At 42.3% G+C, this 72,089-nt stretch overlaps 1 long non-coding RNA gene across 1 annotated transcript; it reads right to left on the bottom strand.

Annotated features, from left to right (window-relative positions):
* Positions 1-42,313: 42,313 nt before the first annotated feature.
* On the bottom strand, positions 42,314-65,275 carry LOC144825160 (uncharacterized). The gene is made up of 4 exons (XR_013609305.1): positions 65,221-65,275; positions 59,837-59,927; positions 57,085-57,183; positions 42,314-42,664 (listed from the first exon to the last, which is right to left on the bottom strand). It is a non-coding gene; the product is annotated as an uncharacterized LOC144825160 (long non-coding RNA).
* Positions 65,276-72,089: the final 6,814 nt, after the last annotated feature.

The raw sequence follows: 72,089 nt of genomic DNA, 5'->3' as shown, positions 1-72,089 counted from the left end.
CGCCAGGAACCGGCAAACAAGCCTCTCACCGCCCGCAGCCGGGAACCACAAACGCCCGACTTCCGCTTCCAAATCCAGGAAGTCAGGCAAGGGCCGGAAGGAAGCGCCCCAGAAACCACGGAGCCGCCGCACCTCCCGGAGCCACACACGAGAATGGCCGCGTCTCGCACAGCCCGGCAGCACAGAGACGCGGCCCGACACTGCCTCCATGCCTCCAGAGCCTCACCCCGCCGGAACAGACCTCGACTCCAACGAGCAGGGACAGAGGCGGCAGACAGCATCACGGGAGACTCCCCAAGCCCGGCAGGAGGAGTCAGCCCGGAAGATCCAGCACCCACCAGAGGCCAAGCCACAGGTGAGACTCCAGGAGCCCACCGGCTCCTGGACCTAAAAACAGAAAAATGTCGTCAGACAGAAAAAAGAACAGGAGGCATGCTGGGTACTGTACCCTTATGTACTCCCTATAGGGAGAGGGAGGGGCGTACCAGCATTCCTTCTTTCTTTTTTCTGTCGTGAGATGGACATATCTCACTTGTTATTAATGAAGGGGACGAGGACAGGAGGGACCTGGGGGTAATAATAACCTTTCAATCGCAGAAGTGATATTTCCTGAAGGGGTTCCAGGTGTCAGTGACTGGGGCCATTGCCTACTCATTAGTAGTTCATATACAAAAGGACGGTGCACCAGAGAAGAATATCCAAGAGATCCAATACGTATTAAACAATTCCTTTATTCGGTTCCAATTAAAACAAACTCCTCAGCCAACGCGCTTCGTTCACAAGGAACTTCGTCAGGGCTATTTTGTAAAGGGAATTCACAGGACCTGTATCCGTTAATAAAATCTGATTGGAAGTAAATGAAAAACCACTTCACAATAGGCCAATAAGTTGAATGGCCAATAGGCCAATAAGTTGAATGGCCAATGTCTAAAATATGTATGGGCAGTACTCTGAATATCGGGCCAACAACAATTAAGGATCCCGCCGTATGATAACTTTGGGAGAGGTTCAAGTCGCAGTCGCCAGTTCGTATCGCTGGTAGTGTAGTAAGTCGAAAGGTAGTGACTACCTTTCGACTTACTACACTCGACTGGCCCGATATTCAGAGTACTGCCCATACATATTTTAGACATTGGCCATTCAACTTATTGGCCTATTGGCCATTCAACTTATTGGGCTATTGTGAAGCGGTTTTTCATTTACTTCCAATCAGATTTTATTAACGGATACAGGTCCAGTGAATTCCCTTTACAAAAGAGCCCTGACGAAGTTCTTGTGAATGAAACACGTTGGCTGAGGAGTGTGTTTTAATTTGACCCGAATAAAGGAATTGTTTAATATGTATTGGATTTCTTGGATATTCTTCTCTGGTGCACCGTCCTTTGGTATATGAACTTTCGGATCTGCGTTGCAGGAGAGTGTTGGTGCGGCACACTCTGGATGTATTGTGCACAGGACATGAACACTAATACCATACTTTGAAAAGTACTTGTGCATTACCTTGGTCAGCCGTTCTTGTTCCTTCGTGATTGATACCTACTCATTAGTAGGCCTGGACGATATTTGTGTTATGCTGGCATAGTTTGAGTAATATCAGGTTTTCTTCATAATGCTTGTTCTGTGAAATACCCCACAATATGCAATTATGCCACTTTGCATAAACACGTTCCATTTGAGGTACAAGTTTACCGCAAATGTGCAATTCATGGAAAACAATTATCATGAATGCACAGGAACAACAGAACGTGACCAGCTGTTGTTTGCGGTGCTTTCGTTTTTATTGCCCATCTTTGCATCAAAAATAGACTCGAGGGCGCCTTTCATGGAGAAAAACTGTGCAAAATGACAGATTTGCATTTCACACAATCATGTTTAATTTTGCTGACATTTTGCATAAACTATGCAAAAGTAAATGATGTGAATTTTGGACACCTCCACAGGAGTTTGGACATTTTTACTCACAATCATTTCAAAAGTTACATGGAAAAACTTACCAGGCTCTATTACTTTTGGCACAATTTGTTCTGCATATGTCCTGTTGGAAAAGGTAATAAAACACACTTCTGCACAAGATACACTTCACAAAATATCGCCAATGTTCTTCTCCTATAAAATTGTGTGTAAAAAATGCTTGCGGTGAAGTAATTTCCCATCTATTTTCGGCATAGCAGTGTCATCAAATATGGAAATAGTGTGATTACACTTAGCAGGTTGTGTGGGAAGTTCTTGATTTGTGCTGCCCTTAGATGTGCATGCTCGCGCGACCAGCTCTTGAATCCCTGACTCTCATTTTAAGTCTGGCGTTTGATTTTACTAAAATGAAATGTACAATGTAGAATATTAGTCAGCCCTCGTCACCCATTGGTCTTTCATTGGGACTTTCACATTTTCATTCCACCCACTATTCCATGGGATAATGAATTGCAAATCTTCAGACATTGGTGAAGAGTTTCGTGAATCATGACATTCTGGGGTATATTATCAAGGGGGTTTATCTCCGCTTTTTTGGCTTTAAAAGCCAAGAAAGCGGAGATAAAATTATCTCCCTATTACCAAGCTGTCGCTAACACCAGTTAGTGACAGCTAATAGGAGATAGCGACCATCTTGGGCCCCGCTTTGCATGTCAGTGATATTTATCACTAATGACATGCAAAGTGGGCGTGCCAAGATGTTAGCGACTGGAAACAGTCGCTAACATCGCTATCTCCTATTACCAACTTTTGGAGATATTCGCGCTAAGCGCGAATATCTCCAAAAGCTAACACCTGCCCTGAGCAGTTCTTCACCATGTTATCCAATGGGAGGTGGATAACATGGCTAAGAGCATTTGCTCGATAATGCATGAATATCGCTGACTTTTCAGCGATATTCATGCATTGCGGCCGTTTTTTATCGCATTTGCGATAAACCTTGCTAATAGCAAGGTTTATCTGCGATAAAAATCGCCGATGTGCGGCGATAATTTTTGTCTCTAAACAAGTTAGAGACAAAAATTATCGCTAGTTGTTGGTAATATGCCCCTCTGCTCTTTCACCCCACGAATGCCGACACACAAAGGGGCATATTACCAACAACTAGCGATAATTTTTGTCTCTAACTTGTTTAGAGACAAAAATTATCGCCGCACATCAGCGATTTTTATCGCAGATAAACCTTGCTATTAGCAAGATTTATCGCAAATGCGATAAAAAACGGCCGCAATGCATGAATATCGCTGAAAAGTCAGCGATATTCATGCATTATTGAGCAAATGCTCTTAGCCATGTTATCCACCTCCCATTGGATAACATGGTGAAGAACTGCTCAGGGCAGGTGTTAGCTTTTGGAGATATTCGCGCTTAGCGCGAATATCTCCAAAAGTTGGTAATAGGAGATAGCGATGTTAGCGACTGTTTCCAGTCGCTAACATCTTGGCACGCCCACTTTGCATGTCATTAGTGATAAATATCACTGACATGCAAAGCGGGGCCCAAGATGGTCGCTATCTCCTATTAGCTGTCACTAACTGGTGTTAGCGACAGCTTGGTAATAGGGAGATAATTTTATCTCCGCTTTCTTGGCTTTTAAAGCCAAAAAAGCGGAGATAACCCCCCTTGATAATATGCCCCAAAGTACTTTCATTGAATGCCGGAGACTGTTATGGAAAAACATTTTCTTTTTAACTTTTAGCATATATATATAATTTATTTTTGTATTCTGCATTGATGAGGTCCTTCAGCTTCCCCAACAATAATGTGCATTAACCATGACACAAAAAAACAAGCATTGACAAAGCCAAAAGGATAGCGGCCAATGCCAGGCCTATTGGCTTTTCTGATGTTTGTTATGTTTTCTGGTTACTTTTCCGCTTATTCTCCAGTTTGTTCCGTCCTATTCTATTTTTTTCTGTTTTTTTCCTCCACGTTATGTTTTTGTGTATCATTTTTTTTTAACAACCGAGATAATTGTAGCACCAACAAGGAAGTATGAGTAGAGTCTATTTTATTATTGTGTTGTTTTACAATTTACTTCGAGTGGAAAGCCAGGGAAGACCTTACGCTGCTCCAGGAAGACACGTACAAGCAAGGAAGCCATCATCCCGCGAAAGCCAGATCTCCCCCAGTTCTTAGCTGTGAAGGTGCGAAAAGGTGCTGGTAAGTCAAGTTTCATGATACATTGCTTTTGTATTGCACACTTCTGCCATCGGTATGGCCTGGTGACTCTAGAGCTGTGGGGTCTCTGGCAGGGTGCACTTGGAAAGGAGAGCCTGAGATGATCGTGATAAATGAATTTAAATGCAACATTTTAGCATGTGAAAAAAGGAGTGAGGCAAAAGGTAAAAGTTAGTTGTTATTTAAATCCTCCGGGTTCAAGGTTGCTGCAGAAAAGTCAAAACCCATTTGTGAGGCAGTGTAAGGAATGAAGAAAATATGAGTGATCACTACCACAATCACAAATGTCATATTTTGACCGAGTTATAATTACAGTTGGTAAGCCGATGATTGCTATCGAAAACTACATACTGTACTTTTCAGAGGCATTGCAATGTATTGTTGCCTGTGACATCAGCTGGGTGTGTCAGGCAGCTCTACTGTAAAGGAAAAGGCATGCACGGTCCTTTTCCTTGAATAAAAAAAGAAACAGAATAGGGGTGACTTGTCTTGTGCTGTTTATGAGGTAAAAGGTCATTTAAAGGAAAAATGCAACAGAGTCAGCAATGACTTCCTGTCAATGCGGGGCATGTTGTACCAAGGGATGAGAAGTACTGACGTAAGGAGTCCCAGGATGCAATGCACACATGGAAGTGGTAGTTGAGTGGATAGCTGAAGCAGCAGTGTTTACAGAGTATAGATTGCCACAGTGTTTTGTATAACTCATTCATAGTGCCGATATCAGCAACCCCCGCTTAGCAATAATAGTTGCCCTGCACAAAATAAACAGTCCACACAAGTTTTGTTGGGAAAACAGTTTGCTGCATGTTTATTACATACAGGGAGTATGCCAACTTGGTGGGTTAACTCAAGGTCCATCCAAGGACAGGCAGCAGTGACTAACCCAAGCTTCCCTGCCCGCCTGATGAGACAAACTGCACTGTGGGCAACCCAGTCGGTGGTAGCATTTATGTGGGGGCTATCCCCCATACATACCATGCACCCCAAGTCCATCACTTTTACTCACACCTTTTAAGGGGTGGAGCGTATCCAGGCAAGCCTGGTTGCTCAGACTTACAACCGCCTGAAGGACTAGCGGGTCGCTGTCGTTTTCAACCAGGGTCCTGCCGTAAATACTCCAGGGATTTTGGCATAATGCACCTGTGGTATTTTCAAATAAAAGATGAATCTTTGATGAGTTCTTCATGTAAGTTTATTCAGTACAAAGGATCCCATCCAACAGCAATCAGGAGGCAATTGCAACAGAGCAGCATCCATCAAAACATCATGACCTCATCACACTCTAATTCCATGAAAGCATGGAACCAAGGTACACTTACAATTCTACCAGTACAGGATATCACAGCACCCCTACTGTGCTCCTAAAAGGGTACCCCTTGTACCAATCAGCCTCTGGATCACCCTGTAACTCCGCCTGCAACACAAATGTATACGTTAATACATTCAATTCATTATCCAGCCCTACCACAGTGTAAGCGTCTCCATTAGGAGGAGGAAGAGGGTGGCCAGTGTGTGGGGGCAGGTATAAGTACCTGGCCCCAGCCCAATGCGCACCGCAAATTACACCACAGAGGTGCTGGACGTAGGAGGGACTTCCAGACTAGTGGGGGCCCTGTAACAGCGCGCGTGGACGTGCGTTATGTGGCACTAAGGGGACCGCTCTCTTACAGGGACCAATGTGTGCCTGCGGGCAGCCACATAGTGCCAATATCAGCAACCCCCCACTTAGCAATAATAGTCACGCTGCACAAAATAAACATTCCACACAAGTTTTGTTGGGAAAACAGTTTGCTGCACGTTTATTAAATACAAGGAGTATGCCAACTTGGTGGATTAATTTACCGGCGATCCAAGAACAGGCAACGGTGACTAACCCAAGCTGCCATGCCTGCCTAATGAGCCAAACTGCATTGTGGCCAACAGCATACCCAGGCTAGCCCCCGGTTGCTCATGCTTACAACTGCCCATAGGACTAGCCGGGCACCATTAATTTCAACCAGGGTCCTGCCGTAAAGACTCCTGAGATTTTGGCATGATGCACCCCTATTGTGCTCCTGAAAGGGTAACCCTCAGACCAATCAGCCTCCGGATCGCTCTGTAACTCCTCCAAAGCCCTGGATGTGGCCTCCGTCATATCCAGGGCCCCCCACCATGGCAGGCTCTATTACCTCCTGCAAGATGCGATTACCAGTCCTTCTAGTTGGGCAATTACCATCTACCTCTGCAGGTGTCCCCCTTCCCTCTCAGGGGAACCTTGTGGTGTATGCACTTAAGAGACCATGACTTATTTACCCAGCCCTTCTTAATTTATTTGATTCTGAATTAGAGTTGAACCAAGCCCTCCTGCTTGGTGGGCTTGTGCTTGGCTTATTTACCCCTGATGTAGGCAAGTTTGATGGTCTCCACTTGACTTGAGAACTACTGTTCTCTGTCTTAACCACAGCTTTTTTTACCCAACCATAGGAGTGTTTGATGGCCTTCCCGGAGTTGGGAAAAACTGTACCCTACTTTAACCATAATTCAGGGTAAAATCCCTAAGATGCCCTCTCTGCCAACAAGAGGCTTCTTGTGAGGTGTTGCTGTGTAGTGCCTTTACCCATCACTGTCTAGTACCTGATTTTACGATACGTTAGAAAACATATCGGAGTTTGCTTCCCAGGCCAACTGTGTATTTGATAACAAGTTATTGTTTGAGGCCAACACCATACCCTTCTCTCTACCAGCTGGTCTCCTCCTGTATGGGAGTACCGTGCCGGCAAGAATTCCTACTCAAACGGGAATGCAAAACTACTGCCCTTCGTAACCATGGTTATGTCTGATTTAATCCATAGTGCACCGTGACTAAGCCTTTGTTTACCCCCCTTACATGGGTATTCCCGAAGAGGGGCTCAACTGACAACTTTGTGCCGCACCAGCAAGTGAGAAATGTACCTGCTCATTCTAACTTTCAATGTACGCTGTGTTCTGTATTGGGCAATATTTGTGCTACGAATCCCTCTTTCTCCACCATATTGGAGTCACAGCACACACTTTTTTGGAATGACAACCTTGTGCAACCCACCTATTTAAAACCCACTCTGTTTGCGGGTTCCTGGCCTGTACCCTTCTGCCAGAGTATGGGCAAATATATGCCTATAGCATTGCGCCTGCACCCCCATGTTCTGCTTCATTTCATGACCATATTGCATGCCAGCCCCTCACCGTCTGACTTTGGTATTTAGTTGCAGTGTCTCCATGCTGATGTCCCCAACCTAGTGCAAGTCATCCACTTCCCAACTTCCGCTAATGTGTACCAGGGAGCAGACAAGTGGGTGGGAACAGGAGAAGAACAATATGTACTGATACCTGCCCTTTCTTGAATCATGGGAATGCCAAATATTCTTAATACAATGAAGCCTTTTTGTGCTCTTACCCATTGTATCCCCAACTTTAGGAACCGCAGCACACTTGTTGGATGACAACTTCCACAGCACGCCTAGCTGCCATCGCTAAAGGGCGGGTGATTTTTAGCTTAACTGAAGCAACCTGTAACATGCCCTCATTTATAGGGTGCACCTACTCTAATGAATTGACCAGACCTTGCACATCCAGTTTTATAAACTATGGCAAACACGTTAATGGTGTCAAATCTGGATTCAGTGAGTGTTTGTCCATTATGCATCTGCCAGTGAGTACCTTGATCTGTTTTGGCTGTATTAATTGTTGCTTGTGTCACACTTCAGGGTATAGAACAGTGCTAAGTCTCTTGCTTTCTTCACTGCTGAGAGCTTGGTACATTCACAAGTATTTCTTAAATGTTCTGTTTCTGACTGCAGAATGTAATGAGTATGCAAGCACCCACCGAGCCCTGGCCTTGTCTTCGCCCTCTGTGAGGTGATCCAGACTGCTATGCCAAGTGTCAATGGGACCTTGGCAATCATGTGTCCCCCTCCATCCTGCAATTCACCCGCTGTGATAACTAATATGCTCCCTATCCATGGTACTTTATAGTAAATCAAGATGGCAACAGCAGGACCTTTACTGGGCTGTAATCCAGGAATTGGACCTAGAACAAACGTTTTTCACCAAAATTATTTGCCCTCTACCAGACTCAAAGGACTGCCTATTTACTGGTTTTGCCACCTAGTAACCTTCTGGTTGGTGATACGGAATCTTCTACCAGCATAAGCTGACAGTCTTGCATTGCCATTGCCATCACACCACCTGTGCCCCTTGTAATCCCCCTCCATCCTCCTGTGCAGTAGTCATATGGCTAAAAGCCAGGGGGACCTTGGAATGCTCTCTAATCCTCATTTCCTCTGCAGTAATGGCAGGCACCACTCGACATTTCATACACAGGGGCTTCCGTTAGGAAGAATGTGAAATTGTCCTGCGACAGTGGTCACCCCAGGCTATTATACTTGTCTGTCTGTCCTCACCAAGCTACTGGCCTGCCCAGCTTCTGGTGCTTATACTTGAGTAGTTTCGCAAACTTGCATATCTGTATACTACAGTCTGTCCATTAAGTTCCTAAAGGACTTTTCCATGTGCAGTTGAATCCTGTGTTGTTCAACTGACCATCCTCAAATGCAGTTTAAATGTAAACCATATGAGTGGTGCGAGGATATTATGTCGGAATCTCGCAGTTGCAGTTTCATGTTCTGATGCAGTCCCCTTTTATGTGGCTCCTACTGGAAGCCATCTCCCTAATGTGCGTGGCCTAGGTACATAGCTCAGCTTTTTGATGCCCTTACCTGTGGCTCATGTCAGACTAGCCCCAGCTTGGCATGCTGCTGCTGGCAGAGTCTTGCTGCTAAGGGTGGAAGAAGCATGTCAAACCATCAATGCTCCTTTTGATATAAAATGTATGTACCTGCCCTGCCAAAATGATCCCCCAAGACTGTTAGTTGTTGATACCTGTCCCCACTGTTATACATGACTGCACACCTTCTGGTGGAATGACCTCCAGTAATGGATGCCCCTGTACCCTGCTTGACTAACTTGTGTTATCCTAGTCAATTGTCTGAATTTTTACATGTACCTTCGATTGACAAAAGGTCACCCTGAAATGAATGTGGTCGGGACATCCACTGTATAAACTCTCTTGTATTTGAATGTTGAGCTATAATGATCTTCATCTATCGTAACATCCCCTGGGGTTCCTTGCTTGATTCCCTCTGATAGAGGCCGGTGATGCCCCATGAGGGGTTTACTGACCACTTTGAGGTAACGACGAATGCCTTTTTAATATCCTCGTAATAAAATTGGGGTAAATTTAATACCAGTGCTAGGGACAGACTGGTGGGGCGCTGTGGATCCACTGACAACTAATCTGCCCTTGCTCCGTCTGGATTTCCTAAGCACCAGTTTCACACACCTCATCCTACCCCCTTGGATTCACAGAATTGACACACCCTGATAGGTTCAGCTCCACTTTTACTATCAACTCTGCAGTCCTCACGCCTGTATGAGAAAAGGAGTTATTGAATTCAGCGCTCTACCCTATCACTCCCCTATGATGTTGCTTGTAATTAAATAAATGTCTGAAACTGGTCCTTCCACATAACCTGGTCACAATCCTAACCTAAACTGTGACCAAGATACAGCCCTTCGTGCTGGGCCCACCTGGCCACAGCAAAGGTGCTCTGTATACTTTAAAAAACAAGTCAGACCCGCTGTTTTATTAACGATGTTGCCCTACGATGTTACCCTAGGAGAGCGGAACCTCAAATGTGCAGGCTTGTAGCAAACATCCAGCAAGGCATTCCAACAAACTGCCCATCTCCAGCACCAGAGCATCACACAGCCACTCCTTGGCTTGAATACTAAACCAGGTTAAGCTTATGTGTGGCATCGAAAGACCCATCTCTCAGCACATGCCTGCAATAAATTCAACTGCATCACCCTAGTTAGTTAGCCCAAGCACAGAGTAGCATGCAAAGCTAAGCCCTCAAAAAAAATCACCTGCCCCTGCAAGTAGACCAAGCATCCCTCGCTCCCTAAGCCATCCAAACCGTCAATGATGCACATCGGCTGTTAGGCAACTCGCCCCACCCAGCTTAGGCAAGCTGGCCATGACCCAGTTTCAAGTCAAAGAATATTAGTCAAGGGAATGTCAGAAGTAGGCCAATCATCCCTTCTGACTGAAACAAAGTATTGATTAAAACAAGTATGTTCATCTATTGTACATGCTGTCCCCATTTTACTGGCACAAGGTGGACCTTAAGGAGTAATTATCCTGCACCATTATCAAATGTGCCGTCTGCATGCTTCAAAGTACTTAGTAAAGCCAACCGATGTCCTACTGATTCTGGCCCGAACTGCGAGGCTCTCGGCATTGGATTAAAACTTTTGAGCTGACATCTTTGCTTGGCATAGCGTGCTTCATAGTTCTGCCTCTTCTGTCATTGTATCCATCTATTTAATCAACCTGTCACATTGCACCTATTACCAGCCAGGACTATTAACTTATCAATGGTTAATAGTTGCATAAGGTAAATAAGCAACAACTACGGCTTCCTTGCAGAATATTGAAAATGCGTCAGTTCTGAAATGATGAGACTGTGCAAGATCAATAATGAGTTTCTTAAAAGTTACAAAACGACATCTTTCTCGAAGTGTTACATGAATATGGCAACCTATCAGAGTACCATGAAACACAACTAAGAAAATGAGTCCCCAACCCAGAAAAGTAACAGTCAATGGCCATGAAAACAGGTAAAACATTGCTAGAGCAACTCAACAGCCTCAAGTAAAATAATTCAGGCAGCTTTCAGCTCATAAACCCAGGCAGCTATTAGCTAATAAACCTGTGCAACCCCAGATCGAATTATTTGGCAAACCAACTCCCAAGAAACTGTGGCAAATATTAGCCAGTAGCCCCAGGCTAATAGCTGTCAAGAAACTCGGGCAAAGAAATGGGAGCACATACCAGCAAAGAAACTGGACCCGACCACAGATAAGAAACGGCCAAGAAACACCGACAACATCCAGAAAATTACCCAGGAGAAACTTCGGCAGAAAACCTGCCAAAAAACGATAATCCCCAAGTACAGCAACCCAAACATACACCAGTGAAGCAAAAAAAAAACCAGGCGAATCTGGTAAAGATGAAAGAACGTGCAAACTCCGGCCTGAAACCTGGCTATAATACTAATTAAAACAGCAACATTAAAATAGGCAAAACAAGAGGACTGCGGAAAACAGTGCCACAACTAAGAGCCATGTTATGTTTAGAGCCCTCTGAGGGGTGTTGTGCCCTTCCTGCATGCTTAGGAATCAACAACATTACTAGGGGGAAACAGAGAAGTAAGAATTCCCTGGGGTCAGGGCCGGACTGGCTACCGGGCAGTTGTGTGTGCTGCCGTGCTGGGGGCTAGTTTCGGACCTGCGTGTGCAAAGCGAAAATTGTTTTGCTTTTTTTATTTCAAATCGCACGCAGGTCCCCATCAACGAAATAAGCCCCCACCATAGAGAAATTAGCCCCTAGCTGGGCAGCACACACAACTGCCCAGTAGCCAGTCCGGCCCTGCCTGGGGTGCCCCACCTTTACCCCCAGAGATGCATGAGTGATAGAGGGGTGGGGGCAGGGAAACAACAACCATTTGATGCACCAGGTGGGATGCGCATTCCAGTCACAGCGGGCATGCACAAGTCATCCAAGGGAGAGACTGGCTCCACACATCCATGACAAACCATGCACCATCACACCCATCGAATGCACACATGCCACCTGCTCCACACAGACCCCAGAGTCAAGGTGTGGGCATACCTTGTGCTCCTGTAGGGGCAGCAGGACTAGCTGACGCAGTGTCCCACCAGTAATCGGTGTGAGAGACACTCTCTGGGTGGGGGTCTCTGGCAGCACTCTCCCCTCTGCAATCATTTGTCATCACTACTCATGTTCTTGTGTTATCAGTGCTGCGGGCACAGGCGGCACTCGTCTGCTGCGCTCTCCTCTCCAAGGGATACTCTAGAGTAGCAGAGTGTGAAGCCAGGCCCCGCCCACCCGTGCCAGCCAAGCCCAACCTCCTCATGCCAACTGGCTAGCCCCCTCCCAGGTGCGACCATGCACAGGGAGCACACTGAGGAGAGAGGAAACCAGGGCTGAATCACAGGGGAAGGGAGGACACCATGCAGCTTGCCTGCAAGACAGAGAGAAGGAAGGGGGTAGGAAGATTGTAGTAACCACACAGATAGTGGTTGATGAATAAAGTAAATGTATTCAAGACTACAATCTTCATAAGTGTACAGCGACCTCTAGCTTCTTCAACTGACTGCCTTTCACAGAACTACTCAGTGATACCATTCTATTACATCACTGAGCTCTACAATAGAAGAATGGAAACTCTACACATCTCCCCCTTACAAGGAATTTCAACACAAAATTGATAAACTATACATACGAAAGGTAATAATAAAAAAGGAAAAAGTTAACATATAACTAAGATAAATATCATCAAGCAATGGAAATAAAGGAAATCCACATATTATCATCAACAATAATAAAAGAATCATTCAGTTGAATTAGGAACATTAGTTTTGCACAGGCTACCCATGCTCCACTCTTTTCCATCATCAGGAATAACCACTGAGTTTGTTACCTTTACTACTCTTTGTGGTTTAGAAAATTTGCTCTCTCCCTTTTTCACAAATCCCATTTTCCTAGTGACCACCCAATCACCATAAACAATTATAACATCCTTCACCTCTTTTCTTCTGTCATAATGATCTTCATTTCGTTCTTGAGACTCTTTAACTCTTGCTGCAATTCATTCCCGGTCCACCCAAACTTGGTCTTTCTTTTGCAACCACACAGGAGACTCTTTGGTTGCCGGTTCTCTCCCCTTCAAAGCTACAAAAGGTGACACACCCATAACAGAGCCCACATCGTCTTAACTAATTCCTCCTTCCTTCTTTATCCATCAGCCAAAGACAATTGGATGTTGTCCATATCGATGCGATTAACCCTCCCAACCATTCCATTAGCCTCTGGTCTAAATAGTGCCACTCTCTCATGCTTAATACCTAATCCTGTAAGGAACTTTGTCATGATAGTTGAAACTAGCCGAACTCCATTGTCTGTAACTAAACTCTTAGGTATTCCTTCTTCCAAAATACATTTCTCAAGAACTCAAGCACATCCTCAGATGTAATATGTTCCACAGACTTACCTACAAACCATTTACTGTGGTAGTCTACTAAAACAATCCGAAAATCCATTCCTTACACCTACTCTATCAATTGGAGCCAAAACATCCATCGCCAACTTCTCCCAAGGTCGATTGGGAACCCACACACACCCCAGCAGAGGTTGATGGATCACTCTACTCTTGTCACTGTTACTACATGCTTGACAATCTTTCACAATCTCTTCCACCTCTCTATCCATTTCGGGCCACCAAAAATGTTGCCTCAATCTTCTTATACACATGCTTCTCCCTAAATGACCTACATGTACTACTTTGACTAACTTTCCTCTCAACATTCTAGGTGGAACAACACAGTTGCATCTCAAGACCTTATTCGCTTGGATACTCAACTGATCTTTTACTTTTATATATTTCTTTAACTCCTCATTTAAGGTCATCATATTTTTCCACCCATCACGTATAACTTCTTTAAGCTCTATGAGCTCTCCATCAGTATCCATGGCTTCACTCCACTCTTCCTGTTTTAAAGCCAAATCTACATCACTAACAATGGATAAGGAGTCCACCTCAAACACCAGGGAAGAATCCTCTTCCTCTGCTTCAACCGGCATGCGCGACAAGCAGTCAGCTATAACATTCCTATTACCTCTGACAAAATCAATTGAGAAATTGTAATCCATTACTGACAGCAGCCATTGAGAAATTCGGGGAGTCACATTCCCTTCAAGACCCTTCCCACCTTTAAAAATATGCACCAAACGCTTGTGATCTGTCCTGAGAATGAAAGGCAAATCCCATAAATAAAACCTAAAGTGATTTATCGGCCAACAACAACGCAATGCCTCTTTCTCAATAGCAGAGTAAGATTTATCCGCTCCTTGTAAGTGATGTGATGCAATTCCAATCACACTTTCTCTGACTACTGTCCTTTGAGCCAAAACAGCACCCAACCCAACATTACTTGCATCAGTTGTTAATATAGTTTTCTTTCCCACATCGAAATGGGCTAAAGCGGGTGCACTAACCTGTGACGTTTTGATATTCTTAAATGCTGCCTCACATGCTGAATTCCATTCAAATAATATACCTTTTTTCAACAATGCTCTCATAGGCTCTATGGTATCAGAAAAATTAGATACAAATTTTGAACAATATTCAGCAAGACCAAGAAATGATTTTAACAATTCCTTATCAGTCAGTTGAGGAGCATCAACAATCGCTCCTACAATACTTTTCTTTGGTCTAATCCCATTGGCAGATATTTCATGACCCAGATAATTTACCTGTTCCTTTCTCAGCTGACATTTCTCCCTTTTTATGGTTAACCCATGTTCAGCATTCATTTCAAGATTTCTCCCATCAATTCATCATGATCTTTAAAAGATCTAACAACCGTCATTATATCATCCTGGAAGCATAAAACTCCAAACATTCCCTGAAAGATATTCTGCATAATCCTTTGAAACACCGCAGAGGCTGAAGCTAACCCAAACGGCATACGACGGTAGCGGAAAGCCCCCAGCGGTGGGACAAAAGAAGTCAGGGGTCATGATTCCGGATGCAGATTCACTTGCTGATAAGTAGCAGACATGTCTAAAATGCTAAAAATCTTCCCACCACCCATCACACTCAACATCTCTGCTATATTTGGTAGTGGTTGGCGGTACACCCACATATTTTTCTTTAAGTCCCTCAAATCTATACAGAGAAGAATCTCATTTTCTTCCTTGGGTTCGACGACAATCGGGGCATGCCATTCTGAAAATTCAATAGGCTCAATAATTTTACATTCCAGCAATTTGTCAAGCTCTTTTCGTAACGGTTCTCTCATTAATAAAGGTATAGGCCTAACTTTATGCACTACTGGATAAGTATTCTGTTTTAGGATAATGCAGTGAGTACATTTCTTCAGCATTCCCAACTTATCGGTGAAGACATGAGGAAATGACATCATTAATTTCTTACCTCAGTCAGAATCATCTTTTAAAACAGGTACATCACATTCTTTTTTTTGTGTTATAATTTTTTATTAGGATTTCATAAATACGGTACAGGAAATATATGATAACATTGTATATCTTAAAATACGTAATAGTAGAGAAAGAATAATGAATACAATTATAAATATAAAAGCAAATGTATCAAAATCCATTGAATAGCGGAAAAAAGGAGGAAATTGGGGGCAAAACATATTATATAAAATAAATACAGATATCATTAAATGTTAAATAGTGAATATAAAATATTAAAGCATTAAACCATAAATTTGACAACAAATCATTAAAAACTGAAAAAGATAGAATGTTTAGCTAGTAAAACATAAGTTATATATTTCATTAAAATAATTGATTTGAAATATTAAAAGGGAATGCATTATAAAGAATACAGAATCACACCGGTAGTAGGTATAAATATAATATAAAACAGTTGACTAATTGAATAGAATGCAGCATAGTCAGAAGTCATTAAACTATCAGTACCCAAAGATCAATTCAGTGTAATGAACGGAGTAATCTAAGAAGTAAGGTGAGCAACAGATATATCTTTTACCTGTAGGAAAGGGTTCCATACTTATAAAAACGATTCAGTTTGATCTTGAATGTTATAAATGACTCTCTCATGTGAGGCAGATTGGATCATTGATGCTAGCCAAGTCTCCTGTGATGGCGAAGATTAGGATTTCCATTGTCTTAATATAAAAATTTTAGCAGTAGCTAATGCAGTGTGGACTAGACGACATTGCGGTTTGGAAAGGGTAGGGGAATCTTGTACATCATGCAGTAAAATTGTTGCTGGTGAGAGTGGTAAATGTAAGGGGACGGTGTTACACAGAAATCGACCTATATATAACCTGTAAACTTTCACCATGGGACATTTACATATGATATGTACAATGTCACAACCAGAGGCATTACATCTCCAACAATTAGTATGCGATAGTAGGCCTGCTTTATGTAATTTCACCGGAGACCAGTGCCAGTCATGAAGTATTTTAAATATACAAAATTTTAAACGAGCCTCTCGGGCACCTTTAACTACGTGTTCCAGTAAAGTTGTCCATTGTTCATTTTCATAGGAGAGTCCTAGGCGTGATTGCCACCTGGAACGAAGGTCTTGCGATAAAGGAGTACATCACATTCTTGTGCAGTCTCTACAACCATTACAGGTTCTTTAGCATTAGGGTCAAGGATGATGTTGAGGTCTTTTTGATGGCGCCATCCTAAAAGGTTAGAGCCATCAGTCACATACACTCTACCATGAACGCTATTATTTTAAAAAAATATATCCATCCATTCCATCCCCACAATGTTAATTCTTTTTCCGCTATATCACACTGCATTTATATCAGGATATTGTAAGTCTTTTAAGATTTTCTTCCATTCTTTCTTATGGACATCTTTAGACATCAGTGTGAACAAACTACCTGAATCCACTAATACCTTGATTTCAGTATTACCAAAGGTGATTCCACAATGGAGTTTCTCAAGCTTCTCCATACTTTCCATTCGTATATCTTTGTTCTCATTAATAATTTTCTCATGTTCAGACTCGCCACACTCATCTATAGCTAGCATCAGTTCCTCCCTAATCTCTCCTAAGTTTTCTACAGTCTTAACATTGGGACTTTGTACTTTAAATCTTCACATCTTAGCTAAATGACCCTTCCTCCCACATGACTTGCAAGTCACATTTATAGCTCCACGCGCAAAACTAGAGGCAATATGCCCAGGACAACCACACAATCGCAGTAGGTACATTAGGTACACAAGGTTCATTTTTTGAATTGGCTATGTATGGAGCTTCTGTTTTAGTAACTTTTTTTAGCCCCACTTCTTGCACATCCAGGGCAACCACCTCTTTTTCTGAAGACTTTGGGATGTAGGTATTTCAGAATCGGTAAATACCCAATCGTTGAGATTCGGTATATACCGATTCTGTAAATACCGATTCGGTAATGCCCATTGATTCCTATGGGCATTGAAGCCCATTGGAATCAATGGCCATTACCGAATCGGTATTTACCGATTCGGTAAATACCGATTGCAGCAAGGGTGCAGGGGGTGTCACTTTGACACCCTCTAGCACGTCAAATACAGGCATGGCTGTGTGTCACATGGCACAGGTGTACATGCACAGATGTGCATGTACACCTGTATTCGGTATTTTATCACCCAATAGGATTGGGTGGTAAAATACCGAATTCTGAAGGCCTGTAGCACTGTAAACAGTGCTACCTACATCTGGAATTTACCGAATCGGTAAAATTACCGATTCGGTATTTTACAGAATCGGTAAATTTACTGATTCTGTAAATTTACTGATTGTGCAAAATATTGCCTCCTACATCTCAATCACCAAATACCGGTCGGTAATATTTAATTTTTCCATGTTAATCTCCTTTATCTAAGCAGCAGTGTGTTCTAGACTCCTGGCAATTTGCACAGCTTCTTCTAATTTAGGATCCAAGGAGAAAGTTCTTTCTCTGACTTTTTTGTCTTTGGTACATCTCACAAATTGGTTGTGAATCAAGGACTCCATCAATCCATGAAACTCACATGTTACTGCCAAACGTAGCAGTGTAGCTACATAAGTCATTATATCTTCATCATGTGCTTGTACTCTGCAAAAAATGTGTGTCTCCCAAAGATTACTAAGCTTAGGTGTAAAATGTTTTTCAAGCATTTGCAATGACATGTCATATACATTCACAGGTTGACCATTACCAATTCCAAAGAAATCTCAGGAAGGTCATAATATATCCTTCTTCCTTCTGTCCCTAAATGGTGTAACAAAATTGCTTGTCTTCTTAATGGCCCATATTTATCACCACCAATCGCTAACATATATGTGCTGAAAATGTTTTTCCACCTTTTCGAAGGAATACTTGGTTCTCCAGGAAGTGGTAAAAATGAAGGTGGAGCAGCCATACTTTGATCTGACATACCTGCAATTAAAACTTAAACAACAAACTACCACAAACAACTAAAAAATAAATTATGATAATAGACTAAAATAATAATCTAAAATAACTATTTGAAATAACTATCTAAAATAATAATCACTCTGAAATCTGCCCCCTTGTCGCCATAAATTGTAGTAACCACACAGATAGTGGTTGATGAATAAAGTACATTTATTCAAGAGTACATCTTCATAAGTGTACAGCGAACTCCAGCTTCTTCAACTGACTGTCTTTCACAGAACTACTCAGTGATACCATTCTATTACATCACTGAGTTCTGCAATAGAAGAATAAAAACTCTACACAAAGTGGTAATGGGCAAAAACATGCTGACAGCAACTGTCCAGAGGCGCGCACCGCCACAACACTTGTGAGAGCGAAAGAAATAGACGGGTACGCCAGCACAGCAACAACTTTCATGAGAAACTAAAACCTACGTGGGGGCGAAAGAAAAATCGGCAAAGCATGCATGCACGCTAATGCCGATCATGGGAGGGCCCATGAAATCAAACCTTGTCACTCTGTACCCCCCCGCCAGACAACCAACCAGAAGGACCCTGTTCAAACTGGGCCCTACCACACCATGCTCTCACACAGACACCAACAATGCCAACAGCCAAAAGGATGCAATGTGGTGCCGTGAGGACAGTGTGTCCACAAAGCAATGCGGACACCACAAATACAATACCTCCTCCCATTGGCCTAATAGCCTCTTCCCCCATCAAGGCAAGCAACTACGTTGATACCATCCTCCTGAGGCACCAGCTGACCTTGACAGGCTGTCCAGGCATCCAGCAAACTCACCCAACATGCAGCTCCCTTGCCCCTTCGCAAGCCGGAAAAGCAGGTGGCACTCCAGTGGTCGCAGCCGCAATCCCGGACCCAACTCAAACACACAAACGGATAAGGGAACAGTGGCGGCTGGCATAGGGCGTGCTGTGAGATGGTAGGGCAGGTTGGGGGGTAGTAAACTCGGACATATGACGGAATGGAGGAAAGTAATAATTACTTTCCTCAGTTCTGTCGTATGTTGGAGTTTACTTCCCCCCATCCTGCCCCTCCCCCTCCCTGCAGCACACCCCATGCCTAAGCCGCCACTGCCAGGGTACCCAGGTAGCCTGAACCCCAGACCACCAACAACAAGGAGGCTGGTCGCCCAGACAAAGGCCCCTCCGACCCTACCGGCCCACACTTACCACCTACATCGACCCCCGCGATCACGACCACCCCACAAGCCCGGACAGCGTGTCTAGTGAGGGACAAAGAGGATGGCCAGTGGGTGGGGACAGGTATAAGTACCTGGCCCCAGCCCACTGCGCAGTGGAGATAACACCACAGAGGTGCCAGATATAGGAGGGACTCTCAGAATAGGGGGTTCCTGCGCTGGGAGGTGCCTCAAGCGGCACTAAGAGGGCCGCCTTCTTACATGGCCCAATGGGGGCACTGCGGACAGCCACATTTCACTCGCATACTGGACACTGTAAACAGGCTTGTCTTCCCTCAGTTGGAGACCAGCAGCAGGATGACCCCCAGCTGCCTGCTAGTGGGTCTGCCTGGCATGCCTGGCTGGATGCTGAGCTAGGTGGGGGAATAATACTGGTGCCTGGTCGAGGGTCAAGAGACACTGTGACGAGCAGCCAAAGACTGTCAGCACCAGCTCCTGCCACACAGCAGACCCAGCACATTTTAAGCAGTATTGCACCAGCCGACCCATGACTTCAAAATGCAGCTCAGATTGTTGCCTGGGAAGGGGTACTCACCAGAATGCACTACCCCAGTCACTGGGGGTGTGCAGGGAAAGTGTTACACCTTCCAGAGTGCTGCGCTTCATGCGGTTTCCCTCCGGAAATTTCTATAAACAAAAAACTGTGCATGAAAAGAGTGATGGAGTTGTCCCCTGTGTCTTTGGTCTTACAACCGCCATATTTGTCAAAGCAAATGTATAGTGTATCCCAAATAAAACCCTAATAATACTTTTACCCTCCCACATGGTCCTCAAAAAACTTGATGAATACTGCCTAAAGTTATTTCATGATGTTCACAAGCGTCCTAAACACTCCAAGGAATAGATCATCAAGAAGGGGCACGAGCCAGGTGTAAAGTTCTGGACTTAATGCTCATAGTTCTCTAGTGTGCAGTTACTGCATCACAAAACAAGAATATGTTGCCATCAATAAGGGCGTGTGCCGGGGTTCCTCTTGTCTAGACTGTTGGTGGTGTGACCAATAGAGGGCGCCACGGGGTGTCTAGGAGGACCGCTGTTCCAAAAATCAAAAAAGAAGCAGGGAATTACTAGGACAAACCAAAAAGATGGGCATGGCGCAGCTGCAGAGGTTGATAGGGACAATCACCCTTACTCCGCCTTTAAACATATATTACCCACTCTTGGAGGTTGGATTTTTTATTTCAAGATTTTTGACTTTTATATTGATGGAAATGTTGTGTATTTATATATGAATTATGAAGTGTATATGATTTATCAGTTAATACAGGTTTAAAAATCTGATCTTGCAACAAGAAAAGAAAGGAAACACAAATGATGCACAAACATATATTAGGGTTAACTTCTGAACACTGAGTTTGACATCTGTCAGATTTCTGAGTAATTATGCTGAATAGAAAGTCATTTGGGGGATTGGGTGATCGTTCACGACGGCAATACATTTTCAAAAGGAATTTTGGGGTTCTTAAATATTTCAGCAAATAACAGAGGTACCCATGGGAGTCTGTATGATTGGTCAGAGTCACATCCCCAAGTACAAACATGAGTCCTGATAGTGGTAGTATGTATGTGGCATTTCCGTAACTTTCCTACCACCAAGAAGAGACAAAGTATTCCCCAACAGATAGAGAGAGGTATAACAATGCAAGAAAGAAGGATTGGGAGAGGGCCGGGGCTGGTGGAAGGGAGAACAATCCACCTGCAGGATCCGTTTAGGCCAGTGGGCAACAACAATTCTGTAGGAAGGCCATCATAAAAAGACAAGCGAGAAGGTGTTCCACAGAGCGGTGGCCTGTACTTAGTCAAACAGCTGTAAAGCGTGTAGGTGAGTTGGTGAGACACACAGATTTTCCAGTCTGGACAAATAAGTGATAAGTGGGTGCCAGGTCAAGGTGAAGACCTTTGAGTGTGAAAAATGTTCCATCGCTAAGATATACCGCTAAGATGTGCTGCTAAATGAGCATATACTTTTCTCAAACTGTGCAAGAGTTTAAGTAGCAGTTAGGGCATTGAGGGGGCTGCAAGGCCCAATGGCACATTCCCAATTGAAGATATTGGAGATGTTAGGGCTCGGTTAGCTGGTTTTCAATTTTGCAATGATCAAATAATTTAATGACACCCCTCACAAAGAGGCCACTCAGTGTCATGCATTCCCACTGTTCCCACTCGGAGAACGAGGTCAGAGGCACTGTCAGTGTGATGTCAGGATTCCAAATTATATGGTTGTGAGGGGAGGGAAAGTTGATAATGTCCCTTTCCATCACTATTTGATCTCTGATATAAAGTACTGTTTTGGTGGAGGTGGCTATGTATTGGCTTTTGGGCCACAGGTTGCATGAAAGCCCGGCCATGTCCCAGAGGGGTGACACACCAATGCTCGCCCGTGTGAAGCTAAGGTTTCTCACCAGCCCTAACCACTTATTCCAACAAGTAGCTTAAGTGTGCTGCCCTATAGTAGTTAAGCAAGTTAGGGCATGCCAAGCCACCTTTATCTCTGAATAGAATTAGAAGTTTCACAGAAATTCATGTTTTTTTCAAATCCATGTGAAGGACAGGAGTCTGGTTTGAAGCAATAGAATATCAGCTGTAGAGGGGTGTGGGGGGAAACTGAAACAGGTAGAGGAGCCTTGGTAGTATATTAATTTTCCCACCTTTAATAAGCCCCATTCATGATATGTAGAGAGGTTTCCATCTTTTGACGTCTTCGAGAATCTGTTGGCAATATTCTTGCAAGTTAGCGTTAGTCCATCACTCTAAGGTAGAGGAGATGTTAAAGCCAAGGTAGAGAATAGTGTGAGGGGCCCATTGGAAGGGAACTAGGGACTGCCAGGATAGAACATCCCATGGGGGATTGTTAGGTTGAGAATGTGTGATTTGGGGATATTAAGTATAAACCTGAGGCTCTTTTGAAATCTCACAAGATTGCTACAAATGCTGGCAGCGATTCAGAGGGATTGGTTAGGGTGAGGAGGAGGTTGTGTGCAAAAAGTTTAATATTGTGAGTCCTACCCCCAAATGTGCTACCACTGATCCAGTTGAAAGCGAAGTTTCACAGAATAGTGCAGTCTGTGCTACTCTCAGAAGGAGGTGGATTATGCTAGTGGGTGTTGATGAGCAAGAAAAATCCTTCTGATTCTAATGCTTGAAATACAATGTAATTTGGCAGCGATTGGGTTAGCATTAGCAGAAGCCATCGTGTGTTTAGAGGCTATCTTTCCCGTTTTGTGGAATCCATTTGTATTTCTGGCAGCCATTTTGTATGCCATGTGCCACCACATGCTCACCATGTGCTCTGTCCTACTTTTCTGTCTTCTGCTCTTGTATTCTGCCTAGTGACAAGGTATATTTAGGCTCTTCTGCTTTGCACATGCTCAGTTGAGCATGCAGCTGTCTTTGCAGCTGCTACTACTTTGTAACTGTCAGGATGTGTTTACTAGAATTAGCAACTGTTAGCTCCTCCCACTTGTTGATTTTACATTTTCTGTATGACCTTATATGTACCTAAAACCTTCTTCTTGTACTTGTACAGCCTTCTTTTGAGCCCCTGTGTGGGTATAAAAGGATCATGCTCCTTCAGTTCAGGGTGCTACTTCATACCCTACCGTAGGGTGTTGTGTGAATGTAGTTCCACCTTGTGAGGTTAATAAACTTTGTATTTTATATTCCAGTTTCCGTGCCAACTTCTTCCTATTTGTCTAAGGACTTTGTGCAGAGAAGGATGAACCCCTAGCACTGGTAGGCCTTGCTGAGTCTCACCACGACAAATTGGCGCCCAACGTGTGGCTCATCCGCGACTCGGATGCCCAAAGGAGTGGTCAAAACGATGGATTGGAATCCAGCTACGGATGATCATTGCCCAAGGAGACCTGCGTCTTGTCAAACCACGGCGTTTTTCCTCTCTCTCTGATCTGACCATCCAGGTAGTGCCGGTCCTCGACTGAGATCTCTTCTGTTGATTCGCCGTGCTGTGACCGTTTGGTCGATTTAAGAACTTGGCAGTTGGAATGTGGACACCAAGTCATTGGTAAGCGTTGTCGTGCTGCAACACTTGCTGTTGGTTTGATGCATGGGATTGGTAAGGTAGTTTAGTAACGCTTACTGTGGTCATGGAATTTTGGAATTTGTGTTGGCCAAATTTGGATTTGTATGTGATTGATATATGAATTTCAAAATATATATACAGGCAATGAGGAGAATTTTCTCTGTTTTGAATTGATGTGAACGGCACATCGTACAAGAAGTACCTTAAGTTCTACTTTGGATATTATACTGCATATTCTGCACTATTTTTTTGCATGCCTGTTTCTAGCACACTTCATAGGATGTGTTGCTTTTGTAGTGGTATCAATTTGAGACTCGATGAAGCACAACAGGCTCCCCCAGAAGGGACGCCTAATAGGGATATGTATATTAAGTATGGTATTTCTTCTATTATGTACAGCACGTTATGGAATAAATATACTCGTATGGATCCGGAATTGTGTTGGCCTATGCATGGGTCATTTGATTTGCGAAAGATTCAGTATGCGGAACAAAGAATGTTTAAGCAAAAGGCTAGACAAGGTATGTTTGACTGTGTACGAATGTGGGAGAAAGAAGTGCGTGAGCGAACGAAGTGTGAGCAAGCCTTGATTGAAAAAGAACAACGTAAGAGCATTCATGCGAAAGCATTGGAAATGAAAAATAAAGAAATCAAAAAAATTAAGGAGAGAGAAGATAGGGAGCGTCATTTGCAAGTAAAAGGCCAATACGCTGTTTGTAGACCTCTCTATCCTATTCTTAATAAACCGCAAGATGATTCTCTCTTATTAGATCATTCTCCACCTCCATATTCTCTTCCTTCTGCTCCTTATGACTCAGATGAGGACTCTCCTACAGACGAGGACAAAGCACGAGAAACTCGGTCTATGTTGTCCGCTGAGCGTGCGTCTGAGGTTAGAGCTGCTGCTCGGAAAACCGTTCGTAGTGTTGCCCCCTGCTTCTGACCTATTAGATAGCATAAAGGATTGGCTTGAAAGGGAGCAAATATATTTTACTGAGGTTTTTGCCGCAGAAGTCCTTGAGTGGTTTAGGAAATATTCGGAAGAATTGGAGCCCGTTGATATAGCAAATGATTATAAGCAACTGCGTGATGGTCCTTTTGTTTTTTCTCAGGTGGCTGACACAATCAGACGTTTGGTTAAACTGCGTGCTGATGCAGTCCGTTTGCGAGAGGAGAAAAAGGCAGCAGAAGCAGCTGCACAAACACTCAGGATTAACATGGCACAAGCTTCTACTTCCGAACAGATAAGAATATTGTAGTTCATGTGAGACCTATGTGGGAAGCCACACCTTTGTATGTTCCTTCTAGAGGTACAGGAACTAGCGACAATAAAAATTATACTGATGCAAATGTGTATTTTGTTTATAATTGGATTTATACTCCTTGGAATAGAGCGGATGTCATGGCCCTTAAAACTGCATTACCTGATCCACGAAAGAATCCAGCAGCCTTTTATGAGGAAGTTGGGGGTGCTATTAGCTCTTGTACTATGACTTTGCCCGATATTGATCTGTTTTTCTGTTTGATATTACCCCCTGATATGTGGAGAACTGTGCGTAAAGTTGATGATCGTGCAACTTATGGGGCATTATGGAAAGATTTAGAACAATTAGAAGAAGAAAGAGAACCTGCACAGAAACTGTGTCAGTTAATATTAGCTCTCCCCGCAGCTATAATAGTAAAGTTAAAGATGATTTTTCGGCCTAAAAAGATAGATTGGACTGTAATAGCATCTTGCAAGCAAAAGGCATATGAATCGGTTTCAGATTTCTTCACACGCTTCGAAGAGGCATTCCACGATTTTAGCGGCCAGTCATTGACCGATGACACCGGCAGGCATCTGTTTGTCGATAAATATGTCGCAAACCTGTTGCCAGGAATAGCTAGTCGCCTTAAGGCCAGCGAGAGTTCATGGACTACCTCTTCTTCGGTTTCTCTTTTAACTATGGCTCAGTATTATGAACGACAGGAATTGGAAGCGAAAGGCAATTAGGATAAAAAGACGAAAGAATTAAAAAACAAGGTTATGTTGGCTCAGGCTTATGGTCTGCCTTCTAGAGGCAATGATAGAGGTGGACGTGGATCTTATGGTTTGTCCTTTTCCTCTTATACTCGTTCAAATTTGTCTGTTGATCAGTGTGCGTATTGCAAGAAATTTAGACATTGGGCTTCTGATTGTCCGGTACTATGTGCTCAGCAGTATCCATGTGGTCGGGGACAAATGCGAAATCATTCAGGATATTCAGGGTCCAGAGGAAGCACAGATGATCATGCTAGGTTTAATTCTATTATGCGCGGACAGGATGGGTTTAATGCTTTTGACAGACGAAATCAATATCAAATGTCCGATTATGTGCCGTCCGATTTCAAAGACTCAGTTTATGCATAGGATTGCCTAGGATGGGGTAAGGAATCAGTTGAAGTTCCAGTAGATCAGAAGGGTCCCTATGTTACAGCGCATGTTTTGGGTTCTACTGATCAGTTTCTGGTTCTGGGCTCCCCTGTCTGGCTTAACTATTACGTCAATAGGTTCCAATGGAACTCCTTCCCTTAGCCCTCTATCACAACCACTTGCATTTCAAGTTGATAAATGTACTGCTCCATGTCCATTTTTGCTTTCTCCAAACACACCAGATAATATTGTGGATCTTGATATTTTTAAGCATTTCAAGGCTACGATACGATGTTCTCCAGAAGGAGTACGGGTTATTTTTAATGACAACTACCCTGTGATGGAGAGATCCTGTATTGTTAAAGAGGACATTGCATTAGCTTCACTCCCTAGTACTTTGTGGGCTACTTCAGACACCGATGTAGGGCAAATGGTTATTCCGCCAGTGCATATTAGTGTCAAGAAGGGTGCTTCATTGCCACAATTGCCTCAGTATAAAATTTCGCGAGACGGAGAAGAAGCACTATACGTATTGCTCATGATTTGATTGAAATGGGGGTTCTAGAAGAAGTTCCCTATAATGTTTGCAACAGTCCTATTCTTCCTATTTTGAAAAAAGATACTGACATTAGGATTTATAGATTCATCATTGATCTGCAAGAAGTCAACAAGATTGTAGTACCGCAGTACCCTGTGGTTTAGGACCTAACAGCACTGCTTACCCTGGTTCCTCCAACAGCAACTACATTTTCTGTAATAGATCTGAAGAATGTTTTCTTCTTGATTCCTATTCATCCTGATAGCCAATATTTGTTCGCTTTCACTTTGAATAATAGATTGTACAGATTTTGTAGAATTCCTCAAGGGTACACTGAGAGTCCGAGCATTTATAATCAAGCCCTGAAATGACAACTTGATTCCTTTACGTTGTCTGAAGGAGTGGCTCTCATGCAATATGTCGATGACATCTTGTTGGCAGCCGATATGCCTGAGCAGTGTGAAAAATTTACTTTGTCTCTACTTTCTTTTCTTGCTACACACAACAATAAAGTGTCACGGAAGAAATTGCAATATTGTAGACCTGAGGTTACCTATTTAGGTCACCTTCTGTCTAAGGAGGGTAGTGCACTTACACCAGATTGCATGCAAGCAATTTTAGACACACCAGTACCTTCTGCTCAGAAAGATGTCCGTGCATTTATTGGTGTGACTTCGTTCTGCAGGCAATGGATACTAGGTTTTTCACATATTGTTAAACCCCTGCTAGCGCTTTTGACTAACGACACTCCAATGCCCCTTCCATGGACAGATGAATGCCAGGATGCTTTTCGTCAGTTACGACAAGCTCTTTGTTCAGCACCAGTGTTAGGCACTCCAGATTACACAAAGGCTTTTACACTTTATGTACACGAGAAAGATAGATGTGCATTGTCAGTTTTAGTACAGGCACACGGTGACAAGCAGCGTCCCTGTGCATATTTTTCAGCGATTCCTGATCCTGTTGCTCGAGCATTGCCTCGGTGCTTCCGTTCAGTTGCAGCAACAGCTGTGTCCATTCGTCAGAGTGAAGGGATAGTTTTGTGACATAAACTGTTGGTGCTAGTACCCCATGCGGTTGATGCCCTTTTGAATCAGACAAAACACAACATTTGACTAGTGCTCGTTTAACAGGATACGAGCTGACACTGTTGGCCCCTCACATTAAATTGAAGAGATGTGGGACACTGAACCCAGCTACTTTGTTGCCATATCCAGCGACTCAGGCTCAGACACAAGAATCTCACGATTGTATATTCCTTACTGAGGAACGAACAAAGGGTCGCGTCGACTTGAAAGATACGCCCCTTTCAGATGTAGATGGGGAAATGTGGGTTAATGGGTCCTGTTTGAAGTTACCAGATGGCACGACCTCAGCTGCATATGCAATCGCGACACTTGAGACAGTAGTTGAGACAGCTCTTATACCACAGACGTCGGCTCAAGCAGCTGAGTTAATAGCTTTAACACGAGCGTGTGAACTTAGCACTGATTTGTGTGTGAACATCTATTCAGATAGCTGCTATGGTTTTGGAGTGGTTCATGATTTTGGCCTACTCTGGAAGGAAAGACGCTTTCTTACCTCCCAAGGGATGCAGATAATGTAGTGGTGGTATGTGCCTTCAGTAAATGGATAGAGGCATACCCTACAAAGGATAATACGGCTCTTACTACAGTGAAGGTGCTTTTAAAAGAGTTTTTCCCTAGATATGGTGTTTGCAAACTTTTGTGGAGTGACAACTGACCTCATTTTATTGGGCAAGGTGTTGAGCATGTCTTGAAAGGATTAGGAATCAAACAGAAATTCCATGCAGTTTTCCACCCACAATCAGCAGGATTGGTGGAGAGGTATAATGCTACGTTGAAATTGAAATTAACGAAAATACTTGCTTCCACGTCTTTGAAATGGCCAGATGCACTACCCTTGGCATTGTTGTCCATAAGATCGGTACCACATTAACAATCTGGACTTACTCCATGTGAAATAGTATTTGGAAGACCGATGAATTTTTGGGGAGTTCCAAAGCCACTCCCTGTACATGATGTACCATGTGTTCTGATGAATGATTATTTGGCACAGTTAACCGACAGTTTGATCTCTATTCATCAACAGGTTTGAGAAGCTCTTCCTGACAGATCTGCAGGTGAGGCCCACGAACTCCAAACTGGAGACCATGTGATGGTCAAGGTCTTCGAAAGGTCGAACAGCTTGGAACCGAGGTGGCAAGGACCAGAGCAGTTGCTCCTTGCAACAAGGACAGCAGTTCGAGTGACGAACGGGAAGAACTGGGTCCATAGCACTCACTGTAAGCGAGTGTCGCCTGCCTTGGCGGAACCTGCTGTGCTGACCCATCATCAAGAGATCTTGGAAATGGAGAAGGGCCACGCTATCCCACCTGACGAATCTGAGGGAGTTTTCCCTGACCACACGATTCCTGGAGTATTGCGATACCAACTGAGGCAGAGGAAAGAAACTGCAGTGCTGAAAAAGACTGGTTGAGCAACCGCCCTGGGTTGGTGAAACGGAGTGCCGATGTGCCAAGGGGGGGGGGGGATCAGTCCTGCGAAGTGACACCCATCTTGGCCCTCAGTGAAGAAATCAATGGCTGCCCAGTGATAAGAGCTCCAACAATTGCTTTTTGACAACGAAGTGATCATGTCTGCTGAGAGATCGAACCTTGCTAAGATCTGCAATAAGAAGATTCTTTGTGCTGTAGGATTTGTTGTTGCTATGGTGGCTATGGCATCAATAACTTGGGTTGTTGAGAAAGTGGCTCCTGCTCGACAATTGCTGATTGCCACTACTTCTGCACCAATTGAGCACCATTATTTTACGCTTCCCTACCATGAGCAGAAGCATCGACAATCCTACTTAAACAACACCTTCATCCAGATGTTTCATCAAATGAATAATGCCACAAATACCACCAATTGTTGGGTGGGTGGGATGATACCTGCTCACCAAAAGAAAGGGGGAACACCTTTTATTCCTCTTCCCTTTACCCATAATGGTTCTTTTCATGCTTGGTTTGCGCTTTTGATTGCTTCAAAGAAAGCGACAGTTGGAAGAATTAACTCTCATCTTAATAAAGCTTGTTACCCTGATGAAGATGGTTACCGGCAAGCTAAAGGAACTAAATGGGAATGGGAGGAGTATATACCTGAAAATAATTCTGTACCATATGTTTTCACAAACACTAGAGCTCTCAAGAACAATGGACCATTTGTAATTTCTGTGACCAGAGCTAAAGCAGATTTATGTATAGAAAGTATTGGAACAATTCCAGTAGGAAGGAGTGAATGTACTGTGACATTGACTATTGATGGTGTTAATAATAGTAGTTTTACGTCGTCACATAAAACGTATTTTGTATGCGGTAATAAGGGATATTATCAACTCCCAATTGGATGGTCTGGGGTATGTTATGTATAATTTCTGTTACCCCCAGTATTCTTAGCCCCTCCATCGTATCACCGGGACATGAAACTGGTCAAGGATCTCTCCAAGAACAGATACAAAAGATGAGGTTGATCTGACTGACACTACTGTGCAACAATATGTCGACTTTAATTTAGGTTTGTTCTTCTTTGTGGGTGCTGCACTGAAGAGTAGAAAAATAAGGAGATTAACTCGTGTAGTGGAAGCTGTTACCAACCAGACAGCAATGTCACTTGAGAGCATTACAGAAGAACTACAAATTGCAAGAATTGTAGCACTCCAAAATTGTATGGTTCTTGATGTGATTTTGGCTGGTCTAGGTGGTGCATGTCGCATCATTGGTAGCAGCTGTTGCGTATTCACACCGGATCACTCCCCTTCAGTATGTGACGCAATATCAAAACTGCATAAAATCGCTACGGAGATTCACCCAGAGACTGGTACATGGACTTTTTCGAGCTGGTTCAGGACACTCTTTGCCACTTGGGGCTGGAAACTACTGACTATCTTATGTATACTGCTGGCGATATTATTTACATGCTGTGCATGTATACAATGTGGTCCTATGCTTTGCTCCATGTGCATCACTGCTTGTACACCTACTAAGAGAAATGTTGCAGAAATAAAAGGCCAACAAATGCTGAAGAAAGAGGTCACAAAGGTGATGAGCATCAATGTACAGGATGAATATTACGACTACCCAAGATGACCGAATGTCTTCAGCTAATGCTAAAAGGGTCATCTGTTGTAATTTGGCAGCAATTGGGTTAGCATTAGCAGAAGCCATCTTGCCCGTTTTGTGGAATCCATTTGTATTTCTGGCAGCCATTTTGTGTGCCATGTGCTACCACATGCTCACCATGTGCTCTGTCCTACTTTTCTGTTGTCTGCTCTTGTATTCTGCCTAGTGACAAGGTATATTTAGCCTCTTCTGCTTCGCACATGCTCAGTTGAGCATGCAGCTGTCTTTGCAGCTGCTACTAGTTTGTAACTGTCAGGATGTGTTTACTAGAATTAGTCACTGTTAGCTCCTCCCACTTGTTGATTGTACATTTTCTGTATGACCTTATATGTACCTAAAACCTTATTCTTGTACGTGTACAGCGTTCTTTTGAGCCCCTGTGTGGGTATAAAAGGATCATACTCCTTAATTTCAGTGTGCTACTTCATACACTAACAAAGGGTGTTGTGTGAATGTAGTTCCACCTCACGAGGTTAATAAACTTTGTATTTTATATTCCAGTTTCCGTGCCAACTTCTTCCTATTGGTCTAAGGACTTTGTGCAGAGAAGGGCGAACCCCTAGCACTGGTAGGCCTTGGTGAGGCTCACCACGACACTGTGACCCAACTAGTTGGCCCCGTCAGCCCCAATCTAAGTTTGAATAACCACTCAATTCAAGTCTCCCATTTAGCGTTCTGAATAATAATTCTAACTCAACTGCTACTAACCACAAAGACTAAAGTCTGTGCAAAGGTTCACTCACAGTGGATTTGTCTGATGTTCTTCCTTCTCTAGGGCCTACCCATGATTAAGTTAAACCAACACTTGTCTCACCAGCAGTGCATTATTTTTTTCGGCTTCAACTACGGCAGCCTCTAAAGTCAGTTACAGGAAACCACAAAGACCACTTGGCGGCATTAAGTGATAAGCATTCATTTATTGCCATTTTGTATCTACAATACACATTTAGGGAGAGTATATATATTCTGAACAGAAGAAATATAACCAAAACGCTGCTGCTTATAAGGCCCTAAAACATCTGAACTCCACCAACATAGCAGCCTTCCAGTTCTGTCAGCAAGTAGGACTGGAAAAAAATAAGGCTTCCTAGGAATTCTCAATTAGGTGTTCGTAATCTATTTTAGTTTTCACAAATACGTTGAAAAACTGGTGTATGAGGGTGTTGTTTGTTTGATAGGGGGCATGCACCAGGATTTATTTGTAATTTTATTGGATTTTTAAAATGCATTGGGATGGTTGGCCTGTAATTTCAGTAGAGGCCAATCATTTTTCTTCTTTTGTAAAGAAAAAAGTATGCACAGTTCAGTACACTTTCTCCACGTTTTTTTTAATACATTTAGAATATTCATTTAATTTACTATGTGGCCTAGTCTGTCAATGGGCTTCCAGCAAGTAGGTCCAGTAGTAGTTATGGGTGCTTGAAACAACTATTTCTGTGGTGTCTATTGAATTGAAACATCATTTAGGCCATGGATTGGGTATTTCAATTGTGTTTTCATACAAACAGTGTATATGTAGGGTAATTATATGTGATACCTTTGGAGGATGTGTTGTTGTAAAAGTTTGTTAGCCCAGTTAATTGTAGTTTTTGGCATCGCTGAATTAATGTTCTTTTTTCTGTGTTACCATGCTTCCTTTGTCTGGCCAGCGTTTGAGGGTGTTTGACATAGAACACCATTTGTCTTTGTCTCCCATATCATCTGGCCAGGGGGCATTTTCAATAAGCATCCAGAGGCCTCTATGTGTTATTTGTTTCTCATGCCTGATGTTCATTGTTGTTGTGACCATGTGACTGGTGGCCATTTTGTTAAGGCAGCCAGTGTGCTTTTGCCACAGGCCTGCACATGTTTTTTGTTGTGCCCACACCTGCTTACTGTTTGGCGTTGTTGCAGTAACCATGTGGCTGGAAACCATTTTGTGCAGGCAGCCAGTGTGCTTTTACCCAATAGGCCTGCATGTGTTCTTTGTTGTGGCCATGCCTTCTTGCTGGTTGTTGTTGTTGTGAACATGTGGCTGGCGGCCATTTTGTGTAGGCAGCCAGTGTGCTTTTGCAACAGGCCTGCATCTGTTCTTTGTTCCCCATGCTTTCTTGCACAGTGTTGTTGTTGACCATGTCACACTGGCTGGTGGGTCCAGCCAGTGTACCTTTGCCATAGTCTTGCATGGAAGGATAAGATATTAGTTAAATAATATGCTTGAGGATAATTTCACTTACTGTGATTTTTTTTAATATGAATTTTTCGATTACTTTAAAAAAATATATTTTCATGTTTGTATGTAACTTTTTTGAATTTCCATTTTTTGAAATTTTTTATTTCCATTTTTTTATTTTCAATAATTTTACTTTTCATTTTTTTATAGTAAATTATTTTTTTTCACGTTTTGTCTCAGTGGATCCATTATTCATCCATCCACCCTAGGCACAAGACCATGCAACAGCATTCAGTTTTTAGGCATATAATTCAATTTCCTCCTGGTGGACACATTGGCTGCGGTGTACTTTAGACTCTAGCTGCATTTTAAAAAAAAAGATTAGTATTCAATGTACTCATTTACTTCCCTGAGTGCCACAGGTGTCTTCTTTAGAATGTATTGAACATAAAGAAAATAGTTCTATCATTGTGTGTTATATTCTGATGTGGAATTATGGTATGATGGTTTGGTTTGACTTTAAAGTGGTTACCTGAGTTAACAAACATCCACACTAATATTGCCCTGTCTGCAGTAATTCAAACTGTAAGCAATGCCACGCTTCACACTAAATGCTTTTCTTGCTTGTTTGCTTTTAGGTGCACAAGAGAAGAGACATTGACCACAGTACTGCCAAACAGAAGGCCTGTGCAGTCACACACCAGTCCTCCAATCATTTCTACTTGTGAAGCTTAGTGCAACTGCCAACTGAGGGCTTTATGAGGAAGGCCCCCAAAAGATATGCTGCCAAGAAACGGCCAGTGAGAATAAGCAACTTTCCACCACGGGCATGCCGGCCAGAACCTGTTTAGACTAACTTGTACCTGCTGCACTGGCTTCCGGGGAACGAGCTGGGAGCTGCACTCCTGCATCAACAATACCACCCCATCCTAAGCCCAGGAACATGTCTGTCAGTGAGGCAGCGACTGCAATCATGTTGATGCCGCCAAGTAGCAAAGTTGAAATGGATTTGTCCCTTTCGCAAAGTAGTGCACAATCATGTCAGGAAACAGAGCAAAGTGGACAGCAGTCACAGCTAGCAATAGTACATTTTTCTGATGACGTATCAGAACTGGAGGTGGACCTTCCTTCCCAGCAAAAAGCTCCTCTTTTAGAATAATTGGCTCCCAAATCTCCATTATCTTCTCCAAGCAAAACTTCTAATGATGACGATAGGGACATGGAGTGAACCCCAGCAGGGTCCAGGAAACAACAGGAGAGACAAGGGAAAAGAAAAGTTGCTATTCAACCTGCTCAAAGGGATGTGGCATAAGTAGCACCACTATCAGCTCCCATATTTGCAAAGCCACAGCTGAGACCTGCAACAACCCATGCCTCAGGAGAAGCAGAGAGGCAATCAACAACACTCCCACCTACCTCCAGTTCTTCTGCAGGCATTGGTAGTGGCACTGTAATAAAAATACTTCTCTCCAGTTTGGGACTATTTATGGCTAGCAAAGAAGGGGAGCACATTGCAGTAGGCCGCATTTGCCACACAAATATTTGTTGAGGTAAGCTTGGTACAAAATATAGTAGCCAAATGACCCTATAATAAAAACACCACAGATGGATGCATCACGGCATACAGTAACTGCCTCTCCAAGACACACATTGAGCCTACCACCATCATATATTTCTAAAAAGACACCTGTGGCAGGGGCCCCAGAAAAGACAAAATCCAGGCTGCTATTACAGGCATGTTTAGGCAGGAGGGGCCCTCAAGCAGAACCACCCAACTGCTTGTTTTTAAAATGGGAAGATGACAAAACAATTGCGCTGGTCCTCCTTTTTCTTTTGTATAAGGAGTGTGATCCTTAGAATTTGTGGCAGCCATCTCCCTGAAATGGGGGGTTGGAAGGTAACAGGTCCGCCCAATTTTGCCAGAGTTTCTGTTCCAGCACTGCATGTGAATGTTGGTTGGTCAAGCCTTGCAGCAAAGTGCTGTTTACACCATCCACCTGGCGACAGACATGTGGACCAGTTGTCAGGTGACTGATTACATGAGAATCACTGTACATTGGATCTTTTTGCGGGGTAAAGCAAACGATATCTGCAGTTCCTATCACTGAAGAAAGTTTTAAGAGTGTTTGGTGGCAAGCAACAGAGGTCATGTTCACCATGGAGAAATCACATACAGCTGTACACATCCTGGAGGAATTTCACAGCAAGGTGTATGAATGGCTGTGACCCAGAGGATTCACAATTGGATATGTTGTCACAGATAAAGGCAATACCATAGTCAAGGCCATGTCAGACATATGCTTTTTCAGGGTCCTCTGTTTGGTCCATTGCATCAACCTGGTGGTGCAAGACTTCCTCATAAAAGAAGACATAGTCAGCAGCATACTGTCCCCCTGCAGAAGATTCGGCACTTTTTTTAGCCATTCTTTTAAAGCCTGTAAAAGTTGTCGAATATTCAGAGTAATAATAGAGCACCAGTTAAAGTCCTGATACAGGAGGTGTCGACATGTTGGAACTCAACATATTACATGTTGAAATGTTTGTTCGAGCAGTACAAACAGATCAATGACTATGTCATTCTAAGAGGAGGCGATGCAGTTGGGAAAGCTATGAACATGAATACGTACAAATGAGGCCTAGTCAAATGCCTGACACAGGTGCTACTCCCTTTTGAGGTTTTCACATGGGAAGTTAGCAAGGAGGACAGTGCAATCGGCACACTATCCCATTTTTGCAAAGCCTACATGTATAGTTAAAGAATGTGTCTGAAAGGTTTGCCCCCGCAGGTGTGAATAAAAAACACAGAAGCACATGCCTTGGTTGCGAGCTTAATCCTTTGCTTGGCTTGTAATATCAGTCTGCAACATGACCACATTGCGCCCAAAGAGTACATCTGTGCAACACCACTTGATCCACAGTATAAAACAAGTATACCCACTTACCTTCCTTTTTCCGAAGGGGGTGTTTCAAAATACAAGAGGTGAAGAATAGAGCAAACCAGAGACCTGGTAGAAGAACGGCTTGAACTTACCCCAACCCCATAGTTCTGGGGTGCCATCTTCAACTTCTAGGGAGGGCAGTCTTGTCTCATAGCAACCAACGTCATCAACCAGAACACTGGCAACAACAGTAACAGAAGGACTGGACCCAAACTCTTCATTTTATTGGCTTCAATTGGCAGGGCTTAAGTCCAGTGCAGAGGTGATAGCAAAACAGGCTGAGCAAATGGCAATACCAATGACCTTCCAAAGGATGTTCCGGGAGTATCTGGATGATCCAAAAGAGGTCTATGTGGATCAAAATCCATTGATGTATTGGTATGAGAAGATGCACCAATGACCAGAGTTCAGCAGACTGGCAATTAAGTATATGACTTGTCCTGTAGCCATTGTGTCTGTTCAGCATGTATTCAGTGCAGCTGGTACGGTTGTTACAGTGAGAAGAACCTGTTTTTTGCCTCAAAACATGGAGAGACTGATTTTGATCATAATGAACCAACATTTTATAGCACAAAATTATACCAATCCTGAAAAAGCACAGGAGAAGGAGGATGATTGGTCAGATATTGAATCAAGTGTGATAGCTGAATAATGTCTGTGTGAAATAACTGAGTTTGAGGACAGACTCTACCTCCAAGACTAAGTATGCCAGTGCCCCTACAGAACCTTTTCATTATTTCTCATTGAACTTCTATCTTTACAAAAACAAAAGTAGCTAGTGGAACAAAATTATTTGTCTGTCTGATTTATGCTGTCCCATCATTTTATAGTCACATGTATTGCTGGATTGCAGTTGGACCATTGTGCATTGAAGAAGTCTCCATAAGTCTTTCATAGCATTAGAGACAATGCCTGCCCCTCTCACATGCCTATTGCCTATCACAGGCATCACTTAGCACTAGCATGTCTGACACAGAGGAATGTTGATTTACAAGATTGCCTGCAATACCAAGTTCTAATGTGTTACCTGCATCAAAGATGGATACCTAATACATAAACTACCCATGTTTGAATTGGAAGAGCTAACTACAGCTATTGTAACTTTGAGTGAATGATTGTGTGAGAAATGAAGATTGATGATTCATCATGTGCTGGCTGACAGTTAGGAAATGTGCGTGTTGAACAGTAATACAGAAACTTTCTTGAGATGATTGATTTGAAATGTTTGGGGCCTGAGTGATGGGTGATCATTTTTTCCCCTGGAAGGTGACAGGACTTTACAAACTGAATGAATCCGTCTGTTTTCATCTAGGGTGGCAGCCCTAAACAATTGTTTGATTTACAAGACTCCCGAATTCCAATCTGTAGCTTGCATCAAAGGGAAGGTAGTGTACCTACCACTGTTCTGTACCTGGAACAGGTAACAATTGCACCGATAAGTGATTTCATTATCAAGTGATTGTGAGTGATTTATGATTGATGTGGCGCCTGACAATGAGGGAGAGTGTGTTGAATAACACTGGGCATAATTTGCAAAGTAGCGCTATGCGTAGCTACGCGAAGTGCACTTCGTACTACGCGCACTGATTGCACGGTGTTGGATGCTTGTCTGCACTGTGCAATCAGTGCAAACTGCATCTTGCACAGAGCAAGCGGTCGTTCTAGAGCTCGAGTAGATTTCTACTCACGCGGCAGCTTTCACAAAGTGGACTGGTAGTTTCTCATCGCGAGCGGTTGTGAGCATGCACGACCACTTGCAAAGAGAAACCTGACCTCCCCGCATTGAGAAGCTCGCCAGGAGGTTTATTTTCCTCCCTCACGAATGGCAACTTGATGTTGCTGATCGCAAACGAGGAAAAAGTCTTGGCGCGATGTCATTTTGCTTGCTCACGGTCACCAACTTGACGTTGAGGACCACGAGCAAGCAAAAAATGACCGCTGCACTACGCTACACGTATTTGCACTGTGCTACATGCAATTCACGTAGTGTGAAGTAGAGCAAACTTTGCAAACTACGCGAGCATAGCGTAGTGCTTTGCGCAGGCTTAGTGCTGAACTGTAATATGGAAACTTTTTTGAGATTATTGATTTGCAATGTTTGAGGCCTGAGTGATGGGCAATATTTTTTTTCCCTGAAGGTGATTGGCCCTTTCACACTGAGCCAGATTTAATTGCAGGGTCTTCTACTTTTTTCTGGTTCTTCAGACACCAGAACAGCCACTTTAGTTAACAAACAAAAACCTATGCAGACCACTGCAATTCTGTTTCTCTACTTGTTCTTCAACAGCAGTGCACTACAAGTCTAGCATCCTGCTCGAATCATGATGACTGGTCTGGGACGGAGTTACTCGGAATCAGGAGGAGGATGGAAGAACTCAGGAGCTACCGGACTACCTCATTAATAGCTAGAAGCAAGAAGTTATCAACTTCAGTTCAAATGTAAACCAAGGTGTCAGAGGCATAGTACTCAGCTATAAGGAATAGAGAGAGGTGCGATTATTTGTGAAATGCTGCTGTGTGTGTGTGTTGGACTTGTGGAAAAAGTGAAACTCGGAGTCCACCACTTGTTTTTTTGCTCTGCCTCTGAGTCTTCTTGACACACTCCTCATGAAGCTTACCTTCCTTCTGTCCTTCTCATTGACTTTAGAATACAGTCTCTGTTTTACAATTTGCAGGCGAAAGATGGGCTCAACACTCCTGCTTACCTACCAGACCAGTCAAAACAGGCTCTCAAGAGTGATGGGCATTCCTGAGGAGATGCACCGCCTAATTTTGTCATACAGTATAATTTTTGGTTTAACAATCATATTTGGAGAACTGGGAGGGTGAGTTCACTCCCAGCCGAGAACATTACAGGGCATAATATCAACGGCCAGCGCTAATTATCGTTGGGCGCTCTTAGCGTTAAAATGTTTAACGCCAGCTATCGCAGATAATTATCACCATGCTAGCGCTGTATTAACAACGTTTAGTGAAATGGTGATAATTATCCTATCAATAGAGATGTTTTCCATGGAAGATCGCTAGTTTACCAGCGATGTTCCATGGAAAACAGCGATATCCTTGATGATACGGGCCTGTGGTCTTAGCCACACAATCCACCCCCATGTTAAGTATGCCTTAGTCAGGAATTGGTTCAGATGCTCCGTCCATTACCACCCCCTTTTGTACCGCTTTTGGCCGCCATAAGTGTGGCAGGGTATGCTCAGACGTGAGTCCCTTGCTAACTTTGCCACTGGATTCAAGTAAGCCAGGCTGAAGACGGCTGTAATGCCAGAAACCGGTCCTCGGAAGCTTGTTTCCAAACCAGGGAAGGCATGGCTTGGCAGTTCGGGCTGGACTGTTCCCATGAGGCACAGGGTCAGACTGATTTGCATATAGCCATGTCTGAACTGGGGTGGCAGAGTGGGCTAAAGAACGGTGATGGATTAAACCCAGATCATTTGACTGGGTGTGAGTGTTTGATTGGTTCAGATGCTCCCTTCATTACCACCCCCTTTTGTACCGCTTTTGGCTGCCATAAGTGTGGCAGGGTATGCTCAGACGTGAGTCCCTTGCTCACTTTGCCACTGGATTCAAGCTAGCCGGGCTGAAGACGGCTGTAATGCCAGAAACCGGTCCTCGGAAGCTTGTTTCCGGTCCAGGGAAAGCATGGCTTGGCAGTTCGGGCTGGACTGTTCCCATGAGGCACAGGGTCAGACTGATTTGCATATAGCCATGTCTGAACAGGGGTGGCAGAGTAGGCTAAAGAACGGTGATGGATTAAACCCAGATCTTTTTACTGGGTGTGAGTGTTTGATTGGTTCAGATGCTCCGTCCACAACCACCCCCTTTTGAACCGCTTTTGGCCGCCATAAGTGTGGCAGGGTATGCTCAGACGTGAGTCCCTTGCTCACTTTGCCACTGGATTCAAGCAAGCCGGGCTGAAGACGGCTGTAATGCCCAAAACCGGTCCTTGGAAGCTTGTTTCCGGTCCAGGGAAGGCATGGCTTGGCAGTTCGGGCTGGACTGTTCCCATGAGGCACAGGGTCAGACTGATTTGCATATAGCCATGTCTGAACTGGGGTGGCAGAGTGGGCTAAAGAACGGTGATGGATTAAACCCAGATCTTTTGACTGGGTGTGAGTGTTTGATTGGTTCAGATGCTCCGTCCATTACCAACCCCTTTTGTACCGATTTTGGCCGCCATAAGTGTGGCAGGGTATGCTCAGACGTGAATCCCTTGCTCACTTTGCCACTGGATTCAAGCAAGCCGGGCTGGAGACGGCTGTAATGCCAGAAACCGGTCCTTGGAAGCTTGTTTCCGGTCCAGGGAAGGCATGGCTTGGCAGTTCAGGCTGGACTGTTCCCATGAGGCACAGGGTCAGACTGATTTGCATATAGCCATGTCTGAACTGGGGTGGCAGAGTGGGCTAAAGAACGGTGATGGATTAAACCCAGATCTTTTGACTGGGTGTGAGTGTTTGATTGGTTCAGATGCTCCGTCCATTACCACCCCCTTTTGTACCGCTTTTGGCCGCCATAAGTGTGGAGGGTATGCTCAGACGTGAATCCCTTGCTCACTTTGCCACTGGATTCAAGCAAGCCGGCCTGAAGACGGCTGTAATGCCAGAAACCGGTCCTCGGAAGCTTGTTTCCGGTCCAGGGAAGGCATGGCTTGGCAGTTCGGGCTGGACTGTTCCCATGAGGCACAGGGTCAGACTGATTTGCATATAGCCATGTCTGAACTGGGGTGGCAGAGTGGGCTAAAGAACGGTGATGGATTAAACCCAGATCTTTTGACTGGGTGTGAGTGTTTGATTGGTTCAGATGCTCCGTCCATTACCACCCCCTTTTGTACCGCTTTTGGCCACCATAAGTGTGGCAGGGTATGCTCAAACGTGAGTCCCTTGCTCACTTTGCCACTGGATTCAAGCAAGCCGGGCTGAAGACGGCTGTCATGCCAGAAACCGGTCCTCGGAAGCTTGTTTCCGGTCCAGGGAAGGCATGGCTTGGCAGTTCGGGCTGGACTGTTCCCATGAGGCACAGGGTCAGACTGATTTGCATATAGCCATGTCTGAACTGGGGTGGCAGAGTGGGCAAAAGAACGGTGATGGATTAAACCCAGATCTATTGACTGGGTGTGAGTGTTTGATTGGTTCAGATGCTCCGTCCATTACCACCCCCTTTTGTAGTCAGGAATTTAACAGACGTTAAATTCCTGCGTTAAGGCATACTTAACACGATTTCAAATATTGCTATCCTTCCTTGATGATATAGCTAATCTGCGTTCGTGATATTTTCCCTGGTTGGTTTCACAACCACGCCTACTTTGCATCTCATTAGCGATGCAAAGTTAGGCGTGCTGGAACCGGGGGCTAAGTTGGCAGAACACGTGCTAGCGTGTCCTTGTTGATTAGGCGCTAAAGTTATCGCTGCTTTAAGCCGGAAAACGGACACTAAAGCTGTGATAAGTTTATCGCATGGCCCTGATAATATGCCCCTTAATTATCTGGTAACTTGGGCCTCAGACGAAGAAGTACTGTTGGCAATGCATATAACTGTACTCTGTCATACACATTTTTTCGTTTTCTTCTACAACATATTGATTCTGGATGATGTGCTGCTCAAATCCCCAACCCCCTTGCCCCAGGTTGCGTGATTTATTGAAGTGTGGCCTAATTTACACCATCAGTGGATCACACACTTGGTGATGCAGATGTGGTGAAAGCAATACCAACTTATTGTAGGATCTTCTAAGCAATAGCCAACACTGGCCCAATTTACCCACCGTGCATGAAAAGTGATCCATATTTTAGATATAAAACAAAGAACATCATCATTCTGGCTTTGTGTTGCATAACCATATACGCCTAACCTAGGCTTGTCAATTTTAGACTTTGAGTCAATTTTTTATGATTCAAGAATTTCATAAGTTACTACAAGCTCCCCATTTGCCAAAAATTACTACTCTTGCTATTTTTGTATTTTATTACTATCAGGAATGTTTGTTGTATAATCATGTAGTACTCTGGTGTAAAAATGTTCTAACGCTTTGATATAACCCATTAACTCAGTCTTTTTATTTCCATCTAGTTGCCTACCATGGATAACCAATCATTCAGATGAATCCAACAGTTGGAGCTCATCTGGGTGGAACTGGAAGTGAGAACTCATGTGTGAAGTTGTTATGGCTTCCCTGTTATTGTGACAATATAGTTCATAGCAGAATCCCCCTAAAGGTCAAGATAGTTACAGAGGTATAACTCTATAACTTATTGCTACATTCTCTCTTACAAGCACATACAATTAAAGCATCAAAGCTAAAGGAAGCAGTGCAAAGTAGAAGTAAAACAAACTACTTCAGCCATACATTTTGATAAAATAAAATAGTTTCCCCTTTATTATTTTTACAAAGAAACCCAGAATCTCCTCCCACAAAACATATCCACCCTCTCCCCAAACAAACAGACCCAAGCCTCAATGTCCCAAAATTAAAATTATCCAAAGAAAGCAAAACCTGGTCATAACTTTCTCCCCACCCTCTCCACCCAGCCACATCAAACATGCCCCTCCCACCAAACCAATTTATTTTTAAAAGGGCTAGAAGAGGGCATTGTGGATGTCAGTCAGATGCTGTTCCAGGCTCTGCTCTAAAGTGGTGATCCAGCTCTCCAAGGTATTCAGCTGCTGCAGGATGTGGCGCAGCAATGGACTGTTGTCAGTGTGAGAGGGATGGCAGCAGTTGATGATGTAAGCTGACAGCAGCGCCAGTGAAGGGATGGCCGTGAGGCTAGAGGCTGAGGGGGCACCAGTTGCACTGGGGCTCAGCTGAGAGGCATTTGTTTCCTCCTGTTTCTTTTCCAGGGCCACCAGCCACTGGTATTCTCACTGGAGAGGCTTCAGCCTCTGCTGCCACAGATGTGCCACTATCTCCTGCCTTTTGGGTCCAACGGGTGGACAAGTAGGAACAGCTATATTGAGAAAAACAAAAAGACAATTTGTAAATAATGCTCTGTGCAAACGATTGTTTCAAATGACTGGGTGGCACAGTAGCAGCCCGGTGCTGGTCCCATAGGGCCACTGGAATGTGATGTGATATAATAGGGGAGTCAAAAGGCAAAATTATGTTTTACCCACACATGCCTTTCATAAAAAGCACTGACTGTGTGGCAGAAAAATATTAAGGCAGATTAGCATCCGATTAAAAAACAGTGATTTGATTTTTTTTTCTTCTAAAGGCTTTTCAAGTAACTATAAACAAACATTTTGAGTGAAAAAATAAATATCACCTCATTAATGAGTACAGCATTATGCACTATGGCGTACAAGTTGTTTGTTGTGCTAAAATAATGGAGCCATGCTCGTTGCTAGCTGGATCGTCAGGTATTTTGCTACTGTCTGCAACTGGGGCAGGTGTAGTTGACAATTATCTATTTTTAATTCCATTGCCCCAGCTCTTATCCAAATGAATTTCTTTTTCTACCATGAGCCCAAACAGGCAGATAAATAAGATACAACTTCACACACCTTGTGTATGTTGGAAAAAATGATGGAATGCCCTACAGTGAAAGGAACAGTGTAGGGAAGTAGGATCTGCTTCTTATAGTTACCCCACATTTTACTTGATATAATACTGTTATTTACCAGTCTGACTGGGATCCTGCTAATCAGGACTCCAGTCCATCTGCTTTTTCCCCAAACTGGTATGTAATGTACTTAGGTACATTCCAGATTGGGGTACCCTTGTCAGTCCCTAGTATATGGTACACATACACCCAAGGCATATGTACCTCAGAGGCCTCCCGTGGGCTGAACCATGTATTATGCTATCCATGAGATGCCATGCAAAATGGAACTACAAGCCTGCCATTGCAGCCTGTGTAAGTTGGTGCATGCAGCACTTACTTAAGAAATAGGTTTACTATATCTAAGGGTCACTGCACTCAAAACCTATGTCACTCCTATAGCAAGCCTTTACAATCCTGAAATATATAATATACAAACGCCAATGCTGCCATTAACACTTCACCACAAATTTCTACAACTCACAATTGACTGAAACATAAAGTGAGGGGGTCTGATTCTCTTGAATGAATCTATAGTTTTATTCACTTTTTACTTTTGTTTGATTATTTGATCATTTTTTAGCAAAAAAATGTTTCAATTCAAAAACAACATATACCATACATATTTGGAAAACATTCTGTACATTAAAACACTCCCCTTTCAACACTCTCACAAGCACTCATTTGTAGGTCACTCTCAAACACTCTCATACACACTCAACAGTATCACATGAATATTTACAATTGTTCAAAATCCTCTATTTCTTAAATGATGCCATAGATTTATATTTGACACCTATTTGTAATTCTTTTTACAGAAATCTCATGTATTGAATAATATTCTTATGGCATAACAAACAAAAGGTCTACGCGTTTTAAACTCTTTTCAGTATCGAGTTCTCTTATGTATGTTGCGGGACCCCCTCTATATGTATTTTGATGACCGGGGAAAAGAGAGGAAAAAACTCAATATCAATAATTATCAAAGTTCCCCCATGGTCAAAACATAGTTTCTATTCTGGCTTCGCTCTCACAATTTAACCATCACCATTTACATTTAGTACAGGAATAACAGTCTCATATTTTTCATTTGAATGTCTTTTATTTCTTTTTTAGATTTTATCAAAATTATTTAAAACAGTTTTTTACTTTTTTTCTCTTTCTTTTTGAATCTTTTTTTCGTGTTAATCATCAGTTCATTGACATTTGTTTTAATCCAAATAAGTTAGAAGTGCAAAATCGAATATCATCATTTATACAGTCCAAAGTATGTTATTTATTCTAAAGAATACATAGAGACAAAAAAAACAATTATACCCCTGTAGCACACATTAGCTACCTAACATACAATCATTCATACCGTTTCACACTCTAACAGGTTCTAAAACAATCTCTAAGTTTGGGATAACAAAGATCTTAAATGTTTCTTAACGCCAGGTCTACGCGTTTCGGTGGGATAAGACCACCTTCCTCAGGACCAGCTTAGAAATAGTTTTATCCTTTCATCCTTCTTTGTGTGCAGGGTATCTGTAATTTAAAAGAAGGTACAATATCATATTCCTGTAACTAAATCCCTATTCAAGGGCATAACTCATCTCAAGTATTATTTCACTAGTTGCAGTTCATTTTGACATTAGCTTAGAGACATCAAATCACACCTAGAGGCAGTGGCACCATGAACCTGAGTCTATTCATTTTGTGTACTCTACTTAAAAGAAGAGTCTAAAATAGGGCGATTCTACATGCCCCTTGTATTGTCTTACATCTCACAGGAGCTCTGAGGGTACAGACAATAGTCGTCCATTTCATGTTATGCAAATGCTGGCCCTATAATTACACATGTTTATACTAGTTCTGGACCTTTCATTATCTATTTTATATACAAATTATGTTCTCATCTTTTACCTTCCAATCAATTCAGTACATGGCCTCTTCCGGATAAATTCGTTTCTAATCAGTATAAAAATCCGTCTGTCACACCTGGGCAGAAATATAAAGATATCATGTGTGTGTTCTTACTTCCTTATCCATATATGTGTTGTAAAGAAAAAGATTCTCTTACCCCTAATTTTTCAGCAAATGTCCTCTGTGGGGCTACTCCTTACTGGTTTGCTAGTATTGCCGTTTGTTCTTATGGACTTTCTAAATGAAGATCATAATATCGTTATATCACTCGTTTTTTAGTTGTTTCAGACGTAAGGAACAAAGACTGGAACAATTCTTACCACAGGATATCTTGTCATCTACGTTGATAGAGGGCCTACTCTTTTCCTTATTTTCGATATCAGAAGGGGGGGCGCAGGTTAGGATATCTTTGTTTTTGAGTTTCGTTTTCTATTTGACCTTAAAGATAGTAGCAAGTAATTAATTTTCTTGTTCTCCCTTTATTTTAACTAACAAGATGAATACGTATGAAAGACTGACCTTAATGTATCATCCTCTGGGGCTAACTGTAAGTTCTTCTTATATCTTGCCTTTCATATACGCAACCTTACTTCTATGTACATCGCTTTCAAAGTTGTGACAGATTCTAAGTCAAAAAGTAGACAGAGAAACATATACGTCTTTATTAAGTTGTTTAAATTTTTCCTTTTCCTGAATGATGTAAATTGCTATCGCAAAATGAATAAAGACCCCACATCCGACCTAAAAAACGAATTACACTCAATTATAGATGATGCAGTCCAACCAGGCTTCCTTGGCAAAAAAGAAACGGAATACTTAAAGATTAAACATCCTAGAATTCCTTTATTCTATATTTTGCCAAAAGTCCATAAAAATGAAAGAACACCGCCAGGACGTCCCATAGTTTCGGGATGTGAGTCACTAATGGAGCCAATATCCAAATTTGTTGATTTCTTTTTGAAACCTTTTCTACCCAACGTGAAATCATATATCCGTGACACGATGGACTTCATCAATAAACTGAGTGAGATAGAATTTGAAAACAACAACCATTGGATGGTAACGATGGCTATAACATCTTTATATACACAAATACCACAGGATGAAGGGCTAGAAATCTTGAGACAGATATTGGACACAAGAGACAAACCACAAAAGATACCAACTGATTTCATCAACCAACTTGCCACGTTTGCGTTGAAACGAAACTACTTCAACTTTGATGGAGAATTTTATTTGCAAATAGGGGGCGTGGCAATGGGTTGTCCCTTTGCCCCTAAATTAGCGGTACTGTACATGTCCTCTTATGAGGAGAAATTTATCTATGAAAATAACCCTTTCATCCAATGGATAAATAACTGGAATCGTTTTATTGACGATGTCTTCTTTGTATGGACGGGCCCAGAAGAAGAACTAATTAATTTCCACAACTGGCTGAACAATAGAACTCAAGAGATAAAATTCAGCCTGAATCATTCAAAGATCAGAATTCCTTTTCTGGATGTCGAAATTTATCCATCAGAGGAAGGTGGATTAATCACCACCCTATATAAGAAAGACACAGATCGGAACAGATCATTACATTTTTCAAGCAATCATCCCCGGAGCCTCAAGGAAAACCTTCCCTACGGGCAATTTCTACGCATTCGTAGAAATTGCCAGCAAAAAGAAGAATTTAAGAAACACGCAGAGAAATTGACAGCAAATTTGATGGAACGTGGATATCCAAAAAAATTACTCAAACGAAGTATGAAAAGAGCGTGGTGGACTCCACGGGAGTGTCTTCTAGAAAAGAAAAGCAAACAAAAAATGGACCGGATGGTTCTAGTCAGCACATACTGCCCCAATTCAAACAAGTTAAAAAAAGCTATCAAGAGTAACTGGCATCTAATTAAAAATTTGAATGAGGAATTTGCAAAAGTTCCTCTATTTGCTTTTCGGAAAGAAGCCAGTATAGCGAATAAATTGGTGAGAGCATCAATGCCTACAAATGAACAGGTGACTTTGAGAACCATGCTCGGCCTGCCACCTATCCAAGGCCATCACAAATGTGGGAGTTATAATTGTTGTGCGACCACAGATGAAGGGAGCATCTTTAAACACAAGACAATCTCGTGGAGACACGAATCATTCACTAACTGTAAGTCACGGTATGTTATTTACGGTATAACATGTCCATGCAATTTACTGTATGTGGGGAAATCAGGATACGAATCTAACAACATTGATCAAGAATTAAACGGAAGGTTCCCAATGCTCCCTTGGTACAACACTGGCAATTGAAAAATCATACAGAAACCGATTTACGTTGGACCGTAATAACCAAGGTTGAGCAGGACAAGAGAGGAGGAGACCTTGAGGCGAAACTATCGCGTTACGAAGCAATGATGATAGTCAGATTTAATTCGGCAATGGAAGGATTAAATGAAATTTCAGAAATGTACAAACTATCATAATAACACACATGCCCATGACCGAGGTCCCCCCCCGGGTTCACCAATACTGTTTTCTGAATATGGCAATGGAAGGATCAAATGAGAGCATATAAACGTATAAACCATCATAATAGCATTTATGCAAATTAACGAGGATCTCACCGGCTCTCCAGTATTACTTATCATCATTAGCCTTTATAAAGAGCCACGTAACCGAAACCCACTACAAGATGGCGCCGCCGTTTTGCGGCGAAAACACAACTATACGTCACACCCATAGATGGCGCTACCCAGAAATAGAATATACAGGGATAACGAGCGCACAACCGGTAGCACGATTGGTCGCGCCCGAACAGAACCCCAGGAGCCGACGTCTGGTGATGACAACCCAGAATCAAGGTAAAGAATAATATCGAAGCTTAGAAACGCTGCCTCAATTATCCCAGAAAGAAACCTTTCAAACGTTTTAGCGCCGACCTGAAAGACATTCAATTTTTTGTTGTTTCAGGACTCCGAGTCGGCTCCCCACAATGGCGTCCCTCACTTAAGGTAAACACACGCAGACACACATGGCTATTTATAAATAGCGCATGGAGAATATATTGTAATATACAATGTTTACCATTACAGGGACAACAGTGAGATAATTCCCCAACACAAAAAGAAAATAATAATCACAATAGGTAAGAAGTGAGGAAATCATGGTTATCAAGACTGGCTGATAGTTGTAAAGGGTTCACAATTGACTCTCGTATCATTTAATTTCAGGGATATGTTGCATATACCAAGACACAGTGGTGAGTGATAGTCAGTTAGTTCTCATGTACTAGACTTTTTATATTGTGAAAAGTTGAGCTGAGCTGTGTGCTTCAATGTTGTTTAGGTGGTCCAGCGCCGTGATCTTGATGACAAATTGAATTGTTGCAAAAAATGAGGTAAGATGTGTAATAGTGGATGTCGAGCCACATAGCAGTTTCCAGTATGGTATAGAACCCATTTCTAACGAAGGTCTCCCACTTCTTTACTTTACAATGTGGTCCTGATGAGAACTCGATACTGAAAAGAGTTTGAAACGCGTAGACCTTTTGTTTGTTATGCCATAAGAATATTATTCAATACATGAGATTTCTGTAAAAAGAATTACAAATAGGTGTCAAATATAAATCTATGGCATCATTTAAGAAATAGTGGATTTTGAACAATTGTAAATATTCATGTGATACTGTTGAGTGTGTATGAGAGTGTTTGAGAGTGACCTACAAATGAGTGGTTGTGAGAGTGTTGAAAGGGGAGTGTTTTAATGTACAGAATGTTTTCCAAATATGTATGGTATATGTTGTTTTTTAATTGAAAACATTTTTTGCTAAAAAATGATCAAATAATCAAACAAAAGTAAAAAGTGAATAAAACTATAGATTCATTCAAGAGAATCAGACCCCCTCACTTTATGTTTCAGTCAATTGTGAGTTGTAGAAATTTGTGGTGAAGTGTTAATGGCAGCATTGGCGTTTGTCTATTATATATTACATGAGGCTGTGACTTGGCCTTGCTGCTTGGGAGCCCGTACCCAGTGGTGTTTTTTTTACAATCCTGAAGGCAGGGTGCTTGGCCCTAAGTGAAAGGGTGCCCCTGCATGAGCAGGCACCCATGCAGCCTACAAAGTGAATTCTCTCGGGTTATCCGTGAAGCAGTCATATACGACATATAGAGGGGCATTACGCGATCGCTTGATGACCAACTCTAAAACGGCTGCAACAAACCCTATCGAGTTTGGTGTCAAACATGTTGAAATCATACCCCCATATTGGTAACTGGTGTGGGAGGTATGATTCAAGCCCTCAGAGGCGAGCTTCATTGGATCCTTGGTGTTCCTGGTACCAGTCTTCTAACTCCAGACAGCACAAAAATGGCTGCTGCCGATCAGAGGCACATTTCCCTCCTGCTTCTGAGCTAAGCTTGAGCAGGGGAAGGCAAAACAATAGGCATCCTGTCACAGGGAGGTGTGACCACCTCCCAGACAGGATTTAATGTATTAGCGCTGGGTGGGTGTGCTTGCCATTGACTGAAAGTCTGCATGAGGGGCACATTTGATGTCCCTGTGCATAGTCCAGTTCAAACCAGTTGCTCTGGCGTGAAACTGGACAAAGGGCATGTGAGTAACCTCCCCCCTGTCCAGACCCTCCCCTGGGAGGGCCCCCTGAATCTATCCAACCCTCTCCCGTGGATACTTAACAGGATACCTGGCTGTAGGATCTTAGATTCATCTTGGACAAAACTCTAACCTGAAACCACTGCACCTTGACCATCTTGGCACTCTGGACTTTGCTGGACTTTGTTTGGGGCTGACTCTGTCTCCCTCTCAGTCTGCCGCATTATCTTGTGCCTGTGCACCATACAGGATTCATGCAGGACCTATGCAAAGACAACTAAAGACAATCTCCCTTGGAATGAAGGAGTCACTCCCCTGCATTTGCAGGCACCACAACATTGCTGACCGGTCTGCTGATCCCAAGCTCCTATTGAATCTGAAAGGCTCAGCAACACAGGAGTGTGTTTCTACGTCCCTCAAGGTCCAAGATATCATCTCACCAAGTTTGAGGTCAGAATCCCTTGTGGGGGTTGCAATACCTGAACCCCTGTGCACAGTGTACTTTTGAAAGTTCATGTGCTTGTTGGCTATTCCTTACCAAGTGCATTGGGCTCTAAGTAGCCCTAACCTCTGGCAGCAGTTACTACAAATATCTTTACCCACCACACACTGTGTGCTCCATGGCCTGTTGTTTTGTGAAGCTGCTCGAGGTCCTCTCGCGACTCCTGTCCCTCCAGCCTGTGGGTCTATTTGAGGGTCAACTTTACTGGGCTACCCTGGTTGCTCCATGCTTACCATGACTCCCCTATGTGTGGTGAGTCTCCAGGACCTTGCAGGTCCGAACCATACAGTCCCTTCACCTTCTGCATTGGTTGCTGTTGCCAAGACTTGTTGGTGCTCCCACCGGATGGACACCGACCCCTCAGCACTTGGCATCCTTCATGGGACAGCTTGTATCTGGCTCCTGGTTGTCCTCGACATCGCCTGTTCCCAGCAGCTGCAGAGTCAAGGTCCCCGTCAACAATCCTGAAGCAGTCGACAACGGTGGGCATTTGTCTATCAAGCCCCTGGTCACCCTGAAGTGACCCAGACTCTGTGCCTTCTGCTTTCAGGTACACTTCGACTAGAATACACATTTGAATCCAACTGACATTCTTCTCCCTTCTAGCAGTGGTTCTTATTTGAAGTCCTCCATTGGGTTTGACTGCGGTTTCTGACGCCAATTCAGACCTATGTAACCGGCTTCCCTGGGTTAGGTAACTTGGGTACTTTAGTATCCATGGGTGGGGTATCTCTCCAACCTTCTCTCTTTCACTGGGTTTCTTCTTAGTACACTGGAAAGGGTCCTTAATCTCTAAAACTCTAACCATGAATTTCCCATAGAGTTGTACGGAGCACACAGTTGTGTTCCCACACTGCACCCCTCCTACTCACTATGGGTGGTTCCTTGGGGTTCCATTGATTCTACGTCCTCTCAACAACAACCTGAGTCGAGTCGTGGTTCCTATACCACTTTCTTGGTATATAGTTTGGTCCCCCCCTGGGGCCCACTATGTATTTGTGCTATTGTTAGAAATGGGATCTCTGGTTGGCTAAGGCTTGTGCCAAAGCCAGGCAGAGACCACCACTCTAGTCAGGACAAGGGAGTTACACGCCAAAGATAACCCCTGCTCACCCCCTTGGTAGCTTGGCACAAGCAGTCAGGCTTATCCCAGAGGCAATGTGTAAAGCATTTGCGCAACACACAGTAACAACATACTAGGCACACCACAAAAGGAACTTCACACAAGGTTATATCAAAAATAGCCTTTGTATTATCATAAAGCACATTAGAATAGTAATCACAAAATATACACTGTGCCAACTGGCACTGGGCAATATTTACAAGGGATTATATACACATGACAGGGCCACTTGGACCACTGTCAGAACCAACCCTTAGTGAAAATAGTAAATGTAGAACATCTAATAAACATAGAATACAGCCAGTAATTATTGGCAAACACTGTACTCACCTGTGTCATCCTGTAAGACAAACCATATTATGCACAGTATCACATTTAGGCGCAAAATACATTCTGAGCCAACCTCATAAGCCTAAACATATTATTCAATCATCTCATAAGTCTAAACACATTAGACAATAACCTCAACAACCAAATTGCCCCTAACGTTTCAGCTGCCCTCTCGCAAGCGGGCCAGCTGTAGACAAATGGTCAAAGGGGGGAAAGCACGGGCTGTTTAACAATAATTATTAACCCTGGGCAATGCACTACGCTACACTCGCGTAGTTTGGGAAGTTTGCGCAACTTCGCACTATGCGAACTGCACGAGGCACAGTGCAAACATGCATAGCGTAGTACAGCGGTCATTTTTTGCTTGCTCGCGGTCCTCAACGTCAAGTTTGCGACCGCGAGCAAGCAAAATGCCATCCTCGCAAGACTTTTTCCTTGTTCGCGATCAGCAATATCAAGTTGCCGATCGCGAGCATGGAAAATAAACCTCCCGGCGAGATTCTCAACTCGGGGAGGTCAGGTTTCTCATTGCGAGTGGTCGCACATGCTCGCGACGGCTCGCGATGAGAAACTACCAGTCCATGTTGAGAAAGCTGCAGCTCGAGTAAAAATCTACTTGAGCGGCAGAAAAGAACAGCTCGCACTGTGCAAGATGCTGTTTTCAATGATTGCACAGTGCCGGATGCTTGTCCACACTGTGCAATCATTGAAAATGACATCTTGCACAGTGTGAACATGCTACTACGCAGTTCACATAGTGCTACGCATAGCTCAGGTAGTGGGAAGTGCACTTCGTGTAGCTACGTGCAACGCTACTTCGTGAACTATACCCACCCTTAATAATTATGCCACTCGTTGGAGCCACACGGGCTCGTAAATTAAACTTGCCCAACATTGGAGTGGCCCACAACGGCCGGTCTGCTCAGAAAAACAGGCATGGTGCCCTCACTGGCACCACACCATACTTCTTGAGTCCCCACTTACCGGGAAACGCTGGGCGGCTTCACTCTGTCTCCTCTCACGGCGCAGGGCTTCCCTTGCTCCCGGGAGCCCTGCCGATCAGCTGCCACACCTCTCCTCATGCGGTGATCTCTTCCTTCACCCGGTCCCCCATCCTGGCACCGGGACTTCTTCGGGGAGCCTGCGAGGCTCAGGGTGGCTTCTCTAGCGGGCTGTGCTGCCATTAGCCACCCAACTGCTTCCGGATTTGGAGTCAGGCGGACTCTGCCTGGCTTCAGGTAGGGAATAACGATCGGGCCGCGGCGGTGATCTCTTTATCACATCAATGAGGGGTGGGCTCCCTCTTAAATTAAAAATATAAAGCAGGGTTGGCACCAGTTATTATATGGAAGAAGCAAGGCAAAATACGGGGCGGCACCTGTTATTAAAGTAGGAAGTAAACGAGGCATCAAAGCGGGGTGGGCACCCACCAATTACCATGGCAATGGGGGGGAATCCCTAAGAGGGGGATTCCTTTAAAAGGGCTGCAGCTCAGCGCTGCGCAGCCCGCTCCTCTTCTTGGGAAAATAAGAGGAAAAAAAGCACAGCGCTCCCAGGGCACAAAATGCAGAAGAAGCTCCTCCAAGGTCCTGGGGGATCACAAGCAAGGTAAAAGGTCTCAAAAAGTCTTAAGAGAGGAATGGACAATGCAGGGCCCCGGAATGCAAGACCTTATGGCAGCCTCTCCCCTGGGCCCTAGCAGGAGCCCGCCCCAGCAGAATCCTGGAACAAGAACTGAACTACATCATGGGTTCATAGCCGCTATATTTATATCACACAATCTCTTTGTCTTTAGCGTAGGTCTTGGGGAACCAGATGCAACTGGTTCAGAGGGGATTTGGAGCATTTGGCTTTTCAAGCTCCTCTTCCCCTTTGTCTGGTGGGGGCTAGGTGATCAGACACACAACAGGGGGCGGAGCCAGCATTCACTAGGTTAGGCACCATCCTATTCAGAGTCAGGGGATTACCCCTCCCACTACTCTCAGCCCAGATGTCCTATTCAACCCAGCGCTGACTCATCCTTCCCCTTCCGGAGCCACAAACACCTCCCAGCTCTTGTCACTCACAAGCCAGACATGCAATTCACATCAGGCAGGCAGACACAGAGGGACCGATTCACAGAACTAACTTAAGACAAAATCCTAAACTTACTACTTTTGGTATTCACAGAAGGCATTTAGTAGTAGTAAAGTTAGGATTTTGTCTTAAGTTTGACTTAAGACAAACTTAAGACAGACTTAAGACAGACTTAAGACAGACTTAAGACAGACTTAAGACAGACTTAAGACAGACTTAAGACAGACTTAAGACAGACTTAAGACAAACTTAAGACAAAATCCTAAATTAAGTCTGTCTTAAGTCTGTCTTAAGTCAAACTTAAGACAAAATCCTAGCTTTACTACTACTAAATGGCTTCTGTGAATACCAAAAGTAGTAAGTTTAGGATTTTGTCTTAAGTTAGTTCTGTGAATCAGGACCATAGCACACAGAATGCCAACTTCTAAAAGTAGCATTTCTAAAATAACCCCAATAAATCTGCGCACACCATTGCGCAGCATTTATTCACACAATTTCATACATACTCAACTTGACCACACTGCTCCTCTCATGACAGGAATTACCACTGACACACACTGATCGGGGAATCCCCAATGCATTCCTATGGGAGGGCAGGCCAACCTGACAAATGTAACACAGAGAGCGCACACACTTTACAATGTACCACAGTGCTAAAGTGCCCAGAGGCCTAAAACCACCAATACCAGGTCACAGAGAAGGCAAAAAGTTTAGGGGTGAACCTGCAAAAAAAAGGCCAAGTCCAACAGCTATTTACTGTCATTTCTTTGCTGAAGTATTTCGTGCTTTGTGTCTATCTCTGTGTAGGAAATACTGAAACTTACTAGAGAGTATTCTATAATAAATACATATTTGTATAAATACCTTGTGTGGTTCTCTTTCATTTTTCTATACTATAAGATTGCATTCTGGTAAAACAAGCTGCTTTACACTCCTTCAAGACTTAGCCTGAAAGATGCTCTCCACATTTACCACTTGGATAGATTTCTGAGGTTGTCCGAGACCTCTTAAATCACCAGAAGGGTTGTCTAGACTGGTGCAGGGTGCCCACTTTAAATAGTGGATAGAATATACTGGGCCAGCCTCTCACAAATGGGCTATATAGATTGTATTTGGCACGTTCCTCAAAGTGTATCCCATACGCTAAACTTGACATCAAATCATGCGCTTACTCCAACTTTACTCACTGGCCTCACCGACCACCACATATTATTTCCAACAAATTGATTTGCTGGACAGTAAGCAAGGAAAGGAAACTTGACTTAATCTACTGCAGGGTAGGGTAGAGGGATTACATGGGAAGGGTAGAGCTTTTTTGATATAGAATAGAGGGCCACTACAATGATCACTGACACGTAATTTTTGGCTTATCAGTTACAGTACTGGTTGACAGAAGGGAAAAATCTGAAACACGTATAAAATAAATCTGCAATTGGAAAACATGAAATGATTTCTGGAATCACTTCACTTCGCATGTTTATAAAATCAAATGTGGCACATGCCAAGAATGGATTTTCCATTTTTGGTAAGCTGGGATGGAAGAAGTTGGGAATTCAAAATAAAGAAGTGAAGTAGTAAGAGATGACTGAGTGGGCGAATGGAAGCAACATACCTTGTGTGTTCAGTTTGCAATGTATTTAAAACATTGTAAATGCTGCATTGACAGAAGCAGACACACATTGTACAGGCAACACTGCAGTCACAAATTGAATTGAACCATACTGCACTTCGGTAATAGGTGGCAAAATGCCATGGTTCGGGGGGTGACAAATGATAGTTGGGATACATCTGGCTCACTTAACAAATACAGCGAGTCAAGGGAGAACAACAAAAAATACCCCCATTTTGAAACATAGCTTTGATAACCCTATATAAACAAAGTAAGCGAAGTAGGTGTGCAACATGCTCCTCATGAGAAGAGCTGCCTTCCTTATTCATCCAAACAATCCAAATATTCATTCATCCTTTCATTCTAATTCACCCATAGCCACCATGATGTAGCTTTACTTTTTCTCATCCAGTCTTTCACCAACATTTCCAATCCATTATACATCCATTCAATATCCAGTTATCCACCCTTTCTTCCAGCCATCCATTCACCCATCAATCCCTTTACCCACCTATGCACCTCTTCATCCTTTCAGCCAAACGTTCACTTATATACCATTTTCCTTTCTATTATTCTTCCATTTTTCACATTTCCCTGAAGCCATCAATGCTCATAATGTGAGCTTTTGTGAATTACAAATAGAAGAGGCCATAATAACTCAACCACTGCTGCAGCTGGTAAAGTTGGGGAGTGGGGGGGGCGTCGTGGTCATGTGTTGACGATGCCCTGGTACTAGCTAGTGAGTATAATAGTAATTGCAAGAAATGTATGTGACCACTTCTTCGCCTTCAACTGACTCTCCTCCTCCTGCAGTGGCACTGGAGCAGGAATCACGGATGGTCTGTGTGGCTAGAATAAAACATTATATTTATTTTAGATGCCAGATACACCACCCCTTAAATACAACTGCAATACATCACTACAGTTCAGGTAGCATTGCAGTATCTTCTAACAAAAATATCACTTGGGGCATTTGATTGGTCACAAAGTTAGATCAGCCAGGGTTGGAATAATAGTCAATGGAAGGCAAATGGTGTTGTTTGGCAAATGCAATGGAAGTGGGACCTCATACTTTTTTCTAGTCATGCTGCACTGTAATGGCAAATTGCTGGTTTACTGTATAAATGAAATAGACAGCAGCACACAACATAGGGGCATATTGACCATGACCTCTCTTTCTGAACTCAACTGTTGGAGCATGAGCTCACACATACTTGGTGAATATTATTTAGAATAGTAGCTTACTTGGGACTGCAATCTTCACAATAGACAGTAGAGTACCAAAATGTGTCATTCTTAGTCTTACTCTTACAGTAAGACAGATATATAAGAGAGAGGGAAAGATTACCAACAAAGCAGGAGATAAGTGCTCTAGAGACTACACTACAAACTGGAACAAGTCATCTTCCAAATAAGAAAACCATGTTATAAAAAAATAAAAATGGAGGGATGACAGGGATGAAACAAAAATGTAATCCATTGTGCTTGCTTTGCATGAATGGGTTTGTATCCCATCCTCATTGTCAATGTGTCAGAGAAACTTTATTTCTCACCAGCAATACCAGTCTCTAGGCAGCAACTACCATCCTGGATTTTAGCACCAACATTCCAATACCCCAGGATCCTATCCTAAGCCCACAAGAATCATAAAACCCAACATTGGGGAAATAATAATTATAAATAATAATAGAACTTACTAGGCTGAGCAGAGCCCTCAGCAGCAGCGCTGGTGGTTAGCGCCTTCAGCTGACCAGCTTCTCCCAGACCCTCAACGTCCCTTTTCTTGCCATTTGGTGCTGATGTAAGAAATGAAGAAGATAAGAAAATAACAGAATATTGATTCCGTTAATAATCTCCACATAATTATTATGAGAGGCAAACACAGTCGCATAATTGTACTTGTCTAAAACAGTTCACCTATATAGCACTATTTTAGAATCTATCGACTATCGCTGAGTTGCCCATACTAATCATAAAAACCCTATTCCAAATTTCCTTGACAAAAACTACATTTGGAACTAATGCGTTTCAGTAAATGATCTAGATGGCGATCTAGATGGCGATCTAGATGGCGCCTTGATGCCCTTGGGCTAAGTTGGGCGGTATAAGATTCCCTTCATTCATTCATTCATTCAAGTCTATTCTCATTTCTCAACTCCCTTGATGGGTCTACTCAGTCTCTCTTTTTTTGGAATGCATAGATACATACTACACATCGCTGTGAATTAGCTTGGAACTGTACGAGCTACATAAACAAAATCACAGAGAGAACGCGCTACTCCCTGATATCACTGATTAACTATAGTGACAGTCTACAGTAGCTTCCTAATTAATAGGTCAAAGTGAGCGTCAATGCTGAGTACGATTAGGTAGCGCTGAGCATCTGCCTAACAGAAACAAGAAACTGGATCACATAATAATATTCCAATGTAAACTAAACGTAACTTACCTCTGAGTGTGAGCAGCATGCTGTTCGGATTTCTTTTTCAGCATTGTAGAACAAAAACACATCAAATAATGATTACTCACTGAGCCCCGGAATCTCGAAGCCTAGCAGATAGAGCAGGTCCTGTTCACGATCCAAAATATCTGCCCAGCAGTGTGTCAGCTGTTGGACCATGCGCAGAACCTGACTGGTGCGCTGCATGCACAGGCACACCCTCCCCAAGAGCAGTTGTTGCTCCCGCAAGGGATATCCACCGCTGGCCCTTCCTCCTGCTACCAGCATGGAGGGAAGGTGGCACTGCACACAAAAAAATTTGTGACGCCACCTCCTCCTTGCCATAGAACTACTTGTGCATGACTGTACAGACACCTTCACTGCCAGGTCCAATGGTTTGATGCAAATGGCCAATGGAGCCCAATACGACAGTATACACAACATGCTGACACAAAGGTCACATTGGAAGGGCTGACATGTGTGTCCCTGAGAGTATCCTCTCTGGGGGATGTGTGAACATGTCGACTATTATTGGGATATCTAACTGCAACACAGTAAGTTTGTGTGGTATGTACTGCCATCATAGGACACACCTTTTGCCATATGTAGTACCGTTAAAGGGAGGACATTAAACATACCATTGTAGGTGTTGTGTGAGAGGATGTAATCTGACTTAGCTGAGGAAGTATTTAAAAATCTATTCAGAAGGTACTGAATAGCTACACTGTTCATGTGTCAGATGAGGAGTAGGCCTGTACGGTGGACGCATCTCTTATGGAAAAGTCAAAACAGACCTGTGGGAGTAAGGAGAGTGCCATAATTGAAGTCCACACATTGACAATGTGGGTTAATGGAAAGAAGTATCAGGTCAGGGGGTTATCTGAGTCACCATTCTAAATATGGTCCATGTAACCACTGTCAGGGCCACTAGTGGAGAATCCTTGGAGAACATCCTTGGAGCTGTAGGTCTACAGGGATATCACTGTGTGCATCAGTTGTCTTCCCACAGTGACTCTACCCCAGCCTGGCTCATGTGCCGCCAGTGTGCTCAACACCCTTGCCCTCAGGCCTGGCTCTCTACAGGCTGAGCATACTGAGCCTACTGGAACATCACACTTTCACAAATGGAATACATAAAAGTGATTGTTCTGCCCATCTAATATGTGACCATAAGGTTGGGTGATACTCTGAAGGGGTCTGTGAGGTATAGCTACCTTCCAGACAACAGTTTTGCTATGTCTGGTGTGGGCTGAGTGATCTGCAGGACTGTAGACGTAGCTAACATCAAGTTTAAATGGTCCTACCAGTGTACAGACATAGTTCATGGTGTAAAGTCGATACATATCTTTGAACAAATACCATGATGTGATGTGGGAAATCATGATAGGTACAATGAAATGTGGACATGCATATCTCTATTCATGTTACACAAGTAGAATATAGGGATTATCACACATTACTGGTCTAATGTTCACTCCACAATGTACAGTGACTAAAAAATCTCTGCCTTGCTCCGCTGAGTTGCACAAATCAACGAAGCGCGTTATGTTGGACCATTTGTCATGGGTTCACATACTGCTGTGCTATAAGAAGGAATACACTCAATAGGGCTTCATGTACACAGAGTTCTTGTTAATATGGTGCTCTTTAATGTATTACTAATTGCATTCCTTCTTATTGCAACTGTAAAATGGACTCGTTAACTTTTTGTAGTTAGCAATGCTTGTTGTAAAGTTCCCCGATTTGTGCTTTGCATCAGCTTCACTGCACGTGTTAAAACGAACTTACACCACACGTGAAGATGGAGCCTACGCCCAGCACAAACTCTATAAAAGCCCTGCTTTCCCATGCGGCGACGCTTCGCTTCTTGATCCAGCGTCACCGTGAGCGTTCCTGTCCTTCTGCTAGAGCTGCCCGTCCTGCCGTCCAGATCCACCCTTGGCTTCCCTTTCTACCGCACCCGTTTGGCTGTCCGGATTCCCTCTCCCCTTCTCTCGTTTCCATCTTACCTTTACCAGTCTTCACCTCCACGATCCTCCGACGGCTGCAGCATTTCAAGCTACGATTCCGGTCCAGATTTTCCTCGGTGATTTCCGGTTCCTGTAATACCAAAGTAAGAGTGTTTTTGTTGGTTACTAAGCAACGAGGGAAAAAAGCAATAAACATTGGTCCCAGCAAACGCTAATCAGTAGCATTGTAGTCACAACAGCGGACATTCGAACAAGCATTGGTAAAGACAATCGTGACTTCAAACTTGCAAAGGCAGATAGATAGTAAAGCGGACTTTGCATACGCAAACTGTGTGTTTAATTGTTGTGAATATTGCTGATCAGACCGTAGAGTTTCTTTTGTTTAATGTAAAAGAGAACCTTGTAAACCCAGAATTGAAACAAAACATGTAAAGGAAAATGACATACATGAGCCTATGTTTAGAATTTAGAGCGTCCTGAGAGTAGGGTTTGGCTTGTTGTTTCTTTGTTCTCTCTTTTCAGAATCCATTTAAGGAGCACGATATACAGTTGTAAGGTAGGACAAGTTAAGGTGTGATATGTTTAATTAACAATTAACCACCAACCAGTTCCTTGTTGAATGTTCATTTCTTGGCTAATACTCCTTTGTATTTTTGTCATCTAAAGGCAAGTAGACTGAAAAAAAGTTGACTAACAATTGCAGAAGTGTTAGAATGGGCTTAAAAGAATGTGGTATGTACTATTGAAAGCTTGAACATATTTATATAAGAAGATTGAGAGTTAAGATCTATTTATGTTCATGTTAATGTACTGTTTATTTAGAGACGGTGTTTAAGATTTCCTGAGACATCACAAGAAGCCCAGAACACTTCAAAAGAGAAACCGCATCTGACATCTCAGGAAGAGATCCAGTATTTTGTCTTGTTTCTCTCACTCCACTTTCCCTTTCCCTTGGGGATTAATCGTCTGCGCCAAGTGTTTTCTCCTTGGCCGACTGGTTTGTCACGAAGGAGTTGGGAGCATACATCATCAAGAAGGAAACAACAGGAACCTTGTGAGCCAATGGTTGACAGAAAGCGAAGCCACACACTCCCTTGTTTCCTCTTGATGGTGTAACAGATTATGGATCTCTCTGATATGGATGTTACTCAGTTAGCACAAATAGTACGTAAATTGAATGACGAAATGCAGGATCTAAGTCTAGAAAACCAGTCCCTTAGACAAGAGTTAGATAAAACTAGAACAGGTTTTACTACTTGGAGAGAAACACCTGAAGAAAGGCGACCCATTTTACAACCACCCAAATTTGGGGTCTCAGCCTTTCAATCCCAGACCTCCACAGGACACGCGTCTGATCAACCAGTACAAGTTACTGTTGTTGCACCTAGTCCTGTTCCCTTAGCAAATCCTGAGAGATTCTGGAGACAGTAGTCGCTACACCACATTTATGAGTCAATGCCAGTTACACTTCATGTGTAAACCATAGATTTTTACCTCAGATACTTCAAAAGTGGCTTTCTTTATTTCTTACCTAGGAGGGGTGGCAGCCATTTGGGCTATGCCTTTGGTAAACAAAAATTACCCAATGTTGCATAATTTAAGTAATTTTAAAGCAGCTATGTCTAGTCTTTTTGCCAAACATGTTTTTCTACAGGCATCTGATAATGAGCTTTTAAACTTGCGTCAAGGCTCAAAGGACCTGATAACGTACGTCGCTACCTTCAATAGATTACTCGCCGAAACCCAGTGGCCTGAGGATAAAAGGGTATCATTGTTTTATCGAGGTCTCAGAGATGACTTAAAGGATTCACTAGCTCACATCATCAATCTACCTGATGATTTTACAGAATTTCAGGACCTGGTGGTAAAGTTAGACCATAGGTTAGGTGAACGGAAAAGCGAAAGACCTAGAGGTGACATTAGGAATCTGCACTTTAAAGCTGAGCGTAAGGAAAGTGAGGACAAAAACGCCCAGGTAGAACCCATGCAAATCGGAGGGGTCAAAGGACCCTTATCACAGGAAGAAAAAGAACGAAGGCATAAAGGGAACTTATGTTTATACTGCGGGAAATCTGGTCATTTTGCCAGGGATTGTCCCATAAAACCAGTCAAAAAGAAGGCCTTAGTAATAGTCTCAGATTCCTCTCAGGTATCGGAAAACTAATTGCCTCGGTGAATGAGGAGATCGGTTCCTCGGGAGATGTTTGTCAAAAGATCTCACAGTATGCAACTAGTGTTACCAACCATGTACCCAGACATTTCACAATGAGGGTAATTCTGATCTTGTCAAACCAACAAAGACACAGTATTCCTGTACTTATGGATTCCGGAGCTACAGGCAATTTTTTTGACCTGGAGTTAGCTCAGAAATTACGTTTGACTCAAGTACCCAAAGAAGAACCTTCGGCGGACGTTCGAACAAGCATTGGTAAAGACAATCGTGACTTCAAACTTGCAAAGGCAGATAATAAAGCGGACTTTGCAAACGCAAACTGTGTGTTTAATTGTTGTGAATATTGCTGATCAGACATTAGAGTTTCTTTTGTTTAATGTAAAAGAGAACCTTGTAAACCCAGAATTGAAATAAAACATGTAAAGGAAAACGACATTCATGAGCCTATGTTTAGAATTTGGAGCGCCCTGAGAGTAGGGTTTGACTTGTTGTTTCTTTGTTCTCTCTTTTCAGAATCCATTTAAGGAGCACGATATACAGTTGTAAGGTAGGACAAGTTAAGGTGTGATATGTTTTAACTCACAATGAACCACTAGCCAGTTCCTTTTTGAACTAGAAAAATGTGTCTTCAATACCTCTAAGGTGGAATTTCTGGGATACTGGTTATCCCCTGAAGGAATCACTATGGACCCTAAAAAGGTAGAAGCGATTTTAAATTGGCCTGCCCCAACTTCAGTTAAGGAAATACAAAGAATCCTAGGGTTTGCGAATTTTTATAGGTGCTTTATCTCCAAATTTTCTGAAATTGTTGTACCGATCACGCAATTACTTCAAAAAGGAAAGAAATTTCATTGGAGTGCTGAAACAGAATCAGCTTTTACAACCTTGAAAAAGGCGTTCACCTCAGCGCCTATTTTAGTGCACCTAGATCCTGACTGACCGTTTTTTGTGGAAGCAGACGCTTTGCAAACTGCCATAGGTGGTGTCCTAATGCGAAAAGACATTAGTACAGGGCATTTTCATCCCATTGCTTTCTTTTCTCGAAAGCGCTTACCTGCAGAACAAAAGTATACTATTGCTGAGTGTGAGCTATTAGCAATAAAAGCAGTTTTCTAGGAATGGAGGCATCATCTTCTGGGAGCTAAACAAACAATTACCATCTTTTCTGATCATAAAAACTTACAGTTCTATTCAACAGTAAAGGCATTCACTTCCAGACAAATGCGTTGGCTGCAATTCTTTAGTGAGTTTGATTTTTTAATCACCTATCGTCCAGGCGCTAAACAATTATTGTCAGACACGCTTTCACGCCTGGTTTGTGACAAAGATTCAGAGCACAGAAAGAACTAAAGAGCATTACTCCTGCTGAGAAGGTTTGTGCAGAAGTTTCTTCCGATGATTTCTTAACATTGCTAAAAAGTAAAACTGAAATCCTGAATCAACAACAATGGCTCTCACAAAAACACACTACAATACCGGATGGTTTATTTTACTACAAAAATACATTATTTGTCCCAGAAAAAGATTTGAGTGAACAAATAATCAAGTGGAATCATGACTTAGCTACTTCAGCTCACCCAGGAATTAATAAAACTCTTGAACTATGCCAAAGACACTTTTGGTGGAAAACATGAGTTTAGATGTACACCAATATGTTCGAACCTGTCCAGTGTGTGCACGACAGAAATCAATACATACCCCTCCAATGGGTTTACTACAACCAATGGCCATTCCTCCGTTTCCCTGGCATACAATTAGCTTAGACTTTGTCACAGACTTACCCAAGTCCTATGGTTTCACCACAATTTTAGTAGTAGTAGGCTTGCTATCTAAGATGGGACATTTCATACCTCTACCCAAACTCCCGTCTGCAACTGAGTTAGGTAACACGTTTTTAGCCAACATAGTCAAGCTTCATGAATTACCACAGAAAATCATTTCGGACAGAGGCCCCCAATTCCTTTCTAAATTTTGGAAACAGCTTAGTAGTCAGTTGGGAATAGAATTGGCTCTATCATCGGCCTTCCATCCCCAAACAGACGGTCAAACCGAAAAGGTGAATCAGTACCTAGAACAAAGTTTCCTCATACTGGGATGAGGCATTGCCCTTAGCAGAGTTTGCTTACAATAACTCAGTGCACTCAGCTTTAGGATGTTCCCCCTTTTATTTTCTCACAGGTCAACATCCCCGGACCTTGCCAATAGTATTCCCAGAAAAAACACATGACATGCCTGCTGTCACAGAACGGTTAGCCAATTTGTTAGCATTCCAAGAACACATTAAAAAGACATTAATCAGACATAAAGAAAAAATGAAGGAATCGGCTGATCAACACAGGATACCAGCTCCAATTTATAAAATAGAAGATTTGGTTTGGTTGTCAACAAAAAACATCCAGATAGAAGGACCCAAACATTTAAAACCTTGATTCATTGGACCCTTTCCCTATCGACAAAATTATAAATCCAGTCTCCATTAAATAGGTTCTTCCCCAGGATTATTCATTTCATCCAGTTTTTATGTGTCACTTTTGAAACCCTATGACCCAAACACCCGATCTGATAATCCTCCACCCCCTGTTGTTGTGGGAGATCATGTAGAATATGAAGTTAAAAAGATCTTGGATGCAAAACGCATACGGGTCGTCTATATTACCTGATTGACTGGAAAGGGTATCACCCTTCAGAACGATCCTGGGAACCGGAAACGAATGTACATGCCCCTGGGCTAATCCGATCCTTTCATGCCCTTAATCCTAATAAACCCCGACCTGTAAGACGGCCTTTGGGGGGGAGAACTGTCATAGGTTCACATGCTGATGTGCTATAAGAAGTAATACACTCAATAGGGCTTCATGTACACAGAGCTCTTGTTAATATGGTGCTGTTTAATGTATTACTAATTGTATTCCTTACTGTTGCAACTGTAAAATGGACTCGTTAACTTTTTGTAGTTAGCAATGCTTGTTGTCAAGTTCCCCGATTTGTGCTTTGCATCAGCTTCACTGCACGTGTTAAAACGAACTTACACCGCACGTGAAGAAGGAGCCTACGCCTAGCATGAACTCTATAAAAGCCCTGCTTTCGCATGCGGCGACGCTTCGCTTCTTGATCCAGCGTCACCACGAGCGGTCCCGTTCTTCTCCTAGAGCTGCCCGTCCTGGCGTCCAGATCCACCCTTGGCTTCCCTTTCTCCCGCACCAGTTTGGCTGTCCGGATTCCCTCTCCCCTTCTCTTGTTTCCTGCTTACCTGTACCAGTCTTCACCTCCACAATCCTCCGACGGCTGCAGCATTTCAAGCTCCGATTCCGGTCCAGATTTTCCTTGGCGATTTCCGGTTCCTGCAATACCAAAGTAAGAGTGTTTTTGTTGGTTACTAAGCAACAAGGGAAAAAAGCAATAAACATTGGTCCCAGCAAACGCTAATCAGTAGCATTGTAGTCACAACAGCGGATGTTCGAACAAGCATTGGTAAAGACAAACGTGACTTCAAACTTGCAAAGGCAGATAGTAAAGCGGACTTTGCATACGCAAACTGTGTGTTTAATTGTTGTGAATATTGCTGATCAGACCTTAGAGTTTCTTTTGTTTAATGTAAAAGATAACCTTGTAAACCCAGAATTGAAACAAAACATGTAAAGGAAAATGACATACATGAGCCTATGTTTAGAATTTAGAACGCCCTGAGAGTAGGTTTTGGCTTGTTGTTTCTTTGTTCTCTCTTTTCAGAATCCATTTAAGGAGCACGATATACAGTTGTAAAGTAGGACAAGTTAAGGTGTGATATGTTTTAACTCACAATGAACCACTAACCAGTTCCTTTTTGAATGTTCATTTCTTGGCTAATACACCTTTGTATTTTTGTCATCTAAATGCAAGTAGACTGAATAAAAGTCGCCTAACAATTGCAGAAGTGTTAGAATGGGCTTAAAAGAATGTGGTATGTACTATTGAAAGCTTGAACATATTTATATAAGAAGATTGAGAGTTAAGATCTATTTAGGTTCATGTTAATGTGCTGTTTATTTAGGGACGGTGTTTAAGATTACCTGAGACATCACAAGAAGCCCAGAACACTTCAAAAGAGAAACCGCATCTGACATCTCAGGAAGAGATCCAGTGTTTTGTCTTGTTTCTCTCACTCCACTTCCCCTTTCCCTTGGGTATTAATCGGCTGCGCCAAGTGTTTTGTCCTTGGCTGACTGGTTGGTCCACGAAGGAGTTGGGAGCATACATCATCAAGAAGGAAACAACAGGAAACCTCGTTAGCCAACGCTTGACACCATTTGCCCTGATTTTTAGCATCAGCTCTTTGGCCCCCACTATAAATTCAGCACGAAGAGTGCCCGAAGAGACCATGTGCAGCACAAGAGAGTGCTGCTTCTTTCTGCGTGACCATATGAAAGTAAATACAAACAAGTTAAATTAGTGAAAAAAAAATTTAAGGAGGTGGAGAGTGGCACCAGCAGGAACAGTGCTGTCGCTGTGTTTGGTGTTTCAGACAGCACACCTCGTAATATGGCAGCCAGAAAACCGCTGGTGCTGTGGTGTCCAGGAGGCCGCGGCTGAGGCGGTTGGGCAGTCAGCAGCCAAAATTGTAATTGGCCCCTTTGTGTAGAAAAACAAAAATATATTACCTCTCATTAATGAGTAAGCCATTATGCACTATGGAGTACATGCATTCTTGTTGCGCTTAATTAATGGAGACATGCTAGGTAGTTTGTTCGTAGTCTCTACTTTAGTACTCTGCATTCTGCCGATGGGGCAGCTATAATAGACAATTATCTTATCCTAATGGTCCTGCTCTTCAACAAAATGCCTCTCAATTTTACCGTGGCTCTAAGGCAGATGAATAATAATGATACAACGTCACACACATCAGGTATAAAATGCGGATATCCTGTGCCGTATGTGGACAGGGGGAATGATTCACTGACAGAGTATCAAAACCACAAATATTGTGGGACAGAAATATTTAGTCAAACATATTTAACTCAAAAACATTGTTATTCTATACTCCTAAAGTATTTGACAAAAATATCTAAATTAAAATATAGTTACACAACTGTTTAAGCAAAATATATCCTTATACACAATAATATATATATAAAGTGAAGATTATATTTTGACTCTGGGAGCAGCGCACTAGCGTAATACAAAGAACTTCAAGTACCAGCAAGCTCGGAGGAGCCAACGCCCACTGGGGCAGGTGCAATTGATTATAAATGACTTCAGCTCCACACAGAGTTTTACTAGCCTCTGAAGAAATGCTCAGGAGAGCATGAAATGCGTCAGGCTGCAGGAATTTAAACAGGACTTTGTTTTTCACTATCTACGATGTAATCTGCCCATTAAAACGAAATTTGAAACCTACCTGCTAGTGGGCTCTTTGAAGGAAGGGACAACTTTTGAATTGATATATATATATATATATATATATATATATATATATATATATATATATATATATATATATATATATATATATATATATATACACACACATATATCCAAATATATATATATATTTATATTTATATTTATATATATTTATATATACAAAATATATATATATATATATATTATATAATATATATATATATATATATATATTATATATAATATATATATAATTTATATATATAATTCACTGAAAAAACCATAGGTTTCAGGGACGTTATAGTTAGTTGGGCATTTTACTCATACAAAATCAAAGAAATTCTGCCGTTATAATTAGTTAAGCTAACTATAACTCGTGCCCCCACAATGCACTGCTGATGATGTCACATATTACATCATTCATGACATGGTCAGTGGCATCACTAATGACATCTCAAATGACATCGCTGATGACATCGCTGATGACATCATCCAGTGAATGTGTTTTTCTTTAAAGTTTAAATATGTATTATATATATATAGCAAGGTGTATTGAAGAATGAGTGGGTGTATCAGTGTCTGGATGGTGGATTTAGTAGGTGTGTGACTGACTGTTTAAGTGAGTTCTTTCATGTGTCTTACTTAATGCATGGGTTAGTGACCAAACGGTGTGAATGTCTGTATCAGTCTCTCTGCGGTTGTATACGCTACTGCATGGGTTGGTCAGTAGTTACATGAGTGTCTATATGGGTTATTGATTCGTTGCCAGAGTATTTGTATGGATGTCTGAGTGTGTGTGTGTGTGCGGCTGATTGGGAAGTGTGTGAGTCTGTGCAAACATGTTTGAGTGGTTGATTCACTGGGTGTATGGGTTCATGAGTGCATGTGGAAACAGCTGTATATGTGTGTGAGTGTGTGTATGAGTGTGTTAATGAGTGAATGGATGTCTCAGAGGTACATGACCAAGTAACTACGTATATAAAAGGCAGAGTATGTGAGAGTATATAAATGACTGTACATGAAAGTCAGTGATTGTGAGAGTGGCTGTATAGATGAGTGTGCACTTGTATCAGTGATTGTATAAGAGAGTAAGTATGCATTTGTTTCTGTTTGAATAAGTGATGTGTGTGCCTAACTGTATAGAGCAGTAAATAGAAGTGTGATTGATTCTTTGCATGAGTGACTAGGTGTGTGAGTAACTCTGGATGAGTGCTGTTGTGTGAGTGTCTGAATACTTGTATGAGTGCATATGATAGTGTTGTATTGTTGAGTGACTGCATGTATAAGTGATTGTATGGGTGAATGAGTGGATGTGTGTGTAGGAATCAGTGAGCGCATATGTAGTAACTATATTGGTGTCTTGATGGTTTAAAAAATGGTAGTCTGTATTTTACAGTGGGTGTATCAAACGTTATAGTAGACTGTGAGGAGGTGCATCAGATTTTCAAGTGGATGATGTCATCAGTGATGTCATTTGAGATGTCATCAGTGATGTCATTGACCATGTCATGAATAATGTAATATGTGACATCATCAGCAGTGCATTGAAGGGGTGCGATTTATAGTTAGATGAACTACGGATAATGGCTGAATTTCTCTGGTTTTGTATTAGTAAAGTGTCCAACTAACTATAACGTCCCTGAATCCTATGTTTTTTTCAGTGAATTTCAATGTTTTTTAAAAGCTAATTCCTAACTATAATGTCCCTGAAATCTATGGTATTTTCAGTGAATTTCAAAGGTTTTTTAAATATTAAACTACTATTCTACTATTTGTCATCAGTACTGTTTTTCTAACTTTTCCACCACATAAAAGAAAATAAACTGTAAAACTGTTGTGTAATGTAATATATTTCACAAATTACAGTGTTACAAATAATACAACATAATCTAACATTTTGAAAACATATTTTTCTCCCTTTTTTGCTTTTATCAGACTAGTACCTAACTTCACTATTCACTGTGATGTTAGTGTAGCATCATCATAAACAGCCGGGGAAAAAAACAATCAACTAGATTGTTAAAAAAAACAAATGACTAATTCTTGCAAGCACAATATGAAATTAACACAAATAACATATCCAATACTATTTCCAATTTTCAAATCTTACCATAACTCTGTAGTTTCTGTTCTCATTTTTCCTCAAGGACAAATAATGTGTCGACATGTTAAATCATCCAGTATGAATTCCTTAAAGCATCTTTACATTTTCCCTCTCGGCCGAATAATGTATCTAAAATTTTTGTGTCAGGAAAATGAAATACGATTTGGGTAATTCATAAGGCAATCTTGGTTTTATTTCTACATTTGTATCATTGCAGTGACTCCAACCATTGTTGCATTTTAAATAAACAGTATAATGTCCACATGAGGTAGTAGCTCCAGCATGGAAAACAATAGCCAGTGTTGCGATAGTTCTTCCAGAAATAGATACTAGACTAGCAACAACATTTTTAATTTTTGTTTCCACTTTTGTTCCATTCGGTCTACAGCGTTGTGGCATTAAAATTATATATTTTCCAAATCTTTGTAAGCATAATGAAGATACCATTTCTGATTGACAAAGAGAACAATTCATATCATGATTTAATTATTTTACTAATTTAGTAAAAGGTACAGATTTGCAGTCAGGTATTGTTAAATATAGAAACCGTTCTCTGTCAACTGTAGTGCTTGAAGTTAATGAACACTGTTCACATTTATGATCCCATTCGTAACTGAGTCCAAATAAACTCTCAATCTGGATTCCTTCATCTTCTAATACTCCAAGCATAACCATCAGAAACTCTTGTGCATCTTGTTGTATATTAGGGCTGAACTTTAAAGATCCAGTACATGTATCCAAGAGTTGGCGAGTACCAGAAGAGGTATGGATCTAACTTCTGTCAGTTCTCAATTGTTGAAATAAAGTATAAAGTGCAGAACATAATCTTTTTTCCTGACTTTCCATAATTTCACCATAAAGGTCTTCTAGATAAAATATAACATTTAGAAAAACATTACCATAGCAGTTGATACCAGAAGCATTTTCTAATTAGTATTCCACAACATCAGCTCTTGTTTGTATTTTCTGTTTCTTTACATCTTTTCTTTCCTCAAATTTTTTTCTGCTTTTGAACCACACTTGATTCGGAAACATGTTTGCGTTTTAAACACCCAACAGTTTTTCATAAATAGAATATTCACCTAAAGTTGGTGTATAAAGTCTTCTTAAACTAATACATTCTCTTAAACAATTTACATCAGCACTAAACTTGTTTTCATCTAAATCAATTAAATACAAACCAGACAATGTTCTAACTTGAAATAATGCAACATATGCCATCCCTTCTTTAAACTCAGTTCTTCCAACATTTACTAAAGCATTATCTACACTTTAACCTTGAGATTTATGAATGGTTTTTGCAGATCCTAAACAGAAAGGAAACTGTTTTCTACGAACATACAAGTCTTTTACCAGCAAAAAACGTACAGAACAACGCCCAATCTGTCTTACCTCTGTAATCTGATCAAAGTTAATTTTCAAGAATTCAATTGCATTTCTGTTTTGATATTTTACAAATTCAACAACTTTCCCCATTGCTCCATTCACTAAACCTTCTTCAATATTCAAATGATGCATCAAAAGCCAGCAATTTTTGATAGAGACTTTTCCAAAGAATCCAAATTAGTCTGTTGTTTATTTGAAAGAAGAATGGTTAATCCTTGATGCTCGATTTTATAAATAATTTCAATGTGAACTGTTTCTTGATTTAAAAAATTTAGAAGCTCTTGGTTGAATGTAGAAAACTCTGGCATTGTAGGCAGTAAGCAAACTATAGACATTTTTCTCCAATTTTCCTGTACATTACTACTGCTGGTGTGTTTTCAGTTGTAAACAAGTTCTGTAGTGGACGACTTTCTAAAGCTTGTTTACCATGTTTGCTTAGAATGCCAATTCTTACATCTTTCAGAATACTTCCATAATCTTCATCACTTGGTTGTCGCATATTCTGAGTGAGTTCTTTATATTCAAGATTTAACCAGAGATTCGCATTTCCAATACTTCCCAAAGATTTCCTAGTATCTTCATATAGGAGAGTTTTAAAGACTGGTTCTCCTTTTACGGGAGTTAGTTGTAGCAGATCTCCAAATACAATGAAATCTTTTCCTCCAAAGAGAACATCATAATCTTTTTTTAATACCTGTTGTATTCTTAAATGTATAAAAGCAAGCATTAAGTTTGAGACCATGCTCACCTCATCAATAATAAAACGTTTCTTCTTCTTCACACTCTTGACACTTCATAAGAAGCTTCTCCAGACAACTTCTAATATTCTAATTTATTATCATGCTCAACTGATAACATCAGTAATCTATGCAAAGTAATTTCTTTGACATTGTGTGTACCTAATCCAGTTGGAGCTGTTACCACACAAGATAAATGTGAACCAGTAGTTTTTTGAAGATACCTGGTCAAAAATGTAATTAAATAACTTTTACCCATTCCAGCTTGACCACTGATGTACGTCAAAATAGGTTTAAAAGATGAACATACACATTCTTTTCTTTCATGTAATAATCCATGTTCTGTCTGTTCTCTCACTTGTACATATATTTCTTTCTGTTCAATATTTACTTGTTCTTCTAACTTTTTGAATGTAGTATTCTCCTCTTGTGCTTGTTGCATTGCAATTTTGGCTTCATGCATAGCAATCGCTGATTCATTTTCCACTATTGGTTGTCCAAGTGGATCTTGAC

The sequence above is a fragment of the Lissotriton helveticus genome, chromosome 3_1 (assembly GCF_964261635.1).
Source record: "Lissotriton helveticus chromosome 3_1, aLisHel1.1, whole genome shotgun sequence".
Classification (NCBI taxonomy): Eukaryota; Metazoa; Chordata; class Amphibia; order Caudata; family Salamandridae; genus Lissotriton; species Lissotriton helveticus.
This window is presented reverse-complemented; position numbering and strand designations above follow the sequence as displayed.